At 38.3% G+C, this 59,327-nt stretch overlaps 1 pseudogene; it reads left to right on the plus strand.

Annotated features, from left to right (window-relative positions):
- The first annotated feature begins 8,892 nt into the window (after positions 1-8,892).
- LOC145114145 (large ribosomal subunit protein uL2mz, N-terminal part pseudogene) lies at positions 8,893-39,899 on the plus strand (annotated as a pseudogene).
- The last annotated feature ends 19,428 nt before the right edge of the window (positions 39,900-59,327 follow it).

Raw genomic sequence — 59,327 nt, forward strand, 5'->3', positions numbered from 1 at the left:
ATTAGTCTTTCATTTAGCATTAAAATGAAAGCACTAATCGATGGATAATGAGATAAAATATCCTTAACTTGTATGTTTTTTCGTTAAGAAACAATATCATGTTTAAGTGTTCAACACCTTTCAGATATCTGCAAAACAAATATCATAGTAAAAGCCTTATTTCATGCATTATTTCGAAAACACAAATGGTCTATATAAGCCTAAAAAATAATATTATCATTATTGTGGTTATGAATGTTTAAAATAGATTTTAAACTAAAACTTGCATTCACATACACAACCATTCACACCAACCCGCAATCTTCATCCTTAGCTTCCACTGAATCTTTTGTTTCCAACAATATTTTAATGAAAAAAATGACTGTTGACAACAATTCATGATATGGAATTTTTCCCTCTATTTTGTGGATTCATTGAATGCGAAGTTCAGACTTCAGAGATGACAAAAACCCAACAATGTGAGTAATTTCCCAATATTTTAACCCAAGAATTTAATCGAACAGTTGGTATGCATTATAATATCCCAATAACTGGTTTCATACAACTCTAACACATTGGTGCAACAAAACCCACAAACAAAAGAAAATAGAGAAACCATTTAATACCACATATTTTTCTATGCTTTAGGTTATCTTTTCCGAATGAAGTTGGCGTGAAAAGTGGTTCCCCTCTTCCTCATCTTTAAGTCCCTTACTCCCATCAAGAAATACCCCATACATAATATGATCAAGCACAAAAATTGATTAAATTTCAACAAGCACGTGTTAGGTTATTGGCTTGTGATGAATAGAACAAAAACAGGAAAAAGAATAAAAATAGAAAACATCAAGACTAATTAGCTATTGAGAAATTGAAGGAATAGAAGAATGAAATTAACAAACACATATGGATTTACCTCTGCTGGTGATTGAACGGACATTAATTAGCAGGTCCAAAGGAATTGAATTGAGGATATGTCTTTACAATTTCAGGATGCGATCTCGTTTTTTCCTAAACCCAAAAAGAAAAGGTTACATGAGATGAGATGAGATGAGTAGCTAAGAAGGAGAAGGGTTATGAACAAGCAGGTATCATAAGGATATTTAACGTGTGAGAGATTGGAGGAGATCACATAATTTACGGTAACAGATTTGGGAAGAATGCAAGATGATGACCGAAAATTGGGGAAGGTTTTAATCGCAGCACAAAAGAACTTGATGTAAATTTGGTAAAAGATTAAACAATTCAAAATTATTGCTGATTATATGGGATATGCTGATTTAATTCTAACGTATTTGAAATTAAATTTGAATGCAGAGATAATATGGTAACCAAATTTGCACCAAATTCGGCAGCTAAGTTTAGGGATACAGAATTTGATTACACATTTGATATCGATGGGCGGGGAAAATATATAGAATTGCTTGAGAGAATGCCATGTGGCAGAAGGCTGGTCTAAAAGATGGACATGTGGCATGTAGGAGATGTTTTAATTAAGAATGAAGATTGTTATTATTATTATTATTATTATTATTATTATTATGTATTTCGTATTTTCTTGGAAATTATATTTTGGACAGGCTTAGAATCGGGCCAGCCTATATGGTAGCCCAGGTTGTATTTTGTATTTATATTGCATCTTAACGAGAAGATTGATTTATTAGAAAATTATTAAATTATACGGTATCAGAGCGTATCATTATTTTCTTGAAGCCCTAGCTATCGGCTCCTCTATCATTGTCGGTCTTCACCTCTTTTGATCTTCTCTTCTTTTCTTCTTCTATTTCGGTGATCGTTCTCTTCAGGGCCAACAATACCAACCCCATCGAAAAACCTTATGAATTTGTGAACATAAAATATTGTGTTCCGATCCATCTTGATCTCGACAAGCTTAACTCTGATGCACGGCATGAGTTATTTGCTACTCGCTGCATCGGCTATGGTGTTCATGACCATCTTCTCTTCTTTTCTTCTTGTATTTCTGTGTTCGTTCTCTTCATTGCCAACAATACCAACCCCATCAAAAAACCTTATGAATTTATGAACATAAAATCTTGTTTCTGATTCGTCTTGACCTCGACAAGCTTAACTATGATGCACGGCGTGAGTTATTTGCTACTCATTGCATCGGCTATGGTGTTCATGACCATCTTCTCTTCTTTTCTTCAATTCTGTGTTCGTTCTCTTCATGGCCAGCAATACCAACCCCATCGAAAAACCTTATGAATTTGTGAACATAAAATCTTGTTTTCTGATTCGTCTTGACCTCGACAAGCTTAACTATGATGCATGGCGTGAGTTATTTACTACTCAATGCATCGACTATGGTGTTCAAGGCCATCTTGATGTGACCAAAGACAAGTCGGATGACGCAAAATGGAGCCAAATTAATGCAGTGTGAAAATATGGCTCTATGGCACCTTGTCAGAATCTCTTCTTTAAATTGTATTGAAGAAAAACCTTCTAGTCGGTTAAGTGTGGACGAGTCTCGAGTCTTTTTTTTGTGCCAACAAAGAAACCAAAGCCATTCAACTTTATGGTTAAGTGTGGACGAGTCTCGAGTCTCTTTTTTGTGCCAACAAAGATGCCAAAGCCATTCAACTTGATAACGAACTCCGAAACATCACCATTGGTGACTCTTTGATTTATGAGTATTGCACCTGTATCAAATCAATTTCCAACCTTCTTGACAATATTGATGCAACTATTTAAGAGAAAAATCTAGTTATGTACACCATTAACGGTATGTCTCTGAAGTTTAACTATATTGCTATTATGATTCATCACCGCTCTCCATTGCCCACGTTCATGGAAACGAGGTTTATGCTTCTTTTGGAAGAACACACCTTGTTACAAACTCAAAACCGTGCAATCGCTCCTCGTCATAATGATGACTCTTCCTTCCTCGCTACATTGACAATCAATTATCCTTCCCTGGCTTCTAATTCTCGAAATTTCAATAACATGGGGGTGTGGTAGAAATAAACATGGAGGAAGAAACGGGTGTCATGAAGGAGGCCGAGGGCAAGGCTACAGTGGCCAAAAAGTTCAAGGTGCATGACCATGTGTCTTTCCTACTCCGTATGGTTTTTCCAACCTAATGGAATTCTCTTTTCCTCACTGTTACCAGCTCTGAACCAATTCACCAAGGCTTAACAACCCACCGGGTCTCAACAATGGACAACCCAACAGCAGAATCAACATTGGCCAGCTTAACAGCAAATTCAACAACCACCACAGGCCCAAGAACAATCTTTTATGGTAGGCCTAACTACTCCTTGGCTCAATAATTCGGTTGCCTCCACTGATATGACCGCTAATCTACCAAAAATATTAGTTATATATCATTGAATGACCCTACCAATGATGGTTGATTTATGTACTCAGGTTCCTTTGCTCATCTTCATGTCGACTCATGTATACTCAGAACTATAAGCAATACGTGCAATTAGTTTTTGATACTCACGGAATACACATGCATTTTTCTGCCCTCACACATCCCATAAAATGGTAAATTTGAACGCATGTTTCGTACAATCAATAATGTTGTACGCCTCACTTATTTCATGTTCGTCTTCATCTTATATATTGGGTTGAATCCCTCCACATGGCCGCTCACCTCCTAAACATCCTTCCATCTACTACACTTCAAAACGATACTCCTTATCATCTTCTTTTCAACAAACACTGATCATATTCACATTCGGGTGACTTTGCTACCCTCACATCAACCCACCAAATAAACTTTCACCTAGAACTACCCTATGCATTTTCTTGGCCATCTGTCCCATCATCGGGGTTACTAATATCTAAATCTTGCTACAAAGAAAATCATTATTGGTTTTCATGAATCTGTTTTCCCTTTCAGCTCTACGACACCAATTTTTACTCCCCCATATGATTTTCTAAATGACCATAATGACTCCAATCTCTTTTCAAGAACCTTTTCAGTCACCCCACCTTGTGGATACTCCGCTTACTTCTTCGCACTACCCTATCGGTGACCCTCATTCACCAATATCAACCCATCTTCCGCTGCCACTTCCTCCTAGGCAGCGTAGTAACCTCTCATTCCTATTGTTCCTAACAGCCTCATCCTTCGGTTGGTAACCCCCACACACTCTCAACCCTAGAGTGCAAATCTTTCGAGCCATCCTATGCTTACTCGTGAAAAACATGGTATTGTCAAACCAATTCAAAAAATGAACCTTCATGTTGATATTGTTGGATTAAGGTGTCTAAGATTATAACTACATTGGTATAAAGGTGGAAATGGTAGCAAAGTCCTTTTGGGGTTACCCTTAGAACTAATAATTATGTAGAATGATTTTTTGAGAGAGAGAGGTTGATTTATTGGTTTATTATATGATTAATAAATAGCAATAAATGATTTTTTTAATATCTTATAAGATTAATATATTAATTAGAAATAGTGTTGTTTAATTAATAATTAATCGTAAATTAATTGGAGTTAATTTTGGGATTATTGGATTAACTAAAAGTGCAAGGACTTAAGTTGTAATTGTTCAAAAGTTGAACAATAGGATCATTTTAGATCCTTCCTAGGGTGGTCGAATTTTTGTCTTGCTTTTAGGGTTTCTAGAATGTTCCATGTGGATAATAAGAAAACTATATAAATACCAGATTTGAAATAATATTATTTTATTTCAAATTAGGGTTTCTAAGGTTTTCCTAACAACTATAAATAGGACCCTTAGGAGTCCTCATTTTTGTCCATACCTTCTGCTAAGAGAATAGTCAAAATTCTCTTCCCCTCTGCTCTCACATCAAGTCTTTTTGTTACTAGGGGTTTGGGTACAAACCATTAGAGGCATTAGATTCCTGGTGCTTGCTTTCCAAGGCTTTCGAAGAAGGATTTGAATGGGTTATTTGCTATAATAATCAAAAGGTATGTAAACCCTAACTTTATGTTTATTTCGATTATTAAATAGTTCCTTTATGCTTCTTGATGTTCATAGTTTATTGCTATCCATAAAAAATACATAGATCCAAATAGGTTGCATGTGAACTTAAGAGTTAAGCATTTTTCCACATCATGTAAAGATATATAACCTATAAAACCAATCAGTGGTATCAGAGCCATAGTTTTTTGTTGATTGTGCATAAAATGAATAGATCAAAGAATTAAGGTTTATCGAAAATAAATCCTAGCCCATGAGATTTTTAAATACCTTAAAATTTAAATAATTAAAACCTGATAAACCTAAATCCTAATTTTCAAAAATTAGTAAGGTTTTGGATAAGGATTAAATTTGAATTATTTTATTAATTGTTTAATTTAAATAATCGTTTAATCCCTAAATGGTTTAAATTAATTTAATTAAAAGTTTAATCAGAAGATAAATATTAAATTATAATTGATTTAAATTAATTTAATTAATAGTTTAATTAAAAGATAAAGATTAAGTCATAATTGATTTAAATTAATATAATTAATAGTTTAATTAAAAAATAAAGATTAAATCATAATTGGTTTAATATTAATTAATTAAAATTTTAATCCGGATAATTAATATTTAAACTTTTTCCACTATTCTGATCGAGAAAAATTTTCTTCTGAACGACCAAGTCATAATGAGATTAAAAATCGATGCTTCCTTGGCAGTGTGGAACATGGATTAGCATTATGTCATTCCTACAAGTGATCCCCCATCCAGAATTGCAGTATAATGGGCGATATCTCCTACGATGTCTTTGTGGATTCCCACTGAATTCCAAGTAGTCTTATCTTTCTGTACTGCTTTCTTTATAGGGATCGTGCCGGCACGGTACTCCGTTTCCAGCAAGTTCGTGAAGGTCTGTATTTTGAAAAGTTTTAAAATACACCTTATATATATATATATATATATATATATATATATATATATATATATATATATATATATACTAGTTTATAACCCGTGAGAACCACAGTTATAAAATTAATTAAACTTTCATAGTAAAAACTCAAAATTATTAATCAATTATTTCAAATAAATTATTTTAAATAAATTATTAATTAAGAGATATTTTTTAGTTATATAAAATTATAATCGTTGATATAAATAAACACGTTAAATTATATCACCTTATGATATATGTTAATTTTATTTTGTTTTTTATTCTAATGTTATCAATTTAATGTAATTAGAATGTGAAATTTAAAATTTAAAATTTGAAATGAAGAATCAATTATCTATCTATTTATATATCTTATAAAGCTAACATTTTCCTTGAACCTCATGCATTTGAAACTCCCAAGACTATATAGAAGCATTTTTGCTCAAACCACATTCATTTGAAACCCTCGTCTTTTAACTAATACAACTCAAAAGTCTTTTTAATAGTCATTTAACACTCAAATGTTTTATAACTTATATTATGTTTAATAAACACTTAATGAAACGTTTACTATAAAAAGATCAATTTTTTGGGTAGACATGCATACAAATCACATATAAACTTCATAAAGAAAATAAGCTTAAAGGTTTTTGTATTGTTTTGAGGTCTTATGAGCACTTTTCAAGATATATTATTATGTTATAGCTTTTAATTTGTAAGTTTGTTATATACTAATTATTTTTATTTTTTTCTAGGTTTTGGATTCTTTTAATACAATTGTTGTATGTTGTGCTTTAATCGTTAATATATATTTGATATGTTATTTCTTAAATTTTTAGTTTAAAGTCACAACTTTTGAATAATTTATATAAAATACTTAAATTACTAATTTAAATATAGTGTTAAAGTATTATGGAAATTTCAATTAAATTTAAAGAAACTCCAATGACTATTTTATAAATAGTTATAAGTTATAAATTATGGCGTTAAACATAAAAACTAAATTGTAATCCCAAATCAATTAAAATATTTCCTAAAACTATTTTTATAAACATTAATAATTTCTAAATAAGTATCTTACAAATAACTTACAACGATAATAGTTAAAAGTAATATTGTTACCTTTAAAAAACAAAAACAATGTTTGATGTTTTAAATAAGTACAATAATAGAAATTAAAAAGTTAATCAAATATTGTTTTTAAAATCTATATTTTTTTAAACTAATTAATCATAACAACAACTATAAATAACATTAATTCATATACTCAATTTAATTTTATATATGAGTATCATGATGATAGAGTCCACTGAGACGATTAACCCTATATAGTTTTAATAGATTTAATATGATCATATAATTCAAAATAATCAATATTTAATACTAAATTAGTATATGAATTATTATATCAAAGTTAACTATGAGATTTTTATATTTAAACAACATATATTTTAATTTTATAATTGTATTCTGCGCAACACGCGAATATTCGCCTAGTTAATTTAATGTAATTAGAGTGAGATATTTAAAATTTAAAATTTAAAATGGAGAATTAATAGGTTGACATGTGGCATGATAGGTTACATATAATTTTAATGAAGATTTTTAATATTGTAACACTTGTCAATAGGAGAATAAACTTATTCATTTATTAGAATATATATATATATATATATATATATATATATATATATATATATATATATATATATATATATATATATATATATATAGACACACACACAAACACTTTTCTTATACATATAGTAATTAAACTTTTAATAATGTATATATATATATATATATATATATATATATATATATATATATATATATATATATATATATATATATATAATTAAAAAACTTTAATTACTATATGTATAATAAAAGTCAATCGAATCAATAGTAGGCCTCCTTCACGAAACCATGCTATAAAAAGGGTATAAGAAAATGGCCTATAAAATGACTGTTGAATGGGTGGAGGGTCGTTAGCCAAATGGTGGAGGGTCGTAGGTCAATCGAATCAATAGTAGGCTCCCCTATGTGGTAGATGGTCATTAGCCGAATGGGTTCGATATGCCATAACCTCGTTAAAAGTATAATGATATAAAGTACTAGAACCATCTTTGAAATCCCACTCTAGTTACTTTAGGAAAAATATGAAATTGTATGCTAATCCATAAAAACACACATCATTCTTTATATGTCATTGGTGGAGCGTACGTGGCTAACCGGCACACTAATTTGGGACTATAAAGTTGAATGATGGTACAAATCGTAAATTATCATTGTTGATGGAGTGTGTGTGGTTAACCGGCACATCAGTTGGAGATGATAAAAAGACATCATTTTTGTCAAACGAGTTTAGATGGTTATTCACATCTCGTTTGTGATCCCCGACATCCTAGTCACAAAAGTGAGAGCATAATATGAGATTAAACATTCCATTGATAAGATTCATTGAATCTCAAAAGATTTTGGAGTTTCATAAAATTGAAATTGGTAAAATCCTTACCTACCGAAAATAGATTTGAACTTGATTACGACATCCCTCTTCAAAGTTCGAATCGAAAATATGGATCCTAGCCTTAATTTAAATTTTTGGTTAATATTTAAGGATTATAATCAAATAACTTGAATTCTCTTTTTTTCCACTTTTAGATGTCTTATGAACATAGAAATGCTCTTCCTCGTTCTTTTGGAAATGGTTTTCCTCTTTCTTCTGAAGATGATCTTCCACATTCTGATCAAGGTGAAAATGTGTTCCCATCTTCGAGTAATGGTGGAACTGGACATCATGCTTCTTCAACTCTTCCACTTCCTCCTCCTGTGATTCTCCCAAAGTTACCTTTTCCCCAAGTTGAAACATATGAGACTACTCAATCCTTATTGGCATGTGTACATCAAAGTGGAAATTCTGTATGTACGCATATTCTGAAAATAAAATAGTAAATTGACAAGTTGGATAGAATGGGTATCGTTTTACCAAGGGAGCAAGCCATTGATTTGGTTCTTCTCTCTCTTCCAAAGTCATATGATTAGTTCATTAAGAACTTTTATATGATGAATATGGACGTGACCCTAATTGATATTACCCAAATGTTGATGGTTGCTGAAGCAGAAATGCTTAAGAGCACATCTGAAGCAGAAATGTTTAACAACACATCTGAAGAAGAGATGATTATAGGGTCTATTTCCAAGGTATCCACGGACATTGACAATGGTGACAATGGTGGTCCAGAAAAGATTTATCTTCCCAATGGAAAAGGGTCGTCCAAGATCAAACTGTTTTATCGTATGGTAAAGAGAAAGGCTAGTTCTAGGACCGTTCCATGTGTTGACCCCAAAGATTCCATTTGTTTCTACTGCCAATTCAAGGGACATTGGTTGCAAAGTTGCCCAAAGTACCTGAAGGATCTCAGAGATGATAAAGTCAATTTGTATGACTCTAATTCAGGTACATCCATTATCTAACTCCATTATTTTAACAAGTTCCCATTCATAGATTCTTAATACACGATGTGATGACCATATTTTGATGGTATTGCAGGATCTAAGAGAAATAAGGAAACTTAAGTAGAGTGAGCCAATCTTGATCGTGGGAAATGGACTTTTGTCACATGGTTCGATGGTCAGAATTTGAAGCTACTGCTAAGGAGTTAGGATAATTTAATAGATTGTTATTACTCTTCGGAGATGTCTAGAAACATAGTTTTCATTTTATGCATTATAGGGACAAGTTCCAAATTTTCATTTATTCTCAATAAAGTGAAGTTTTGGTTTGTCTGGTTGCCTTATTTTATATTTCCTTGCAATGACATCTATGGAATTATTGGTTATGTTTATAATATTTGCAATATTAATTGTAGATTTGATTCTTATGATATCGCTTGTGGTATTGTTATAATTGACTAAGTGTAAAGAAATCTCATCACCAAGTTTCAGTTGGACAGAAACTTGGAGTCATACAATTCAAATTGCATGATGCATAAGAATCTTGTTCATTGGAAAATTATGATTAATTCATGGTTCACATATTTATGTGAGTAACGTGAAGGACTAATGGATCTAGTACATGTTGATATCGACTCTTCAGATCCACCACAAAGGACGATAACTCTATTCGTCATGATTTTTTGATGTTTCAATAAATATGTTTGTGTTTATAAGATTAAGCATAATTATCATACTTTGAAAAGATTCAAAGAGTAGCAGAACGAATAAGAAGAATCTATTAGGCAGAAAGATAAAAGTTTCTCCAATCTACGTGGAAAAGAGAGTACGTCAGTATCATCGTTTATGATCATCTTAGTGATTGTGGATTTATATCATAATTGATCATCGAAGAACATCTTGGTACAAATGTATGAATAAGAAGAGGAATTGGATATTATTGGAAATAGTTCGATCAAGAGATGAGTCATACTTCATTCCAAATCAAGTTGTAGAGCCTTACACTAGTAACTATGGATCATATCTTGAAACTCATTTCAAAATAAGAAGGTTGAAAATTCCTCGAAATATGTGGAGTAAAAATGTTTTCTTACTCTAGCACACATAGAATTAGAGTTGTGATGTTTTTGTTAATTGAGAAACAAAACATAAACTGAGACCTATTCTATGAAGTGTTTTCTTGTTGAGAATCCACACAAACTTTTGTATATTTGTTTTAGCTCGTCAAGGAATGTTCCTTGAGAGAAAACACATATGTCAAGAAGTCATTGGGAGTCGTATTTATCTTGAGAGTTTCAAGATTCAATCGACAATAAACCTTTTAGTTATCACCAGTACGCGACTTGAGGTTGATAACTGCAAAAGCAAAAGCACGTTGGTCAGTGAAAGTACATTGATCAATATAGGTGAGCTACTAACAACATGGAAGCACAGGTAGGCCCTTGTGCTACCAGAGGGGAAAAAAATTAGAATAGTGAAGTTCAGTCCATGAAGGAAACCTAAATTTGAATTTGGTTTTTTTCTAAACCGTGCCTTATGATTGTAGATTGGAAATGATAGATTCACGTGGATGGGAACGTATGCCCCATAAAATCTAGGTGGCAAATTTTTCGCTCTAATTCATGAGAATGATTGTGAGGAAATACTTTCGCTGATAGATTTTAAAGATCTGATAAAGATGAATATGGATATTGGTTGTGTTAATTGTATTCTCAAATTCACAATATGATTACGGCATCCATCTTCATATTTCGAATTGTGAGGAATGGCATGGAATTGTTTGAATTTTCGAGAGATATATTTGTCAGTATTTAAGGATTTAAACACACACATATGTTATCCAATTAAGGTGTATAAGCTTAAAAAGTCTAATTAGAGACTTATTGAAGCATCGAGTAACAAAAATCTATACTTCTGTAAGAAATTCAAAGAGTATTGATTTCTAGAAGTCCAAGTTATTTCTGGGTACATGTCAAAGATAGTGAAAGAATAATTGTTATGATGGTATTGCATGTTGACAATATTGTTCGTAGGGAACAATGCTTCCAACTTGATAATTGCAAAGTTTGGTCATTGTTTTATTATAGTAAACTTAAGGGAGAGGGCACTCACACTTCGTTACTAATCTACACGTTTAGATTGTATAGTTTAATAAGACTTAGTCATAGACATATATGAATATCATGTTGAAATGTTTCAACATAGGACATTCGATATATGGAAACATTATAGCAAGAGATTGAACAGATATCAAATCTTTATGTGACGCATAATAAATCGAATCCCATATGCTTCGAATATAGGATCGATTATATATGTTGTAATATTGACTTATTCTAAATTTTCAAATTCCCTGAGCAGTGTGAGAAAATGATTACAGTTTCATGCATCTAAAGTTGTTAAACAATTGTTAAGAACATTCTGAGGTTTTACCAAAGACTGGTTGCTTGTGGACAGTTAGAAGTATGATATTATTTAGGAGGGACCATAATGACACGTTTCTGGATTGAGATGATTCTTTTTCAGAATTGATTGTCATATGGAAATGTTTCCCTAATGGGGGATGCTAGTAAAATCTACATGTGAGTTGGAAAATTTAATACGAGAAAGGTGTTCACGGAGTGTACCTTGAATTTGAAACTTCATTACTATGAAATCGTTTCTAGTAACTAAGTTCCAGTGGAATGTTCTGTAGTATCATGTAACGTCCCAATCATAAGACCAAAAATTTTCATTTTTAAATTAATAAAACTATAATCCAAAACATCATCATGAACCCAAGATGGAACAAAGTGTATCAATAACTCATAAAATATCAGAGTAAATCACAAAATGCGGAATAAGGTGATGTGTACTTTGCAATCATCTTGGGATCTTCCATTTTGAACTAGAAGTACCTTAAACATAAACTGCAAATCGTAAGCACAAAGCTTAGTGAGTTCCCCAAAATACCACATACCATACATAATAAACACATCATGGGCCCCGCCCGACATCGGGCCCCGCTCGGTATATAGATCTCAGCATGGTATTACTCTGGATAGGTAGCTCTCCTTTCTTTAAATTCTACATGCTAAAACTCTTTAGCACCTTATCCAAATAAGTACTTTGACTAAGTCCAATTAGTCTTCTACTCCTATTTCTCAAAATCTTTATTCCCAAAATATAGGTAGCCTCCCCCAGATCCTTCATAGCGAAACATTTTCCAAGCCAGGACTTAACCTCCTGCAAGGTTGGAACATCGTTTCCTATAAGTAGTATGCCATCAACATACAATACTAGGAAGGTGACTATACTCCCACTAGCTTTGACATATACACATGACTCATCCTCACTCCTAGAGAAGCCAAACTCTTTGACTTTATCATCAAAGCAAAGATTCCATCTACGATAAGCTTGTTTCAATCCATAGTTTGATTTCTCAAGATTACACACTCTATTGGGGTACTTAGCATCCACAAAACTCTCTGGCTGACTCATGTAAACAGCCTCAGCCAATTTTCCATTAAGGAAAGCGGTTTTGACATCCATTTGCCAAATTTCATAATCATGAAACACAGCTATGGCTAACATAACCCTAATAGATTTGATCTTAGCCACTGGTGAAAAGGTCTCATCATAGTCAACCCCTGGGGTTTGAGTAAAGCCCTTTGCAACCAGTCGTGCCTTGAACGTGTGTATATTTCTATCCATGTCGGTCTTCTTCTTGAAGACCTACTTGCACCCAACTGTCTTACGACCTGGTACATTGTCAACCAAGTTCCAAACTTGATTTTCATACATGGACTGGATGTCACTGTCCATTGCCTCTTTCCATTTAGCAGACTCAGGGCCCGTCATGGCTTCTTTGTAGTTAGCAGGTTCATCCAAATTTACCAGTGTGCTATCACTGATAAACGTATCACCTTTTGTAGTTATATGGAAACCATATTACATGGGTGGAACGCTAACTCTACTAGATCGCCGAAGAGGTAATGACTTGTCAATTGGTTCAACAGGAATTTCTTCCTTGGGTTGAGCGCTAGTGTTAGAGGTTCCTTCATCGCTTGACTCTTGAATTTCTTCAAGATCAGTTGTGCTCCCACTGTCCTCTTTGCATATGAGCTCTCTCTCGCGGAAGACTCCCCTTCGTGCTACGAAGACCACGTTCTCACTAGGTCTGTAGAACAAGTATCCAAAAGACTTCTATGGATAGCCGCTGAAAATACATTGCTCGCTTCGAGGTTCAAGCTTGTCGTGAGTCTCTCGTCTAACGAAAGCTTCACAATCCCAAACCTTGATATGTGCCAATGAGGGAACCTTCCCTGTCCACATCTCATGAGGTGTTTTGGCAACCTTCTTCGTTGGGACTAGATTAGGAATATGGAGGACAATCTCTAAGGCATACCCCCGGAATGATATCGGAAGTGAAGCTCGACTCATCATGGAATGAACCATGTCCAACAAGGCTCGATTACGCCTCTCAACCACACCATTAAGTTGTGGTGTCCTAGGAGGTGTCAATTGTGAAACAATTCCACATTCCTTGAGGTAGTCGTGGAACTCGATACTAAGATACTCACCACCCCTGTCGGATCTGAGCATCTTGATCTTCCTGCCCAATTGATTTTTGTAACACCTGGTTTGATTTGGAAAGGTTTTATGCATGGACTCGGCGAGTTGGGAGATCAACTCATCGAGTAGGGTCGTGGTATCATGGAACGCGGGACGGGACCGACTCGGCGAGTCGAAGGGTCGACTCGGCGAGTCCAAGCTGTGTAAAGAAAACCATAAATTTTGGGGGTTGCCCCCTATATAAACGACATTATACGCCTTTGTAGCCTCCCTTAACATCATAAGAGATCGTTTACGGCCGCAAACACTTGGGTGTGTGAAGTAAGAGCTTTGGGAGCTTAAATCTTGGGGTTGTTTCCAAGCTTGAAGAAGAAGTATTTGTTGGATATAGTGTCTAAGTTCATAACTATATTTGGTATGTACTTGACCCGACCCGACATGGTCCATTTGGGTTGCATGGCATTGCAACACTTTGATAGGTAAAATGAGAAAAAGGACACTTAAGGTTTATTAATATATTATAAGTTCTAATATATTAATAATATTATTTAATTAGTATTGGTCAAGAATTAATTTAGTGATCAAAAAGGAGACTAATTAAATATATGGGGTTGATTGTGTAAATCATCCATTCTTATATAGTGGGCTAATGATCCATGGTTTATGGAGTTGGGCTAAAACCCATAAGGTGCTCCATGGATAGTCCATGGGGGTTATAAACCCATGGATCATGGGAAATGAAAATCCATGTCAATTAGGGTTTACATGTGGTAACCCTACTTATGACACAACTATAAAAGGACCCCTTGACTAGCAAAATCGGACCACTAAGCGTAAGAACAAGAGGGAAAGCCGATTTTGTGTCATAGTGAAATTCTCTCAAGTTATTCTAAGTGTTGTGGTGTTGTGTGAAGCATTTGAGGCATCACATTTGGGGTGCTAGGTTCACAAAGTCATCAAGGAATCCAAGCTACTAAAAGGTATGTTATTCTACTTGATTTTTGTATTACAAGTTCCCCATAACATGCTAGTTAGGATGTAAACCTTGGAAAATCAAATTTGCATGTATATTAGAGAAAACATAGATCCAAGGTTTCTAGGGTTGCATATTGTGCCATCCCCAAATTCACGGCCAGAAAAGACCGGTTTCATTTATGCTTTTAAAATAATTTCAGAGTAAATCCATTGATTTAAAAGAGTTGCAGAATTTGTCCCCAAAACAATAAATGATAAAATAAGGTTTATCAAAGCATTTCTTAAAGAAATGTATCTTCATTATATATCAAAACTCGGTATGTCATGTTCCGATACAGACACAAAAGCATAAACAATAAAACATAGACCTTACACAGTTATATACAACTACTGGTCTATAAACAAAAACATCTTCACAAGTTCTCCAACTTATGCTCTCGCGCCACTACCTGTAATACAAAGAAACTAAGTGGGTCAGGCTTGGGAGCCTGGTGAGCATATAGGGTTTTCAACCCACAATAAATAATTATATTTAATTTCACCAACCAACAATAACCCGATTACCCATTCCCGTTATCCTCACTTTACGTCCCTATGACAACAACTATTACAAGGGACCTAATCTAGGATTTTCATCGGGACGGACACTACTGCAAAGGGGTTTCCTCATCAATGAATGTCCTAAGGCAACCATGAGGGGGATAGAATACAGCAAATGAACACCCAAGTTCACTACTCCTACAGGTTATGAGCCTGCCAGCGTTCCACTGAACTGTCTAGAAAAGTCCGTGGTCGTCATCCATATTCTACTGGACGACTAGATCACAATCACATCGAGGCCTCTCATCATTTTTATTTCATCACACATCACTATCTACCCATGTACTACCCAACATATTTGTAGATAAAATATACTTATTTATATACAGCTAAAACATGTATAACATATTCATTCAATACTCATACCACATAACAAATAGTATATAATCGCATAGCACGTATTTCATAGTGTATAATTCATATATGTGTATTATCAGAAAGCAACTACACACTTACTCATATCATATATCTAATACATTCATCAATACTTGTATTAAAATCGTGTATATGAAAGGGACTATGCACTCACTTGATAAGATGATTATCGGACAGCACTACGGCTCTAAAAGTAGTATTCTTCGGTGAAACCGGGAGATCTTCACACACCGGGCTTCTCGCGGGCAGAGCTTCGGCTCGGAAACTCTTTTCTTCTCGGGATATTCGAAGCTTCGGGACTCGCTTTGGGTCTCGGGATGATACCGGGGCTTCGGGGGTATAACTTGCACGTAAATCAAGGTAATATGGAGTGAGAGGAAAGAAATTGGCAACCCTAAACGGCTGGCCTCGCTTTCTATTTATAGGAGGCTGAAATCCTATGCTCACGTCGTGAGCCACTTATGCTCACGTGGTGAGCTCGAATACGTCACTGTGTTCGTCATGGCCACTTGCCTTGGAAGATGTCAATCACCTGCTCACGTCGTGAGCCACTGTACTCACGTCATGAGCTCTGACACAGTGTCGGGATTCGTGCCCCGAACTTCATAAATTCATATCTTTCGCATACAAGCTCCGTTTTCGACGTTCTTTATATGCACGCGTAGGTGAGATTATGCTCTACAACTCTCGTTTAGACTCCGTTGGCTAATTTTGATTTATTTTTATTATACTATTTTTAGTAGGCCGGGACAGGAAAACTCCGTTATAAATTCATAACTCTTTCATCTGAAGTTCGTTTTCATCTGTCTTTTTACCGTTGGACTACTATCGACGAGATCTTCGATTCTCGTTTAGATTGATTCGGGTAGAAATCACTCGATCTCATATTCGAACTTTGGGCTGCATACCGCTAAGTCGAAACTTCGAAAAATCATAACTTCCTCATACGAAGTCAGATTTAGACGTTCTTTTTTGCATGCTCTCGGTTTAACGTATTCTACGACTTTCGTTTAGATTACTAAGGCTAGATATCGCTCTATCTTAAATTCATATTTTACGTCACACAGTGTCGTACCGGTTCTGTCGCGAAACTTCGACAGGTCATAAGTTCTTCGTTATAACTCGGATTTCGGCATTATTTACATATTCTGAATCCTTGTCATGACCACTACGTCTTCATGTATCGATATCGGTTCTATCTAACATTTTATTTTTACGCTTATTTTTATTCTTAATTCAATTAAGCCACACAATTAAGCATAAAACACATAATACTCAAATAATACATTCTTATTATTTCAAAATGAGTTACAAAGGTTAACCTAGACTGTTACATCAATATTAATGCCTAGCCCAGAAACACGGGCGTTACAATTCTCTCCACCTTAGGATGATTTCGTCCCCGGAATCACACATCAACAAACAAATGCGGATAGAGACTCATCATGTCACTCTCCGTTTCCCAGGTGAGATTTGGCCCATTCGTATGTTTCCATCGGACAAGCACTAACTCGACCATCTTGCGTCGCAACTTCTTAGTCTTTCGGTCAACGATTGCCTCTGGTTCTTCAATTAACCTCTTGTTCTCATCAATTCTCAGTTCCGAAAGTGGAATCATGTCGGGAACTTCTCCCGTGAATTTCCTCAAGTAACACACATGAAAAGTGTTATGAATTCCATTCAGTTCTTCGGGTAATTCGAGCTTGTATGCTTGATTCCCAACCCTCTGAAGAACTTTAAACGGTCCAATAAACCTTGGACTCACCTTTCCCCTTTTACCAAATCTTATAAGTCCCTTCCACGGCGAGACTTTAAGCAAAACCGAATCTCCAACTTCAAGAGTCATCGGTCTTCGCTTTTTGTCAGCATAGCTCTTTTGACGATCCTGAGCTGCTAACATTCTTTCCCTAATTATTTTCAACTTTTCAGCAGTCTGATGGACTATTTCAGGTCCCATAAACTGCTTTTCCCCAGCGTCAAGCCAACAAGACGGCGTACGACACTTATGTCCGTACAAAGCTTGATAAGGTGTCATCTTAATGCTCGAGTGGAAACTATTATTGTAGGAAAATTATACCAAAGGCAAATGTTCATCCCAGTTGCCTTGGAATTCCAGGGTACATGCCCTCAGCATATCTTCAAGCGTTTGTATCGTTCGTTCACTCTACCCATCAGTCTGTGGATGGTAAGCTGTACTCAAACACAACTTCGTACCCAATTCCTCTTGTAGACTTTTCCAAAACCTTGAGGTGAAACGGCTGTCATGATCTGATACAATCGTTAACGGAACACCGTGAAGCCTCACAATTTCCTTCACGTAAGAATTCGCAAGCTTATCCATAGACCATTTGTCATTGGCTGCTATGAAGTGCGCACTCTTAGTGAATCGATCAACGACCACCCAAATCATGTCGTGACCGTTCTTTGTTCGGGGCAGTTTAGTGACAAAATCCATAGCAATGTCTTCCCATTTATCCATTGGTATAGGCAAAGGTTCTAAACTCCCGTATGGTTTCTGATGTTGTGCCTTAACTCTAGCACAGGTCACACACTCGGCCACATACTTTGCAATATCAAGCTTCATCGTCGGCCACCAATAATAGGGTTTCAGGTCCCTATACATTTTTGTGCTGCCAGGATGAACCGAGTACATGGTTTTGTGAGCTTCTTCCATCAGAAGATCTCTTACTCCTCCTGTCTTAGGTACCCAAATCCGGTCTTGGAATACCTTCAGTCCATGATTGTTTATACCGAACACTAACGTTTTGCCCAAACGTTCTTCCTTTCGGTCGTTCTTCTCCGAAGCTTCTTCTTGAGCTTTCTTTATACTTTCCACAATTGTTGAGACAACTTCAATTCTCAACGCTCTTGGCCTCTTTCTCTCAAGATCGAGTTTCTGACTGAGAGCATCAGCGACAACATTTGCTTTACCGGGGTGGTAAAGTATCTCACAGTCGTAGTCCTTAAGTAATTTTAGCCAGCGTCGCTGCCTCATATTCAATTCTTTTTGACTAAAGAGATATTGGAGACTCTTATGATCAATGAAAAGTTTTCACTTCGTGCCATAGAGGTAATGCCTCCATATTTTTAGAGCAAATACTACCGCTGCCAGCTCCAAATCATGAGTGGGGTAGTTCTTTTCATGTTCTTTCAGCTGTCGAGATGCATATGCTATCACCTTTTCTCTTTGGGTCAAAACACAACCCAAACCAACACCAGACGCATCGCTATAGATAGCGAAGTCTTCAACTCCATCGGGTAAAGAAAGAATCGGTGCCTCACATAGCTTCTTCTTTAGCTTCTCAAATGCTTCTTTGTGCTTATCGCTCCAAGCATAGGTAGCTCCTTTGTGGGTCAAAGTTGTTAAAGGAGTAGCGATCGAAGAAAAGCCTTGGATAAACCTTCGGTAATAACCGGCTAATCCCAAAAAGCTTCGGATCTCAGTGGGACTCTTCGGTTGTTCCTACTTCATCACAGCTTCGATCTTTGCTGGATCAACCATTATCCCTTCTTGGTTGACCACGTGACCCAAGAATTGGACTTCTCGAATCAAAAAATCACATTTGGAGAACTTTGCATACAGCTTCTCCTTCTTCAAGACTTCCAACACTTCTCGCAAGTGTCTGTCATGCTCCTCGTGGCTCTTCGAGTAAATCAGAATGTCATCTATGAACATTATCATAGATTTATCAAGGAACGGATTACAAACCCTGTTCATTAAATCCATGAATGTTGTTGGAGCATTGGTTAGTCCAAACGACATAACCAAAAACTCGTAGTGTCCATATCGTGTTCTGAATGCAGTCTTCTCTATATCCTGCTCTTTCACCTTCAGCTGATGATATCCTGACCTCAGATCGATCTTTGAAAAATAGCTTGAACCTTGTAGCTGATCGAACAGGTTATCAATCCTTGGCAACGAATATCTATTCTTTATCGTTGCTTTATTCAGCTCTCTGTAATCGATGCACATTCTCATACTCCCGTCCTTCTTCTTTACAAATAACACCGAAGCTCCCCAGGGTGATGAACTAGGTCTAACGAAACCTTTGTCCAATAACTCATGAAGTTGCATCATCAGCTCCTTCATCTCCATTGGTGCTAGTCTGTAAGGTGCTTTTGCTATTGGCGTGGTTCCTGGAAACAAGTCGATACAGAATTCTACTTGTCGATCAGGCGGTAATCCAGGAAGATCTTCGGGAAATACTTCCGGATAATCACACACAACAGGAATGCTCTGCATCTCCTTTTTCTCCTTCTTTGCATCAATCACGAATGCCAAATATGATGTACATCCTTTGACCAAACACCTTCTAGCTTTCATTAGAGAAATGATTCCAGAATTTACTCTGCGTTTGTCCCCGTACACCAAAAATGACTCTTTCCCTGGCGGGTTTACTTTTACTATCTTCTTTCTGCACAATATTTCGGCATCGTTGGCGCTAAGCCAATCCATTCCAAGCACGATGTCGAAACCATTTAACTCAATAGGTAATAATTCCTCATGGAACTTATTCCCATTCAAATCAATTAAGATGTTTTTCATACGATGGCTAACAGGTATAAACTTGCTACTAGCAACCTCGACTAATAAGGCATTATCTAGTCTATCAATAGGCAAAGCTAGTTTTCTACCAAATTCATGCGAAATAAAGGAGTAGTTGGCTCCAGAGTCAAACAAATTTTGGGCAGGCAATTCGTTTACGAGAAAGGTACCTGAAGCGACATCAACTTCATCTTTCGCAGCCTCTAGTGTCATTTGAAAGGCTCTCGCCTTCGGCTTCGGTGGAATGTTGGGTCTAGCTGCCTCCTTCTTCTTCGGACAGTCTTTCAAAATGTGCCTCTCTTCGTTACATCCAAAACACACTCTTTTGTTGGACGGACACTCGTTGGCGTAATGCCCCGTCTTTCCACACTTGTAGCAGGTCAGTTCCTCACTACATTTCCCATAGTGCTTTTTCTTACACTTCTCACACCATTTCGATTCGCCCCCTTTTCCTCCTCCAAACTTTTTCAAATCAGACTTCGAAAATTTGCTTTTCTTGCTGGAACCTAAAGTTCCTTCAAACTTTCTCTTTTCACCAACTTCAACTTTGTTGGCAGTTCTCCCTATAATCATGTCCTCAACAGACTTGGCAGCCCAGATAGCTGCCTCTAGAGTAGGTGTCTGACGTACTGGCACCGCGTACTCCCATGGGAGTCCCTTTGCGTATCGGTCAACTTTAGTCAACTCGTCTGGAACGATGTGCGAAGCAAACTCCATTTTGTTGGTGAAGGCGTTTGTGTAATCGTCGACTGACATGCTGCCTTTTGTCAAGGTCAGAAACTTGTTCTCCAACTCCAGTAGATTTTGGCCGAGCAGAACTTGCGCTTGAACTGCACCAAGAACTCTGCCCAAATCAGTTTCAGTGGTTCATTAGGGCTTAGGGTCTTCCCCAAAGTGTTCCACCAACGAACAGCTCCGCCCCTGAACTGACGTACTGCGAAGTGGTCTGCAAATTGCCTCTGCAGCCACACATCATGAAGGCCAGCTCCATTTCTGAGATCCAATCCATGACTCCAATCGGGTCTTCCTTTCCAGTGAAGGTCGATGGTTTTCAAGTCAAGAAATCTTTGTACTTGCATCCCAGTCCATCATTTCTTCCACCTTGGTCGTTTTGTCTAACTATCGGTGGGTTGGCTTGACCAATCACCCCACTGAAGTTACCTCCTCCCGACTGCCCCTCACTTAATTCGGGTTGTACAATCGGCATCGAAGGTTCTTCACGATTCTGCTGAATCAGACGTCTAGTTTCTTCCATCTGACGATCCAACATTGTTTGAATCATCGGTTGTACTCCATCCATTGTCATTGGCTTAGGTGTTGCTGCTACAACAGGTGCTTACTCGATTACAGGTGGTTGATTCCTGTTTTCGTTCACGTTTACAAATCCACTCCTAGTTCTTGCCATTGCTGATCTATACACCGAATAAGGTTAATTGAGATCCTTATTCTCGATAGATAATTAAATTATCCAAATCACTCCGAAACGTTTACATGCTAGTTCTAATTTCGTAGTCGCACGCTTAGAATCCTAAACACATAAGGTCTCCAGATCCGGTTGGCAACAAACCGTAGATCCGAACAAATAATATCATATATGGCAAAACATATAACATTTAGCACATAAAATCATTTTAGGCAACTTTCCTAAAATAAACTAGTGCTCGTGTCTAAAGTACAACAGACACTCATCTCACATTCTTCACTTAGCATTCTAAGTTTAAGTCTAGAAATCCTACAAATTCCTAGTTCGCTTAAACTAATGCTCAGATACCAACTGTGACATCTCCAAATTCACGGGCAGAAAAGACCGGTTTCATTTATGTTTTTAAAATAATTTCAGGGTAAATCCATTGATTTAAAAGAGTTGCAGAATTTGTCCCCAAAACAATACATGATAAAATAAGGTTTATCAAAGCATTTCTTAAAGAAATGTATCTTCATTATATATCAAAACTCGGGATGTCATGTTCCGATACAGACACAAAAGCATAAACAATAAAACATAGACCTTACACAGTTATATATAACTACTGGTCTATAAACAAAAACATCTTCACAAGTTCTCCAACTTATGCTCTCGCGCCACTACCTGTAATACAAAGAAACTGAGTGGGTCAGGCTTGGGAGCCTGGTGAGCATATAGGGTTTTCAACCCACAATAAATAATTATATTTAATTTCACCAACCAACAATAACCCGATTACCCATTCCCGTTATCCTCACTTTACGTCCCTATGACAACAACTATTACAAGGGACCTAATCTAGGATTTTCATCGGGACGGACACTACTGCAAAGGGGTTTCCTCATCAATGAATGTCCTAAGGCAACCATGAGGGGGATAGAATACAGCAAATGAACACCCAAGTTCACTACTCCTACAGGTTATGAGCCTGCCAGCGTTCCACTGAACTGTCTAGAAAAGTCCGTGGTCGTCATCCATATTCTACTGGACGACTAGATCACAATCACATCGAGGCCTCTCATCATTTTTATTTCATCACACATCACTATCTACCCATGTACTACCCAACATATTTGTAGATAAAATATACTTATTTATATACAGCTAAAACATGTATAACATATTCATTCAATACTCATACCACATAACAAATAGTATATAATCGCATAGCACGTATTTCATAGTGTATAATTCATATATGTGTATTATCAGAAAGCAACTACACACTTACTCATATCATATATCTAATACATTCATCAATACTTGTATTAAAATCATGTATATGAAAGGGACTATGCACTCACTTGATAAGATGATTATCGGACAGCACTACGGCTCTAAAAGTAGTATTCTTCGGTGAAACCGGGAGATCTTCACACACCGGGCTTCTCGCGGGCAGAGCTTCGGCTCGAAAACTCTTTTCTTTTCGGGATCTTCGGAGCTTCGGGACTCGCTTCGGGTCTCGGGATGATATCAGGACTTTGGGGGTATAACTTGCACGTAAATCAAGGTAATATGGAGTGAGAGGAAAGAAATTGGCAACCCTAAACGGCTGGTCTCGCTTTCTATTTATAGGAGGCTGAAATCCTATGCTCACGTCGTGAGCCACTTATTCTCACGTCGTGAGCTCGAATATCACTGCGTTCGTCATGGCCACTTGCCCTGGAAGATGTCAATTACCTGCTCACGTCGTGAGCCACTGTACTCACGTCGTGAGCTCTGACACAGTGTCAGGATTCGTGCCCCAAACTTCAGAAATTCATATCTTTCGCATACGAGCTCCATTTTCGACGTTCTTTATATGCACGCGTAGGTGAGATTATGCTCTACAACTCTCGTTCAGACTCGGTCGGCTAATTTTGACTTTATTTTTATTATACTATTTTTAGTAGGCCGAGACAGGAAAACTCCGTTATAAATTCATAACTCCTTCATCTGAAGTCCGTTTTAGTCTGTCTTTTTACCATTAGACTACTATCGACGAGATCTTTGATTCTCATTTAGATTGTTTCGGCTAGAAATCACTCGATCTCATATTCGAACTTTGGCTGCATACCGCTAAGTCGAAACTTCGAAAAATCATAACTTCCTCATACGAAGTCAGATTTAGATGTTCTTTTTATGCATGCTCTCGGTTTAACGTATTCTATGACTTTCGTTTAGATTACTAAGACTAGATATCGCTCTATCTTAAATTCATATTTTACGTCACACAGTGTCGTACCGGTTCTGTCGCGAAACTTCGACAGGTCATAACTTCTTCGTTATAACTCGGATTTCGGCATTCTTTACATATTCGGAATCCTTGTCACGACCACTACGTCTTCATGTATCGATATCGGTTCTATCTAACATTTTATTTTTACGCTTATTTTTATTCTTAATTAAATTAAGCCACACAATTAAGCATAAAACACATAATACTCAAATAATACATTATTATTATTTCAAAATGAGTTACAAAGGTTAACCTAGACTGTTACATCAATATTAATGTCTAGCCCAGAAACACGGGCGTTACACATGTACATCATAGGAGTGTTAGAATGCTCAAAACCCATTAGTGGTATCAGAGCCTAGGCTTGTTTTCTGTATACTTGATGCAAACTGCTTGAAAAAGTCGAAAACTGTTCATTGTTCGTATGAACTCGCCGAGTCCATGGGGGGACTCGACGATTCCATGAGTAAATTCATCCTACTCGTCGAGTAGGATCATGCACTCGAAGATTAGAAGGCCCTGTGAGCAGAGTTTTGAGTTTTGCTGCTGGAAATGGACTAGAATCATTACCCTAATCTGTTTTGGACTTATAAAATCTGTTTTTTGAAGAGGTAATGATTATGCTAATCCATATTCAATGGTTATTATCAAATTTCAAGTTTTATATGTGTTAATATGATTCTTGAAATTGTTTGATATGAATGTTTATACTTATGAGTTTTAGAAGATCATAGGAATTATGTGTAACTTGCTTGTTAGTATGATTCTTGATCTTAATGCCTAATGATGGAGTCCATAATTTGTCCTCAAGTTATGGATAACCAAAAGTCACTTCTTTAAAAGTGTCATTAAAGAATAAGAGGTTACATAAAATGAAAATTCTTCACTTTAATGGACCATTAAACTCATAAGTTATGAAATGAAAAGTCTTGAATAGTTTCAATACTTGCCCTCAAGTTTTGGAATTTGTAAAGTCTTACACCCTAATACTTTAATTCCAAATTGAACCTTAGAATTTTAAAAGTTTAAAATTTAACCCTTATACTATTATTATATTAAAAGTTTAAATATATAGATATGTATAAGAATAAGTCAGTCTTACCGTTAGTAGGCCTCATTCACGAAGCCGGTCTATAAGGGGGGGGTATAAGGTTACTGCCTATAAATTGGCAATTTAATGGGTGTCTACTCTCACACACCGCTTCATTGACTGGTGGAGGGTCGTTAGCCGAACGGGTAGGATAGGACCTTAATGCTCATTAAAAAGTATAATGAAATTATAAAGTAACTATACTTTAATAATTCTCAATTTTAGTTACTTTAGGAAAATATAGGTGCTAACCCATGAAATTACACTTTGTATCTTACCAAGTCGTTAATGGAGCGCCTGTGGTTAACCGGCACACTAACAAGGACTAGTAAGAGTGGCAAAGGGTAACTTAATTTTACCATAGATCAGTGGAGCGCGTGTGGTTAACCGACACATCAATTAGGTGATAAAAGTTAAGGGTACCAAGTCAATTTGCATGGTTATTCACACCTTGTTTTTGATCCTAGGCATCCCAGTCACAAACTTGAGAGGGCACAATCAAGATTCAAACATACCATTGAAAGTTCAATGTATCTCAAAAGATCTAGGAATTTCAAATCCAATACAACTTAATAATCTATTTCGTTTTTGTGGTGGAAATTGGTAAATCTTCATTTACCTACCTACAAATATTTTATTGCTTGGGTTATGGCATCCCTCTTCCAACTATAAATAGTTTGTTGGGTCCTAGCCTTAATATTTCATTTGGGTGACTTATTGAGGACTCTTTATCTAATAAAACTTGTCTTTCTTTCTTTCAGATGTCTTCCAACACTGCTACTGGCTCAAACCGTACATGCTCCTTCTCCCTAATGAACTTGTGTGGGAAAGTCACTTTTGATGGTTCCAATTTCAATGAATGGATTAGGAACATCAGAATGATTACTCGCTATGAGGGCAAGAATATGTCCTCGATAAGGAGCTAAAGGTTATCGATGAGTAGACTGCTACTCCTAAGGAGATTGCTGAATACACTTCCCATGAGAAAGATGCCACTAAGGTGTCTTGCATCATGTTGGCCATAATGACAGCAGAACTCCAGAAATCCTATGAAGATTTCTACCCTTTTGAGATGCACCAGGATCTGATGGATAGGTACCATCAGAGTGCTCTTCAGGAAAGGTATGAAATCATTTCCTCCATGATAACAACTAGGATGAAGGAGGGAGAGTCCCTCACCGGTCACTTGCAGAAAATGCAAAGGTTCGTGGACCGATTATTGAAGCTTAATGTGGACTTCCCTGAGGACATGGAGATTGACATCATTCTCCATTCCTTACCTCCAAGTTATGATCAATTTCGTATGACCTATCATATGAATAAGGAGGAAGTCACACTAAGTAAGCTTCAAGGACTTTTAAGGACCGCTGAAAGTGGCCTTAAAACTAAATCAGTTGTTACTCCTACTCCTACTACTGCTCCTATTCTGGCAATTGGGCAGGGAAAGGGGAAAAAGAGGAAGACCCCTTCTAAGGGTACCAAGGGAAAGTCTCTTGATGGCTCCTCTTCAAGTGGAACCAAGAAAGGTTCCATTCCTCCTTCTTCAAACCCAAAGGAAGCACAATGCTTCTACTGCCAGGAAAAGGGGCACTGGAAGCGAAGCTGCCCCAAATACTTGCAGGATGTAAAGTATGGGAAAGTTAAACCCACCCATGCAGGTATTTACACTATATTGTCTAATAACTCATTGCATACTAACTCTTGGGTGCTTGATACAGGTTGTGGTATTCACATTTGTACTTATTTGCAGGGCCTAAGAACAAGTGAGAAAGTGGAGCACGGGAAGATAAACTTAATCATGGGGAATAGGAAAGCATCACATGTTACCAAGATAGGAGTTTATTCTTTATTGCTTAATAATGGGTTAATGTTAGATTTGAATAAATGTTGTTACTCGTCCGAAATGGCGAGAAATATTATTTCCTTTCATGGCTTGTACAAACAAGGGTTTACTTTTTCATTTGATAATGATAATGGTGCTATTAATGTTTATTACAATGATGTATTTTACTTTAAAGCATTACCTTGTGATGGTGTATATGAAGTTGTGAATGTTGTAGATAATCTTGGAAATAATGTGTTGTGTATTGATTCTTCAAATAGTTCAGACACAGCATACTTGTGGCATTATCGTCTTGGACATGTTAACAAGAAGCGCATAGGACAACTCCAAAAGGCTGGAGTTTTGGAATCATTTGACCTAAAGTCGGATGATGGTTGCGAGTCTTGTTTACTTGGAAAAATGACAAAATCACCCTTCACAGGTACTTGTGAGAGGGGTGAGGGTTTGTTGGACCTCATACACACTGATGTGTGCGGACCCTTCAAAACTACCACAAGGGATGCTAATCGCTATTATGTGACTTTTACTGGTGATTATAGTAGATATGGATATATCTACTTAATCAAGCATAAGTCAGAAACCTTTAAAAAGTTCAAAGAGTTTAAGCAGGAAGTGGAGAATCAACTGGGCAGGAACATCAAGATGCTCTGATCCGATCGGGGAGGAGAGTATCTTAGTATCGAGTTCCTTGACTATCTTAAGGAATGTGGGATTATCTCACAATTGACACCTCCTAGGACACCACAGCTGAATGGTGTGGCTGAGAGGCGCAATCGAACCTTGCTGGACATGGTTCGTTCCATGATGAGTCGAGCTTCGTTACCAATCTCATTCTGGGGGTATTCCTTAGAGACTGCCACCCATATCCTGAATCTAGTCCCTACTAAAAAGGTTGCCAAAACACCTCATGAGATGTTAACTGGGAAAATTCCCAATTTAAACCAGATCAATATTTGGGGTTGCGAGGCCTTCGTGAGGCGTGAGTCTCATGATAAGCTCGAACCTCGAAGTGAGAGGTGTATTTTCATCGGCTACCCACAAAGATCCTTTGGTTACCTCTTCTACAGACCTAGTGAGAATGTGGTCTTTGTAGCTAGAAGAGGAGTCTTTCGTGAGAGAGAGAGTTCATAAGCCAAGGAAACAGTGGGAGGCAAATTGACCTTGAAGAAATTCAAGAGTCAAGTGGTGAAGGAACCTCAAACCCTATCAATCAACCTGAGTAGGAAACTCCTGTTGATCCGACTGACGAGCCCATACCTCTGAGGCGTTCCACAAGAGTTAGGAATGCACCTGAACATTACTATGGTTTCCATATTACTGCGGAAGGTGATACGCTTATCAGTGATAGCACACTGGTAAGTCTGGATGAACCTAACAGCTACACGGAATCCATGGCAGGCCCTGAGGCTGCTAAATGGAAAGAGGCTATGGACAGCGAGATACAGTCCATGTATGACAATCAAGTTTGGAACTTGGTTGACAATGTACCAGGTCGTAAGACAGTCGGGTGCAAATGGATCTTCAAGAAGAAGACCGACATGGATGGTAATGTACACACGTAAAGGCGCGACTGGTTGCAAAGGGCTTTTCTCAAACTCCGGGAGTTGATTATGATGAGACCTTTTCACCAGTAGAAAAGATTAAGTCTATTAGGGTTATGTTAGCCATTGCTGCATTTCATGACTATGAAATATAGCAAATGGATGTCAAAACCGCTTTCCTTAATGGAAAGTTGGCTGAGGATGTTTACATGAGTCAGCCAGAGGGTTTTGTCAGTATAGAGTACCCTAATAAGGTGTGTAAGCTTGAGAAATCCATCTATGGATCGAAACAAGCACCTCATAGATGGAATCTTTGCTTCGATGAGAAACTCAAATAGTTTGGCTTTTCGAGGAGTGAGGATGAGTCCTGTGTATATGTTAGGGCAAGTGGGAGTATAGTTAGCTTTTTGGTGTTGTATGTGGATGACATACTACTCATAGGAAATGACATCCCAACCTTCCAGGAAGTTAAGTCCTGGCTTGGGAAGTGTTTCGCTATGAAGGACCTTGGGGAAGCTACCTATATCCTAGGGATAAGGATATTGAGAGACAGGAGTAAGAGACTAATTGGACTTAGCCAGAGTAATTACTTGGATAAGGTGCTGAAGAGGTTCAGTATGCAGGATTCCAAGAAAGGGGAATTACCGATCTAGAGTAACGCCAAACTGAGTAAGACTCAGAGTCGGAGTACAGAGGCTGAGATAGCTGAGATGAGTCATGTACCATATGCTTCCGTTGTGGGCTCAATCATGTATGTTATGACTTGTACTCACCCTGATGTGGCCTTTGCTTTGAGCATGGTCAGTAGATATCAAGGGAACCCTGTCAAGGCTCACTGGACTGCGGTAAAGAACATTCTCAAGTATCTGCGAAGGACTAAGGACTGGGTCCTTACCCTTGGTGGAAGTGATGACTTGAGAATGGTAGGGTATAGCGATGCTAGCTTTCAGACTGATAGGGATAATTTCCGCTCTCAGTGTAACATCCCGTTTTAAATAGAATAATTAAAAATAATAAACCCCGGACCCCGAGAAGTAATTTTATTATTATATAAAATTATTATAGCCCAAAATCAAATCATAATTAGCGGGGTGTTGGGTTCGGGAAGCCAAATGTCATGATTTTGAGTCTCGGGGGTTAAAGTGTAATTTCGGGATTTGTTTGAAAAGGATTTCAGAAGTTAGGGTGCGTTTGGTAATTAATGGACTTAAATTGAAAAGATTTGAGGGCTTAAGGGGCTGGTTGGCAATTTTGGGACTTATTATGAAAGGAAATTATGGGATCAAGGGATAAATGGTAAATATTGGATCTATATTGAAAGAAGTATGGGAAGGAGGGGCCATTTTGGTCATTATGGGATACATTCTGATGGGCTCGGGGTATTTAAGCCTGTTATTCTCGTCACCCTTTAACCCTAACCCTAAGAGTGGAAGCTCCAGCCGCCACCCTCTTTCTCTTTGACCTCCGGCGTCGTTACCTGCCAATGCCAAGTCGTAAACCACCGCTGGAGCTCCTGTTGCCGGTGACGAGGACCACCGGGAAATGAGTGCTTGTGTTTCCGCCGGTTGCTCACTCGTTGACTGCTCTCCCTTCGCCACCGCTATCTCCTCCACTGTTACATCGCCGCCAGACAACCATCTCGCGTCCAACCTCGCTGTCGGATGCCGTCAACGGGACCAAACGACGCCTTTTCCGTCATTGTTGCTGTTCCGGTAAGAGCCGCCCACTATTCTTCCTCTATTTCGTTGTGGTCCGTCTCATGTCGTCATTGATGCAGTCGGGGAAGATTTCTGTTGCTTGCATGGGATCCCGACTTCTCTCCACCCTCACAGTTTCAACGCTGCCTTTAAGCACCGCTGTTGCCGTTAATCGCCGCCAAGACCGTAGCTGCCTTATCTCGTCACCACCAGCCACCATGGGAGGTGGCTGTGAGTTGTGTGGATGTGTGATTCTTCTTCAAGTTCGTGTTTAGGTGTGTGTGGCTGTGTTTCCATTCGTAATATGTGTGTTTGGGTGTTTTGGTTAGTCGGGATTCACGAAAAAGCCACCGCCACCATGTGCCGCCATGTGTGTGTGTTTATTCTTGGTTAAGGCATTGTAACTTGTAATTAGCAAAAAGTATAATGGAAAGAAACTCAAACCACCACCGTAGGGTGGTGGCTGCCGCCTCCTACCGCCATCGGCCGCCGTGTCGGGTGGCGGTGTGCCTTGTTTGGATTGTGACTCGTTTGGATGTTTGTACAATGGGCCTAATAAACCCTAATGGGCTAGTATTGGGTAGGAAACCCTAATTAGGGTTTGGAAAACCCTAATGGCTTAAAACCCTAATTTTGAGAATTGACTGGGACCATACGGGAATTATTTAATAAACTTAAAATAATAAATTATAATCATGTGTGAATTGACCTAAGGCAATGATGGACTTAATGGATTAAGTCCTTAATAGATTAAGTCCTTAATGGGTTAAGTAGGAACACTTAACCCTAATTGTCATTTTATGTGAAACCTTATTTTCACTTGGGCCTTGAGTTGGGCCTTCCTATTGGGCTTTGGCTATTGGACTATTGATAGGCTATCTAAGAACAAGTTAATGGACCAAAATAATTAGATGGGCTTTAGGATAAGGCCCATGTGAGGACTTGGGCCCAATTTGGAAAATTGGGCCATAGATGGGCCATAATTGGGACTTTATGATTATGAGATAATTGGCCATGGGAATTGGATTGGAAGAATCGGATGGGCCTTAAGGAAAGACCATGTAGAGGTCTGGGCCCAATTTGGAAAATTGGGCCATATGTTGGGCTTTGGCCCATTATTTCAGTTTTGGGCTTTTGTAGTGTGAGTTGGACCTTGGGCTTGGAACCTAATTATTAATTGGGTATTGTTTGATGTGGACAGTTCGGGAATCTATCAACCAACAGCTGGAGTTTTATCTGCGGGACTTCAGCATTGCCAGGTGAGTTATCCTCACTATACTCAAGGGTCTAAGGCACCAAGGCCGGCCCTTTGAATTGTTATTAGTTATGTTATGCTAGTATGATCTGTTAGATCGATATCCTAGAGGGTAGGATGATAATATGTGATATGTCGTATGACCTGTTAGTTAGATATCCTAGAGGGTAGGATAGAATATTATATGTTATGTGGTATGATCCGGTAGATCAGTTTGTTGTCTATAGATTGTTATGTGATTATATGTTATATGTGCACATGTTTGTTTGGCTGTTGAGGCTTATCTGCTTTGTGCGAAAGCCAATAGACCTGGGCATTCCAACCTATTGGTTGTGGGCCGTGAGTATTCCATCCCGAGGATGATTGGACTTATAGTATGTGGGCATTCAAACCTGTTGGTTGTGGGCCTGTGGTATTCCAGCCTGATGGTTGATTGGACCCATAGTGTATTGGCATTCCAACCTGTTGGTTGAGGGCCTGGGGTATTCCAACCCGATGGTTGATTGGACCCATAGTATGCTGTTTGTGATTACATGTATATTGTTGTGTGTATAGGTATTTTGGGGGTAACTCACTAAGCTTTCGAGCTTACATTTATCGATTATTATTCCAGGTACTTATGATGATCTCGGGAAGGCAAAGGCGTGATCGTACAGCTCCTCATAGTTCATGATTTTATGATTTGCTTCTGGGGATACTCTGATGATTAAACTATTTTGAAAACAAACTGTAATAACTTAATGGTTTTAAATGTTCTAAAAAGTTTTAAATTGGCTTGAATTTTATGGGTGTTACACTCAGTCAGGCTGGGTCTTTATCCTAAATGGAGGAGTAATTACTTGGAAAAGTTCCAAGCAGGAGACGGTAGTTGATTCAACTTGCGAATCAGAGTATATAGCAGCAAGCGAGGAAGCAAAGGAGACGATATGGCTAAAGAACTTCATTGGAGACCTTGGAGTTGTACCAGCTATAAAAGAGCCAATGGAAATTTTCTGTGACAATGAAAGTGCGGTTGCTTTAGCTAAGGAACCAAGGGATCACAGGAGATCCAGACACATTGACAGAAAATACCATTTCATTAGACATCGAATAGAAGAAGGACTCCTCGTGGCAAAGAGGGTATCATCAGATGAGAACCCAGCAGATCCCCTCACGGAGGGACTAAGTAGGGTTAAGCATTTACAGCATGCGAGGCGCATCGGGCTGAAGGATGATATTAGTTTTAATAATTAGATGGTTTTTTGAAACTTGTAAAATGTAATTGACATTTGATGATTAAATAAAAGTTGTTATTTATTTATGAGTAAAGTGTTGCTATCATATGTTAATCGTTTACTATTGTTTCAATTTTGCATGTTTTGACTTCCAGAATAATTATATTTTTCAAACTCTCCACAGTCAGTCATACTTTGGAAGTAGGTATTGAATTAATACCGTCATGAATTGGGTTTGTAGATTGTCTAAGGTGTATTATACATAGCAATGGTTGTTGCAACATTCATGAGTGCTCATAAGGTCTGAGTATTGGACTCAACCCACGCTCACTTGTATCACTTCATGGAATTTATCACGAGTGATCGTGAGACGGTAATATCATATAAATCTTCAAACCTAGAGATATGAGTTGTTGACTATGAGTTGGTTATACATTGATTGTACGAAAACGCATTGGTAACTCGATGTTATAAAACATGCTTTTGTGCATAATTCAACAAGTAGTCAGTACAAGAATATGAGTCGAAGTTTATTTGTTCCTTCTAGGATTAGAAGCGATATCTGGGCCCCTCGATGATTTTGTTTTGACCTATGTACCGGGCCTGGTCAGAACCTAATTGATGTGTTCAATTTAGTTCTATGTCAAACAAATCAGAGATCGAGAAACAAATGTTGGACAATAAGTAAGACCATGTTCCATGTATTTGTCCGGCTGATATCTTGAGAGCAGAGGATTATATGATAACTTATCTTAAATGGAGTATCATCATCATCATCTCAGTTCCAATAGACTTTGAAAGAGCTACGATTGCTAGTTGGATTCTGAAGTCATATCTGCAACTATAGTTATTAGACTTATCTAAGTGGGAGACTGTTGGATATAGTGTCTAAGTTCATAACTATATTTGGTATGTACTTGACCCGACCCGGCATGGTCCATTTGGGTTGCATGGCATTGCAACACTTTGATAGACAAAATGAGAAAAAGGACACTTAAGGTTTATTAATATATTATAAGTTCTAATATATTAATAATATTATTTAATTAGTATTGGTCAAGAATTAATTTGGTGATCAAAAAGGAGACTAATTAAATATATGGGGTTGATTGTGTAAATCATCCATTCTTATATAGTGGGCTAATGATCCATGGTTTATGGAGTTGGGCTAAAACCCATAAGGTGCTCCATGGATAGTCCATGGGGGTTATAAACCCATGGATCATGGGAAATGAAAAGCCATGTCAATTAGGGTTTACATGTGGTAACCCTACTTGTGACACAACTATAAAAGGACCCCTTGACTAGCAAAATCGGACCACTAAGTGTAAGAACAAGAGGGAAAGCCGATTTTGTGTCATAGTGAACTTCTCTCAAGTTATTCTAAGTGTTGTGGTGTTGTGTGAAGCATTTGAGGCGTCACATTTGGGGTGCTAGGCTCACAAAGTCATCAAGGAATCTAAGCTACTAAAAGGTATGTTATTCTACTTGATTTTTGTATTACAAGTTCCCCATAACATGCTAGTTAGGATGTAAACCTTGGAAAATCAAATTTGCATGTATATTAGAGAAAACATAGATCCAAGGTTTCTAGGGTTGCATGTACACCATAGGAGTGTTAGAATGCTCAAAACCCATTAGTGGTATCAGAGCCTAGGCTTGTTTTCTGTATACTTGATGCAAACTGCTTGAAAAAGTCGAAAACTGTTCACTGTTCGTATGAACTCGCCGAGTCCATGGGGGGACTCGACGAGTCCATGAGTAAATTCATCCTATTCGTCGAGTAGGATCATGCACTCGACGAGTAGAATGCCCTGTGAGCAGATTTTCGAGTTTTGCTGCTGGAAATGGACTAGAATCATTACCCTAATCTGTTTTGGACTTATAAAATCTGTTTTTTGAAGAGGTAATGATTATGCTAATCCATATTCAATGGTTATTATCAAATTTCAAGTTTTATATGTGTTAATATGATTCTTGAAATTGTTTGATATGAATGTTTATACTTATGAGTTTTATAAGATCATAGGAATTATGTGTAACTTGCTTGTTAGTATGATTTTTGATCTTAATGCCTAATGATGGAGTCCATAATTTGTCCTCAAGTTATGGATAACCAAAAGTCACTTCTTTAAAAGTATCATTAAAGAATAAGAGGTTACATAAAATGAAGAGTTTTCACTTTAATGGACCATTAAATTCATAAGTTATGAAATGAAAAGTCTTGAATAGTTTCAATACTTGCCCTCAAGTTTTGGAATTTGTAAAGTCTTACACCCTAATACTTTAATTCCAAATTGAACCTTAGAATTTTAAAAGTTTAAAATTCAACCCTTATATTATTATTATATTAAAAGTTTAAATATATAGATATGTATAAGAATAAGTCAGTCTTACCGTTAGTAGGCCTCATTCACGAAGTCGGTCTATAAGGGGGGTATAAGGTTACTGCCTATAAATTGGCATTTTAATGGGTGTCCACTCTCACCCACCGCTTCCTTGACTGGTGGAGGGTAGTTAGCCGAACGGGTAGGATAGGACCTTAATGCTCATTAAAAAGTATCATGAAATTATAAAGTAACTATACTTTAATAATTCCCAATTTTAGTTACTTTAGGAAAATGTGAAATATGTGCTAACCCATGAAATTACACTTTGTACCTTACCAAGTCGTTAGTGGAGCGCGTGTGGTTAACCGGCACACTAACAAGGTGAGTATGCATGCACGTAAAGTTTGTAACTTTACGTGACATATTCACTAGGAGAGTATGGATCTGAAGTTTGAAACCTTAAATCCCACTGGAAAGAACCGAATACGTGAGAACACGTCGAGTCCCTCTGGTGTCTCAGCGAGTCGAGAGGGTTTTCTCATTTACGGCCAAGGGTTCACGGTCAAGGGTGTACGGTTGGTGGTTTACGGCCATGAACATCAAGGAACTCGACGAGTCCCTCGGGTGACTCGGCGAGTCGATGAGTTAAGCAGGGAACCCGACGAGTGACTGGTTGTATTCGACGAGTCAAGGTCAATATGGACTGTTGACCTTGACTAATGACCTTGACTTTGACCAGGGTTGACCCCGGGGGTATTTATGGGATTATGCTGAGTTATTTATTCATTGATTATAGATAGTTTGGGAGGAGCAGCGTAGGAGCACCAAGGCCGACCCATTTTATGAGATACGGTTATTGATTGAATGTGCGATATGATAGTATGTTATTTGCATGGAAGACTACGTGGGGGGTTCCCGTGGCATTTGGTATAGGACCTTGGAGGGTTTCCATGGCACCCTAAAATCACTACTAGAAAAAGCCTGAATAACTACGGAAATTTGTTACGGAAGTAGAATCTGTAGCTATGTTACTATGGAATATGCTACGGAATGGGTAGGCGTAGCAATTTTACTATAGAATTTGCTTCAAAATTGCATTCCATAGCTAATAGTTTAGTAACTACGGAATTTTACTACAAAAAATAAAGTCGTAGGTAGATTGTAACGAAATTTGCTACAAAATCATAATTCGTAGCTATTTCACTACAAAACTTACTACGATTAAAAGTTTGTAGCGATTTTTCTACAGAAGTTGCTACGGAATCATAATCCATTGCTATTTTACTACAAAAATTGCTACATAATTGAAGTTTGTAGTTATCTTGCTACGAATTTGCTACATAATTGGAATCCGTAGCTATTTTGCTATGAACATTTTTTACAGATCAAATTTTGTTGCTATTTTGCTATAGAATTTGCTACAGAATTAAAATATGTAGTTATTTTTCTATGTCTTTGCTATGGAATCAAAGTTTGTAGCTAACTTGCTACAATATTTTCTACGTAACCAAACTATAGGTATTTTTTATTAGATAAAAGACCACAATTATTATTTTACAAAATTGGCCAATAAATTTTTTAAGTATTTGGAGGCATCCTAGGCAAAGCTTGGACCCATTAAAGGATCATGGATGGTCGATGACCCACAATTGGTTGGATGACATGAACCCGAGTCACCCGAATGACGTATTCGAAACCGACTATCATTTGTAGGTAAAAAAGAAAAAAAAATGAATTTAAAAGAATTTGACTCTTGAAACTTGTGAAGAGGAGAATGGTAGAGATAGAAGATGTGGCAGAATCTAGCCATATGCGACCAAACCACATTGATGACCGCAGGGCGGGGATGGTGTTCACCACTGCCACAGTGGAAACCGTAAGGTAAACCGTGCCCACAACCCTTAGGAACAAAAAAACCATATCTTCGTCGCTCACATATTGAAAAGCAAGATTTCTTGAAGCTTGTTTTTTTTGTGCATATCCAATGTCTACTAGGTCGACTCAATGTATCATAAGAAAAACTCTATAAATTTCGAGTCTTTCTTAGCTTAAACCCGGTATTTTACTCAGTTTATCCAGACTCAATAGACCTATACCTAGAATATCCAAAACCCGAATAAGACTGTTATTAAAACCCAAAACTAGAACATGGAGAAACATCAATACATAATAACTAATGTTGAAAATATGAATTTTAATAAATATCTAGAACCCAATAATAATTATTCAAATAAGTACTATTCGCATGAAAAAAATATGTGCCCACATTTGACTTGAATTTAGGTTGAAATAAATAAAAAATTGTTATATGGGTTAAAAAAATAAAAAATTAAATATGAAGGTTTAAACAAAAAATAATTTAAATTTGAAATTTAAAATTTGCATTTAAAAGGAAACATATTAAATAATATATGAGTTGTAATATTATAATTTTTTGGTTATTTTCAATTAAGACAATTATTAATTGATGTGTAAATATGATATGTTAATTAAGAAAAGATAAAAAAAGAGAAAATAACAAATGAAAAAAACATTTATTCAAAAATATCAAAAAATGACACGTGTCCAAGTTAATGAGAGAGTGGCATGTAGCAAAATTATTTTCATTTATTAGGGAGGAATAATATATATATATATATATATATATATATATATATATATATATATATATATATATATATATATATATATATATATATTATTAAGGATATTGTCAATTTCTTGAAATTTAAGAGGTACTACACCTACTGCATAATATACAATCAATTTATTCATACCTTTTAATACTTCTATCACATTTCCGTTTTACAAATTAATTGCATTAAATATTCACATTTTCGTTTGAAAAATTAATGGCATTAACATTGACGTTTCATAAATTGAATCAAAAAAGTAAACATACTATTTTTCTCCTCTGTCCTCTACACTAGCATTTTCCCTCAAACAAATAGCAAAAACCCTATTTTGAAAAGCCAACATCGCACCTCATCCGCCTAACTCATCGTCATCATCACCATCGGTAGTGAATCACCACCCACTCTCCAACCTTGCACCACTCACTGTATCTGTATCTGATCGCCGTCGCCGCCACCTACTGTGCTCTCGCAACACTTTTTCGGTGACAGGAAGCCACCACGCTCTCTCTTTATCTCCTCTGTCCTCTACACTCGCACCACTCGCTTGAGATTACTTCGAGGATTAGCAGCTTTCAGATGAGATCCAAGCACTCTATCAGCCGTAAGTTTTTTTTTTTTTAAATGCAAATTCGAAGTTGAAATTGTCATGTTCAAGAGAAATGAATCTGAAAAAGGGGCTCAATGAAGATTGAATTTGATGTCGGAATTAATATGCAAATACAGATTCTTTGTTCCAGTTTTGATGTCAAACCTAGCTCTTTCAAATTATTACATGTTCGAGTGTCGTCTGTGTGTCTCTAGCCTCAAAACCCACGTCTGTATAAGGTCAAAATGCTTAAGGGTATCAGTAGTCACCCAAGGCAAAGTTCTGTTTTTGAGGTTTCAGCTTTGCTGGGATATTGGTTCTCTTAGAGTGTTAATTTGGTAATAGTAATGCCGAAAACACGTGTTTTATGAATTGCTAATGAAACAGGTGACTTTTTGAATTTGTTTGCTTGTTGCTCTTCTTGTTGAACCCTAACTTCAATTTTACAATAAGAAACAACCTTTTTGACATCAGAAGCGAAACTTTCTTTGGCATTCCTAGACCCTGGTATACTCTTTTAAATAAAAAGAGTTGATTTTGTTCATGTACATTTCAGTAAACACTTATTTGTACATGTAAAAATGCAAATATATTGAAAGAATGAATCATATGCTGATAAAGTAAAAAGAAATTGGTATTTAAAGCTGCATATTTTCAATTCAAGATGGATAATCAGTACCAGAGAGATGTCATTTCCAGCTTTCTTAATTTGATTGTAGAGATGTGGTGCTTAGGATTTGAACATTACTGATTATATTGTTATTTGAAATTTATCTATGATTTATCCAAACAAAAACAATTTTACTGACTTTATCATATTCCTACAGGTGCTCAAAATGTGAGCTCTGAAAGGCCACTTAGGCAATTCGTTACAGGTAAAGACAAGTCAGCAGGTAGAAATTCAAAGGGTCGTATCACAATTTTCCACAGAGGGGGAGGGGCAAAACGGTCACAAAGAACAATTGACCTAAAACGCAACACTTCATCAGTAGGTGTAGTTGAACGAATCGAATACGACCCAAATCGCACTTCACGGGTCGCAGTGGTCAGATGGGTCGAAGGGGCAGCCGTTGACCGCCCGAAAAAAATCAACTCCCTCCAAAAAAACTTCACCCCACCCCCAAGATCCTACCCTCCATCTCCATCAAAGGTCAGTTTTCATTCTCTTCAATTCCCGGAATGTTAGAAGACAAAAAGGTGGAATCTTTAAGGCCTAAAACAGATCATGTAGTGGTTGGACTTTCAAAAGGTAGTAGGACCTTGAGTAGTCAAAGTCAAATTCAAACGGGGACCCATATGAGAAATGTTAAGGATGTTTTCTTGTCTGCTTTTTCATCTTCAAATGGGAAAAAAAGACATGATACTCCTTATTCGTTTGTGAACGTGTTGGGTGTTCCAAGAATGGCGGTGGCAGGGGCAAAACCGGAATTTTTTGTTCCAAGAATGAAAGATGATGTGAAAGAGAATGAAAGTCTGTTGCTTAATGAGGTAAAAAGGTGGGATAAGGATAGTGTTGTGTAGGGGCATAAGATGAAACGAAAAGCAGTTGTTTCTTGGGAGAGTTTGAGACAAAGGGGGATTTTAGGGGTTGTTAATGAGTCAGAGTCAAAGTCAAAGGTGAGAGAAAGTGAAAAGGTGGAAAAAGATGGGAAATTTGGAGTGGATCGAGCTCCTGTGAGTTATATATTGGCTACCTAAGTGTCGATTTATCTGTTACCTAAGTGTCGATTTATCTGTTACCTGTCTGTTGTGACAAAAAAACAACATAAATCATAATTATACTGAAAAAAACAAGTATTTAATCGGGTTTGTAATCAAGAGTGTACATTTATATATTATTATTTTAACATTTGCACAGTTTGACATAATTGGGTTTGTAATCAAGAGTGTACATTTATATATTATTATTTTAATTATACTGATAATTGTTTATATGTAGTAAACTATTTGTGCAAAAGAATTAATTGTCTCTACAATTTAATTTTTGAATAAAATATCCGCTCCGGCGCTTGGCGCGGGTAAACGGCTAGTATATATATATATATATATATATATATATATATATATATATATATATATATATATAATACAAACAACACTTAATTATAAAACATTTTATAATAAAAATGTTTTTTGATTTCAGTCAAAATCATATCCCGCCCATAACATTACATTATCCCGCCTCCAAATTGAAATTTCCCCTAATATACCAAAAGAATCGCTTTTGCCAAAACCGGAAAACCTAAGTTCGTTGTTCCTCTGTGCCGCTTCGATTTTTTCACCACTGGCTAAGGCCCCTACCGCCGGAAAGAACTGGTTCTAATCATTCATCAATTAGAGTTTATGGACAACGTTCAATTCCGTTGACGATTATTCGTTCAACGAACATGGATGATGATCACTAAGCCCTCGATGTGCGCATTTTTTCTACTTAATTCTTATTTTGTTGTAATGTTCTTCTCGATCTCGATGTTTATTATAAGTTTATTTTATTTTAATGGAAGATAGCCTTTTTAGTTTCTTTCAATTGCATGTACCTTGTATATGGCTACCAAGATAAAATCACGGTTTTCCATCCTTCTTTATTACCTTTCCTGCAATAGGAAAAATACATTTTGACTTGAAATTAAAACTTTAACGGAGTAATTTTAAACCTTCAGATCCTTAAGTCTTTTAAACCTACAATTTGTTTACATATAGGTAATGTGTTTGTAACACCCATAAAAATTGAGCCAAATTAAAACATTTTAATTCGTTCAAAAACCATTAAGTTCATACATCTCGTTTTCAAAATAGTTTAACATCAGAGTATCCCCCAGAACCATATAACATAAATCATAAAACATGAGGAACGGTACGATCACGCCTTCGCCTTGCCACGATCTCCTGAAGTATTAAGTCGTTATCTTTCGCCCAACTGGCGCTACCTCTATTAACTTGCACTGATGGAAACTCATCCTGTTTCCTCCCTGGATCAAATCCCTTATCGCGCTGACATGATGGAACATTTCACAGCTTCCGAGCAACCCTCCTGAACACCCAGCTATAACGTTCATACACATCGTACCTGGACCAATCAGCCTCGGGCTGGAAGACCAGGCACGCCTACGATGGTCCAGCCATCCCTAGGATGGAACACCACTACATCCATAGCACATGACCACAACCATAATTCGGAATCCAAGGATCTACCCTTGCATCACTTCCGAGCTCCCCTGACTCCGCGTCAGTGTTAACCGTTCCACAACCTCAACGGGCATCCAACCCGTATGTGCTTCCATATATCTGGTACAATCCCAGTGCTTACTACCAATAACCGAAGCACTCTCGATCATCCTTTTACTCTGATGCCTTCCTCTCAGAGGACCCACACTCCTTCTGGAGCTACATACCTTTCCTTTCGAGGAAGTCTACTCAACAACCCTTATCGCACCTGTAAGTGCCACTGAGCTAAACTCCACTCTACACTATCCATGTAGAGTAACAGCTATTCTCGAACTCCCATATACTCCGAATCCGATCACATAATTAACTAGGCCCACGCACGGCCTCCGGCCGACTCCATCATCATGTTCAACACTTGGGGCCAGACCATATCGATTACTATTGCATGGCGACACAGCCACTCATTCTCCGCATACAGATCTACTAACACATATAGAGTCTTCAGCATGACTGAACCGCCTTACCAGGCCTTCAGCCTATCTGGACCACTCTCAGAACCTTCAGTATGTCTGGACCACCCTCCTGGGCCTTCAGCCTGTCTGGACCGTTCCCTGAGCCTTCGGTCTGACTGGTACGCCTTCTGGCCTTCAGTCTATCCGGACCGCTCAAAACTGTTGTACACCATCCTAAACCATTCTTCCTGGGAATCTCTCCCATGCATACTGTTCTAGCCCTCTTGGGGTTCCGAACTCCAGCTCCATTCCATATACTCAATTCCCGGCCTAACCCTAAGCCTTACAACAACTAGTCACCTTTTCCGAAAACCATGGTCTGTGCTCCGCCCCACTTGTCTATCACTTGCTCTCACCGATCCACACCCTCAGCAAAACACTGCTGAAATCCAAACAGCTAACCATCCTTGGATGCATGTTGTTTCACCGGAGAATTTTCCAATTCTCTCCCACTTAGTGCACCGACTACTAACCACCGATGCCCAAGACCGACATAGCTCAATCGCCCTTACTCCATATATTCCCTCTTATCCATGAACTGACTCCCTCGGGAGTGAGTAACCTTCACTGAATAACCCTTCCGCCATCGCACACCCGAACTCTAAGGAAGCAGAATCTCAGCTGAACACTTCTCACATCGCAGGTGCCATACCCAGCAAAGATATCATATATCCTACCTTCCGATCATCTATCCTCTTGGATGCTAACCAACTACAACTCCTAACTACTAAGATCTTCAATCATACTATGAATCATGCGAAAAAGAAGACGAACGGATTTACAATACCACGCAAACAACAAGATAACAAGATAACAAAATAGAAACATACCCGCAGCTGCATCTGGTTCTGCCCTAACTTCCTCTGCTGTAAGCTGGAATGCGCGTCCCTGAGCCCTCGGAGGCTCCGCTCCACCCTGACCCCCGCCAGTAATCCTCAAAGTGGCCGATCCTGGAGCCTGCACCGATCCAGCAGCAAACTGTGGGCAGTTGGCCCTCAAGTGTCCAACCTAATGGCAGTGATAACAAATCCTCATATCCTGTACCGGCGCTGACTGATGGCAATCCCTCGCATAATGCCCCTCTCTCCCACACTTGCGGCACGCACCACCGGACCTACAAACTCCGGTATGACCCTTCCCACATTTCTCACAAGTGTGGCTGCTCTTACCCCCAATCCTGGAGTCAACGGTTTTGAACCGTTTCGGCGCCGGCTGCGACTGCATCGGGGCCTGCCTCTGCTCTCGCAACTGCAACTCAATCTCCAACTCACGCCGCCTGGCGGCCTCCTGCAACTCTAACAAGGTATCACATCTCTGCGTGGACACAAACTGTCTAATATCCCTCTTGAGCATACTCAGATACCGGGACATCTGAGCCTGCTCCGACGCGAACTCCGGGCAAAACATCGCCCTCTCAGTGAACATCCTGGTGATCTCCGTCACCGACTCCGAATTCTGTTTCAGCTCCAAGAACTCCTGAGCCAACCTCTCTCTCTCTCTACCCGCGGAACATAACGAGTACTGAACATCTCCCGGAACTGATCCCAAGTAACCGCAGCCCGCTGCGCATCAGAATAAGATCCCGTAGTCAACCTCCACAAATCCTTCCCCCGAGCCTCAAAAGGTTCAGAGCATACCTCACCCTCTGATCAGCAGGGCATGAAGACGTGAAGAAACATCCTTCCACGTCTGACAACCATCTCATAGCAACGATCGGATCCTGAACTCCATCGAAATTAGGGGGCTTCGTATTATCGAAGTCCCGATACTGAAAACCTCGACCGGTTCCTCCCACTGCCGCTGCTACAGCCGTTGTAGCTGCCGTGGCAGCCGTCTCCGCAAGAGCTGCATAGCGCTCATCAAAGTACTCAACCATGGCGGTCTTGATCGACCCAAACATCTCTGGCAACTCAGCCCTAAACATGGCAGCAACCTCATCATGCAGGATCTCACGAATCCTGGCATCCAACTCATCCGTACTCATCTGACCAATGACCTCGGGTGGTACTGGTCCATCCTGACCACCCTCTCCTGATCCCGATCCCGAACCGGATCCTGCCCGAAACGTCTCGTAATCGCCATACTGCAATACACCAACAAGACCCTTAGACACATCACATACCCGCCCGGGGAACTATCTCATAACTGATACCCTAGAGAGTTGTGACTTCCTTGATACGCGTATGGGTCCTGTGCTTTCAGTAGTACGGGACCATACTACCTTCCACACCTACCCATATTTGTCTCAATTATCACCACAACACTCTAACCATATACACACACACGGCGAGCGCTCAATCCTCACTCCTAGAGGAAAGCTGAATATCTCATATAAGGAAAACCCTAGGCTAGTAGGCATCACATAATCAGGCAATTCTATCATGCAATTCCTGAAATTCCCTAGCCTAGTACTAGCATGCTGTTCTCACATATCACATAATCAATAACTTGTATGGTATTTTGGGGTCTACTTACTGGCTCCGACTGATCGTACCCTCTGTGTCCTCCTTTACTTATTTTGAAAACCTTTTGAAAACTATTTTCGAAAATCTCTCCTTGATTTGAGACTGGATTCACACGAATGTTCCTCCAATTCACTCAAACCAAGGCTCTGATACCAACTTGTAACACCCATAAAAATTGAGCCAAATTAAAACATTTTAATTCGTTCAAAAACCATTAAGTTCATACATCTCGTTTTCAAAATAGTTTAAACATCAGAGTATCCCCAGAACCATATCACATAAATCATAAAACATGAGGAACGGTACGATCACGCCTTCGCCTTGCCACGATCTCCTGAAGTACCTGAAACAATACACTAAACTGTAAGCCCGAGAGCTTAGTGAGTTACCCCCAAAATACCAACCACACATAAACATACTCATAACATATCGTAAATAGAACAGCCATGCACATCGGGTCTACTGTGTGACTGGTTCGCCCGCACCGGGCCTTCAGTCCACCTGGTCCACCCTCCGAGTCTAGCCATGTACATCGAGTCTACAGTGTGATTGGTCCGCCCACACCGGGCCTTCAATCCACCTGGTCCACTCTCTGAGTCTACAGTATGACTGGTCCGCCCACACCGGGCCTTCAGTCGGCCTGGTCCACTCTCCGAGCCTCGGCACGTCTGGTCCGCCCTCTTGGGGCCTTCAGCCTATCCGGACCGCTCGCTGGGCCTTCGAAATATCCGGTCCGCCCTAGGTATGTTGGCCTACAGCACAAAGCAGGACCCGCCTCAACCCAACCCCCGTCAAACAACCATGTGCACATAAACAATTAATCGCAATACAAAACCTTAACCAGACAAACAGTCTAACATATCACATAGAATATCAACATCCTAACCAGGATTCTGACCTAACCGGTCACTAGCATAACATTACCCTATATACCGGGTACCGACCTTAACCAGGTCACTAACATAACACCATCCTAAATACCAGGATGCAGATCTAGCAAAGCAATAACATAACAAACAATACTCGGATTTCCATCCGATAAAGGGCCGGCCTTGGTGTCGTAGACCCTGTCGATATAGTGAGGATAACTCACCTGCAATTGCCGACTGAAGAGATACGACCAAGCTGCTCCGACCACCGACACAAACTTCACCACAGCACACTACCAAAGAACCAATACCAAAATTACCAAAATACCCTTGGAAGTCAAACTGGTCAACTCTTGGTCAAAGTCAAAGTCATCAGTCAAAGTCAACCTTCCTGGTTGACTCTACTCGCCGAGTCAACCCGTCGACTCGTCGAGTTCTTATACTCAGAAAACTCCCATAACACGACTCAACTCGCCGAGTCGCCCCAAGACTCGTTGAGTTCAACGATCTCGGAATCCCATCCTGTCCAACTCACTGAGTCGCCAACCGACTCACTAATCCAAAGCTTTAAACAAAAGAGGTTGGGTTTTGCGACCAGACTCGCCGAGTCCACGAACAGACTCGCCGAGTCCAAGGCAATCTTCAACAGACTCGCCGAGTTTTTCTTCCAACTCGCCGAGTCCATGCACATGTTCATACAACTCGTCGAGTACACCCATGTGACTCGCCGATTCTCTTCAGTTCTCAATCCATACAGAGGCTTTTCGAGCATGCAGGGGCTCCAATCCATAGATCCACTCTTCTACAGCCTAACCCTCACATAAAGTTGCAAACTTTACGTGAAACCAAGGAGATATAAGCCCAAAACACTCTAGGGCTAGGGTTTATGACAAAGGGGGCTTCACCAATAACTCTTAGACAGGAGCTTTATGACATTATGGACCATCACAAGCCTAGATCTGAAGTAGCAACCTCAGATCTAAGCCTCTAACTCGAAATAGCTCACAATCATACCAAAAATGCCCCAAATCTCAAATGATAATAGATCTAGATACAAAAGAGCCCAAGCAACAGATTAATACCTCCAATATATGCTCCAACTGAAGTAGATCTCGGATCTACACCACTCCTTTGCAGCAAGTCTCTTGATCTTCAAGCCCCTTTCCAAGATTTTCTCCTCCAAGGCTCTATTCTCTCTATTAATGGAGACTCACTCGAATCTAGGGTTTCCTGGAACTCTCTGGGGGAATAGGGGGCTGGGAGAAGGACATAAAGTCCTTTAAATAGGGTGCAACCCTCGGGATTAGGGTTTTCTCATTCCAGCACCAACTCGTCGAGCACGTCTTCCGACTCGGCGAGTTGGCCACTTAACCCGCGATCAATCCCGCTCCGACTCGACGAGTAGCACACCTACTCGTCGAGTAGCTTCCTTAATTTACACTTAGCACCCTCCAACTTCTTGCTTCCGAACTTGGGATGTTACAGTGTTTCTAACAATACTCTCGTTTTTTTGTTGCAAGATATTTTGGCTTATTGCAAATCATGTACATATGTTTGCTTGATTAAGGGATGTCCACATCTCTCAGGGAGCTCGTAGACAACACATATGGTATGCCTTCTTTGTGTTTGATCGCTATGTATCTTTAGTTTCCAACTTTTTTTTATCATTTTGTAACATGCAAAAGATCTCTTAAGTATGATGGATGCTAGAGAGTTTGTAATTTGTTTCTTTTAGTTGTTAAAGGTACAAAATATAATCGCTATTTATCTTATCAGTGACATTAACCATTAATAACTAGTTAGCAGGAAACCTAAACTTATAGAGATATCGATTCATTCGCACAAAAACATAAATTTGTTTTTTTTTTTTACCAAGGATCTATTGTAGATTGTAGTATATTTTGCTAACTATCGAAATTCATTTCGCTTTTTTCTATAGCCAATACTATGACTTTATAGTTTCTTTCTAGGTGTTACAAGCTCCGTGATGATATGATGTATTCATGCTTACTATCGCTAAGGATTATGATGGAAAGACGTTTCAAGTTGACAAGGCTAATCAAGTTCATGTAAGTTTATTTGAAGTTATTTGATAATACTAACTTAAAAATCTTGTGTAAACAATATATTAATGCAACGATAATATTGTAGGCTTTTTTGCGTCTTTATGTGTGGATTTGGCACCAATAAGAGAGGAAGTTGATGAAAGGGAGCTCTTTTATACAACTGCTTAAAGACACGACCGTGGAAAAAGAAATTATGGGATTGGATTATATGTTAACCCATTTTTCGTAAAAACTCTTCTCAAACATGCATTTCAGTATATGCAAGTTTCGAAAAACATCATCTTGAGACAAATATCCAAAAACTAGAGGAAGTCATAGAACAACAACGGATGGACATGAATGACGTAAGAAGCATGGTCAATGGTTTGAGAAGCATACATAATTAGTGATATATTTTTTTATTGATTATTTTTTTTATGATTTCTAGTTGAATTTGACTATTAGATTAATATGATTGGTGTTTTGAACGAATTAGGAGCACATTAGATGACACTATTTTTACTAAGAGTATATGTAAATTCTTTTAATTTTTTATTGCATTTTTTTGATGTTGATCTTGTTGTAAATTTGCTTTGGAAAATTTTTAGTCAATTTTGTATGTATCCTGATGTATTAATTAATAGTGTCACCATTTTTTGCAACTTAACTAGTACGTGGATAACTTGCAACAAATATTTTTTGGAGCTATTATGTAGTTAAATTGTTGTGGATTTTACTATGAAATCCAAACCGTTATATATATATTTTTTAATGGAAGTAGACCTTAGTTAATTTGCTATGGAATATTTGCAATGGAAAAACATTGTAGTTAATTAGCTACGAGATATTTGCTACGACATTACCCATAGTGGATTTGCTATGAAAATTAGCTACAAAATTAATTTGTAGTGAATTTGCTACGGGTTTATTATGGATTAGGTTGTAGTTAATTTTGCTATAGACTTGCTACGACAAAATTTTGTAGTTAATTTGCAAGTTGTTGCTACGATTGTAGTCCATAGCTATTTTGCCACGGAAGAAGTTTGTTACAAATTCCGTTGCAAAAGTGCTATGGAATCCGTAACAACCCTTTAGTAACGAAGAATTTTACTACAGAATGGTTCTATAGCAAATTTCGTCTCTATTCATGTTTAGCTACGGAAAATCATGTTTTAGCTACGTAATATTTTCGTAGTTATTTTTGTTTCTTCTTGTAGTGAATATTTGCTTGTATAGTTTGCATTATGTCTTGTTTGGTAGGAAGACCGTGTGGGGGTTCCCAAGGCAGGAAGACCTTGTGGGGGTTCCCAAGGCAGGAGGACCGTGTGGGGGTTCCCATGGCAGAAAAAGACCACGTGGGGGTTCCCGTGACATTTGGTATAAGACCCGGGAGGGTTTCCAGGGCTTCCTTATTTGTCGAATGCATGACTTATGTGATATATTTAGCGTATGACTAATTCGATATGTGTTATGTGGTTTGTGTGTGGGATATGCTATGGGGGAGTCACTAAGCATTCGCTTACAGTTTGTGGATTTGTTTCAGGTTCATCTGAGTCCAATGGCAAGGGCAAAGCTTGATGGCGCGGCGTGCACTCTCTCTCAGGCGACCTTATGGGACACTTTGATATTTGAAAATAAAGTTGTAATGAATATGGATTTGAAACAATTGTTTTGGAAATTCTTGATTTATGGAAATGTGTTTGGTTAATTAAAAATGAAAATTTTCTTTGAAAAATTGGGTCGTTGCAAGTTGGTATCAGAGCCTTGGTTTGAGGGATTCGGGCACACTCTCAGGTGTGTCAGGACTCAAACTAAGCAAATGATAAATTGCTTTCAAAATAAAAGTTAAAAACTTTTAAGAGATGAATAGAAGAGAGTGCAACGCGCGCGATCGGCCGAGCCAAGTAAGTAGTTCCCAATGTGTTAGCCATGTTATACTGATATTTGAGCTTGATGATCGTATGAGATCTGCTATGTGTATGCTTTTAAAATTGTATACGGTTAGGAGCTTATAGTCTCAGAATGATTGATTTGGCCTTATTTCATGTTCCGTGTTTGGTTGTGGTCTTAGGGTAGAATCTTTTATTCGAAAGTCTATTTGATCCTCTTCTGTGTATAATTTGCATGCATAAAGGCAACCTGTTATGATTGGTCTGATTGATATGGGTAGAGCAAATCTTAGGACAACCTAGGATTTGGGTTATGAAGTGGTTTGTAGTATATGATTTTTTTTGGGACGAATTGGAGTTATCAGGTAGAGCTTTGGGGAAAGGTACAGGTAGGTTTGGAAGGTAGTATTGGGACCGTACTACTGAAAGCACAGGACCTGTGCCCGAGCCAATGCTAGATCTGACAACTCTAAGGAGGACCGATGTGGGAAGATCCCCTTTATAGATGTTCTGATTTATGACATTTCAGTTTAGCATGGTGGTGACACGATTCGGGACAGGGGGGTCAGGATCAGGATCAGGATCTGGGTATGGGTCTGGATCGAGCAGCGGTACCGAGCCTATTCATGAGAGACTGCGCGATATCATTGCAGCCGAGGTTACGAAGGGCATCCTTGACGCTTCCACAGTCATCTTTGGGACGGTCAAGGAGGGCATCGTGGAGATCATGGAGGAGAGACTCAGATCATTCAGGGCTGAAATTGCTTCGGGCCAGATTGGGGCCCAGACTCCCTCGTTTCGGGAGTTCAAGGCGTGTGGGGCGCCGGAGTTTTTCGGGGTCAGGGACCCCGTTGTTAGCGGACGCTGGGTGGCGGATATCGAAAACGCCCAGCACACGAGTTCTTGCCCGGATGTGGCAAAGGTTGGGCTTGCTTCTTGCATGCTGAGAGACAGAGCCCGGGATTGGTGGGGCGATGTTACTAAACAGGTGGGACCAACCGGGGTGGCTGAGATGACATGGGTCGAGTTATTCGGTGATTTGATTTGGAGTTTGCACCACCCATTGAGGTGCAACGACTAGTGCGAGAGTTTCATGATTTGCAGCAGACCACCAAGACTGTGGCGGAGATTACCGCCAAGTTTCGGGAACGAGCTTTGTTGATCCCTCAGTATGCTACCGATGAGGAGATGAGACGGACCTGATATCATTCCATGCTGAGAGATGATATCTGGGAGTTTGTGAGCTTTACGGGGTGCAAAACCCTGAATGAGATGGTGGAGAAGGCCCGTAAGAGGGAGATGGAGTTGGATTCTAGCACGAAGCGGAAAACTGAGCAGGTGCAGGCAGCAGGGGGTCAGGCTAAGAACCCTAAGACCTCGGATACATCTAGTAAGGGCCAGAAGGGTCGTGGTCGGTGTGCCAAGTGTGGGAGAACCCATGGGGGAGCTTGTCGGGGGTCGAACCCGGTGTGTTATACGTGTGGTCAGCCGGGCCACGTAAGCAGGGACTGCCCCAAGAAGGGCATGATATGTTTCCACTGCAACCAGACTGGCCATAAAAAGGCTGACTGTCCGAGGTTGCACGGAGGACGGGGAGCAGTGGCGGCGCCCGCGCCCGTCACAATGAGGATTACCGACGGTCGCCCTGCTAAGGCGGAAGCTCCAGCAGTGAAGAGCCGTGCATTTCAGCTGACTACCGAAGAGGCACGCGCAGCGCCAGACGTTGTGGCCGGTACGTAATTATTCTTCCCTGCTCTATGTATCTGTTTCGCTTATGTGTATTATATGCTTGTATAGGGACCTTTTTGGTCAATGGTATGTCTGCTCATGTCTTTTTTGATTCGGGTGCTACCCGATCGTTCGTATCTCTTGCGCTTAGTAAGAAGTTTCGGGACGCGCCGAGAACTTTGGATTTCCCGCTCGAGGTGGAGATTACAGATGACCGCACCGTTAGTGTTGCAAGGGTGTATCGGGATTGTGTCCTTAGTGTGCTTAGTGAGAGATTTCGTGTCAACCTAGTCCCGATACCGTTGCGAGGGCTGAAAGTGATTATCGGAATGGATTGGGTGGGGGCCAATGGGGCCATGATTGACTGTGAGCATCAGTTGGTGAGGGTTTGAACCCTAAGTGGGGGATAACTGGTGATACATGGTGATAGGGCATCGCAGGGGCCCACCATCTGTTCGGCTGCGAGGGCTAGGAGGTTCCTGCAGCGGGGTTGTTCGGGATTTCTGGCTTATATCTCAGATACAAGGGTAGAGATCACGAAGGATGTAGGCAGTGTGCCGGTTGTTCAGGACTTTCGGGATGTTTTCCCCGAAGAGTTACCAGGAGTGCCTCCGGAGAGGCAGGTGGAGTTTCGCATCGATTTGGTGTCGGGTGCCGCTCCGATGGCAAAGGCATCATATCGGTTGCCACCACCTGAGATGCAGGAGTTATCTACACAGCTTCAGGAGCTGTTAGACCGAGGGTTCATTCGTCTGAGCAATTCCCCGTGGGGAGCACCAATTCTTTTCGTGAAAAAGAAGGATGGATCCTACAAGATGTGTACCGATTATAGGGAACTAAACAAGCTAACAGTGAAGAACCGTTATCCGTTGCCAAGGATCGATGATTTGTTCGACCAGCTGCAGGATGCGTCTTGGTTTTCCAAGATTGATCTTCGGTCGGGATTGTTGGGTTATGAGCATTCTAACACTCCTAAGTGTACATGCAACCCTAAATACCTTGGATCTATGTTTTCTCTATTATACATACAATTATGAACATCCAAGGTATTATACTAATCTAGCATACAAAATAATAAATATAACAAGATAGAATACATACCTCTTTGATGTAGAATGTCTTCATGAAGCTTGAGTGCCTAGTGCCCCAAGTGTGACACCTCAAATGGTTCACACAACACCAAATACACTTGGAATAACTTGAGAGAAACTTGAACACTCCTTGAAATCGTCTAGCCCTCACACTCACACATTAGTGCCCGATTTCTTGAGCCATGGGATTCTTTTATATGGTAGCTATTAGGGTTACACCATGTAACTCATAACTTTACCCATTCCTTATGCTCCATGGATTTTAACCTCCATGGAGTATCCATGGGTCACCCCATGGACTTAGTCCAACATAAGGAATCTTGGATCACAAGCCCACATATATAAGAATGAATGATTTACACAATCAACCCATATATTTAATTAGTCTCCTTTTGATCACTTAATTAATTCCAAATTAATTCTTGATCAATACTAATTAAATAACCTTATTAATATATATTAGAACTTATAATATATTAAACAACCTTAAGTGTTATTTCTCTCATTATAGTCTATCCAAATGCATGACGCCATGCAACCCAAATGGACCATGCCGGGTCGGGTCAAGTCTTACCAATTATAGTTATGGACTTAGACATTAATCCAACAGTCTCCCACTTGGATAAGTCTAAAACTATTATTGCGTATGACTTCAGGAACAGATCAGCAATCGTAGCTCTCAAAAGCTTCTGTCGAACTCTGACCTTGTCGATGAACTCTGACCTTTGTCAATGACTTGTCCATTAGATAAGGGATCATATATTCCTCCATTCTAGATATCATATGGACTGAGACATGGATTATCAATCATTCTCTCTGTCCATTTGTTGTTTCCCGATTTTCGATTCATGATGACTGACTGATTGAACAAATCAAATCAGTCCTGGCTTGGCCAAGCACTCACATGTATCATCTTTAAATCATCGAGGGGCCCACAGATATCGCTTTTATCCCGAAGGTAAAAGGAATGGATAAACTTCGACTCATATGGCTTGTTCTACTACTTGTTGAATCATACACAAAGACACGTTTTATAACATCGAGTTACCAATGCGTTTTCATGCAATCAATGTATAACCAACTCATAGTAACAACTCATATCTCTAGGTTTGAAGAATATAAAATATTATCGTCTCATGATCACTCGTGATAAAATCCATGAAGTGATTCAAATGAGCGCGGGTTGAATCCAATACTCAGAACTTATGAGCACTCATGAGTGTTGTAGCACCACTTTGTCCACCAACTTGGACCTCTACAAACCAACCCATGACAGTCTTGATTCATATCTACTTCCAACATATGACCGACTGTGGATGGTTTGAATAACTTAATCATTCAGGAAGAGCGACTTAGTTATTCTGGAAGTCAAAACATGCAAAGTGAAACACAAGAATAAATGAATCAAATATGGTATCAAACCCTATGAATATAAATAAACACTTTTATTTATCACCATACTGATTACTCATTATTCATTGTTTCGGTTTTATCAACTTTATACTTGAATTTAAAACAATAGTTGTCCCATGCTCCAAGCATGTACACTATGTTTTCTAAACACTAGTCATGCCATACACCAAGTATACATACTATGTTTGTCTATGATCTTTACTTTGTAAAATAGATCAATTGAACATCACTCCAATGATCCTCTTTTCACAGTCCCAAATCCTTACTGCAAATGCAAGAATTCCAAATTCATGTCATTTACTGAAATCTGTTAGATTCTAAACTTATATGCATTGATCCTCTTAATGATTATGCACAAAGTCAGAAAGACTTGACAACAGTCATTACAGAGCATTCCAAAGGAGATCAGCTCCTTGGAAACATCCTTCTTTCATTAAGTTTCCTAATCTTACACAGATTGAATAATTTCTAACTTTGAAACATTTCCATATTCCATTTTGACTATCACTTCTGAACAAGAGTTGCCTCCTTACAGATTATGTCAATATGTTCCTTCCAGAATTAACATTATACTTCCAACTGTCCTTGAGCAACCAATCTTTGGTAAACCTTAGATTGTCCTCGACAATTGCTTAATCATTTTAGTCATATCCAATTCTAGACCTTTTCCCTTCATAATGCTCCAGGCATTTGGAAAAGTTTAGAAGGGATGAATATAGCACATGTAATCGATCCTATATCCGAAGCATATGGGACACGATTCATGATGTCTCACATAAAGACTAAACTAGTCTTTTGCTATAATATTTCCATTTCAATTTTCCAAGTTCTCAAAATTCAGATTATGAAAAGGGATGCCGTAATCATAATCGAATTTTAGAACGCAAATAATGGACCCATATATAGAATTTCCTTATGTTGAGCCATTCTAACATGAAATTCATATATATATCCTTGATTAAATACGATTAAAATCTCAATCTAAGCTTTTAGAATTGAAATGAAGTATAATTTCCCCTTAATTATAGCAAAACAACTTTTTCAACCCCTGCAACCTCACGAATTGAAACTTTTGTTTTCTATAATTAACATTGCTAACTTGCAACCTTTGTCATAATTATCATGCTCCCACTAACATGATGATTATTAGCATAACACTTATGCTCCCACTAGCTTTGACATGTACTCAGAAATCAGCTGACTTTCTTACCAAAGTTCAGATTTCTGATACTAGATTGTTTTGATAAAACTTTATCAAAATCATACACCTCTCTTAGATAGCTCACATGTGTGTCTAAACAATTTTAGAACTATGAAAAAGGATGCCGTAATCATAGTCTCAATTGTTTAGACCTTTGCCACTTCTCACAAGTCCATGTTAGTGTGCCGGTAAACCACACACGCTCCACTAACGACTTTGAGAATGCAAATATCACAATTGCTATCTAGCTAAAATCTACTTAGTGAAAGTGTTTCCTCACCATCATTTTCATGAATCGGAGAAAAACCTTATGACACTTAGATTTAATAGTGTATGTGTTCTTATCCATGTGAATTTGTCAAAACCATAATCACAAGACAAGGTTAGTGACAAATCCAAACTCATATTTATTAAACTTGTGCAATCTTAAATTCTTGCCATTTGGCAGCTCAGGTGCATGCCATTGCTTCCAAGTAGTTGTGCAACCAATTGAGAACTCTCAGAACTCCTATGCAAAGCCAACTTGAATAGGCACAAAAATTTCAACACGATAGGTTATAAACCTCAAGTCGTGTGCTAGTGAAGGACTTTAGGTTTTATTCTTGATTAAGTCTTGAAACTTTCAAGAGCTTTAAGACTCCCACTGTCCTCTTGACATATAAGACTCCCTTGGTCAAATGTACAAGAGTAGATAACCTTTTACTCTTACATTTGACTAGTGTTAACAAACCCTCTTTAAGATATGTCACTCAAGTTACAATCTTGGAGTATGACTCTAAGAATTGTTTTGGAACGAAGTATGACTCATCTTTTTGATTTAACCATTTCAACAATTCATGACTCCTCTTCTTAGTCATAAGAATGCACTAAGATGACTTTAGAGGACCAATTGTGATATGGTATCTTAATCATTAAGATGATCATAAACATGATACTAAAGTACTCTCCCATCTTTTCAGATTTGAGAAACTTTTATCTTTCTGCCATACTTTGATTCTTCTTATTCGTTCTGTCTCACATTGAAACTTCTCCAATGCTACAGACTTATACTTAAACTTATAAGTATAACCATATTTACTGAACTTAAGTAAATCATGACGAATAGTCTTCTTGATCTTTTGTGGTGGACTTGACCAGTGCACAAGAATGTGTACTCGATCCCTTAGTCCTTTCCTTATTCACATAAGGAATTAGTCTTAATTTTCCAAGCTGAAAGTTCTCATTCAGCATACTATACAACTTGCATGATTCCAAGTTTCGGTCCAATTGAACCTTGGGTGATGAGAATCTTTCCTTATTTGGTAATATTAGACACTACCACAACCGAAAGAATCAAATCCATTTTTCCAATATTGCTATCAATGGAATCTTATAAGCAACAACTTTTCACAAATGCCATTGTAAGGATACTTAAAATAAATAAAATCAAAACCTTTTTCTTTTATTTTAAAACTTTGCGGAAAAACTTATCCTTACAATCCATATGAAAACCTTGTTGTTATCTATTCCTAAGCAATATAAATATCATAACTCTTAAGTAATAGCCCAAAATTCTGATCACCGAACCATGCGATTGAAATCCATCTTCGCGATCAGAATCAGCATGTACTTAATAGAGTTAGACAATGGACTTTACCTGAAGTAGAGCCAAACTTATTGACTTTAACATCCTTAGGTAAATTTGGCAGCTTCGTAACCAATGCCCCTTCCTTTGGCAATAGTTACCTATGGACCCTTGATAATGGGACTATCTCAGACTTTGCCTCTCTATTTACCATTGGGTCAACCGAGTTGACTATGGCCGATCCCTTTCCATTGGGAAGAGAGAGCTTTACTGGATATCCAATGTCATCATTGTCAATGTCCATAGCGTTTTAGGAAGTTGATCTTAGCAAATAGATAAGATCATTAAGGGTCTTGTCTTAGTCTGTTTCATAGGATTCCCAAAAGAACTCACTATGTGACTTAGAAAGTAGTTGAGCCACCAACTTTATCAAGACTTTGACACCCAACTCTCCCGGCTTGTCAATATGTGACTACATCTCCAAGATGTGATCACACCTAGACCTTGCCTTGCCAATAGGGCTTGAGTGACCTTAAATTTTTTAGGAACTTGTGGGTTAGGGAGAATAATTGGAGGAGGTGAAAGAAGTATGATATCCATGGGACATCATCTTCATTTAAGAAAGCTTGTTTCAAGAGATTTGGGAAGATCATAAATGTCTAGACCAGACATCTTTTTGGGAGATATTCAAGATAGTTGATTTAAATTCCTTAATATGACACCCAATATGAAATATTAAGGCTAGGACCCAACAAACTATTTTATAACTTAGAAGAGGGATGCCGTAATCCAAGCTATAAAATATTTGAAGGTAGGTGAATGACGATTCACCAATTTCCACCATGAAAAAAACGAAATAATTTATTAGGTTTTAATTGGATTTGAAAGTCCTAGATCTTTGAGATTCATTGAACTGTTCAAAGGTATGTTTCAATCTCGAGTGTGCCCTTCAGGTTTTGTGACTGGGATGCCGAGGATCACAAAACAAGGTGTGAATAACCATGCAAATATACTTGGTACCCTTAATATTTACCCCTTAATCAGTGTGCCGGTTAACCACACACGCTCCACCGATACTATGATAAATATTAAGTTACCCTTTGTCTACCTTGTTAAGTCCAGGTTAGTGTGCCGGTTAACCACACACGCTCCACTAACGACTTAAGCAAAGTGCAAATTGTAATTTCATGGGTTAGCACCAAATTCACATTTTCCTAAGTAACTAAGATTGGGTATTAATAAGAGTTTAGTTACTTAGTATTTATCATTAATACTTTTAATGAAAGGAGAATTATAGTCCTTGTCCTACCCGTTCGACTAACGACCCTCCACCAGTCAAGGAAGCGGTGGGTGAGAGTGGACACCCATTAAACTGCCATTTTATAGGCAGTAACCTTATACCCCCCTTATAGACCGGCTTCGTGAATGAGGCCTACTAACGGTAAGACTGACTTTACTCTTATACATATATATATAAATATTATTAACTTATAATATTATAAAGTATAAGGGTTGAATTTTAACTTTTAAAATTCTAAGGGCTAACTTGGAATTAAAGTATTCATAAGTGAAAACTTTTCAAATTCCAAAACTTGAGGGCAAGTTTTGAAACTATTCAAAACTAATTAATTCCATAACTTATGAGTTTAAAGTAGTTTTAATTAAAAAAAAAAACTCTTCAAGTTCCATAACTTGAGGACAAGTTATGGAAGACTTTAAACTAATTAATAAAAAAAAATAACTTTTTTTTATTGTAACTTATGGAACTAATTAAGGTTACATTTTTTTTTTAATTTAATGAAGAGACTCTTGAACCTCCATAACTTGAGGACAAGTTATGGAGTCATAAAACCATTTAATTAGAACTAGACTCTTCATTTTGTAACATTTGCCAACTTTTATGAGTTTTATGATTCTTAAATGTGACTTTTCATATAACTTGAGGACAAGTTACATAAACACACTTTGGAATCAACTCTTAGATTAAAATGGATTGAAAACAACTATTTCACACAACTTTTCTATTAATCTAAGAACCTCATAAGAACAAGATAATTCAAATCATCAATCTTCAAGAAATTAGCATGAACATACAAACTAATACAAATCTTGAAATTATGACAATTATCTTAGAAATTGGATTAGCATGAACATTGCCACATCAAAAACAAGTTTACAAAAACATCTTAGGGTAATGTTCCTAGTCCAATTCCAGCCAAAACAATCGAATATATGCATCCAACTCGATTTTTCAGCTACTTTTGCAAGTATAACAAGAAAACAAACCAGGCTCTGACACCAATGTTGGGTTATGAGCATTCTAACACTCCTAAGTGTACATGCAACCCTAAATACCTTGGATCTATGTTTTCTCTATTATACATACAATTATGAACATCCAAGGTATTATCCTAATCTAGCATACAAAATAATAAATATAACAAGATAGAATACATACCTCTTTGATGTAGAATGTCTTCATGAAGCTTGAGTGCCTAGTGCCCCAAGTGTGACACCTCAAATGGTTCACACAACACCAAATACACTTGGAATAACTTGAGAGAAACTTGAACACTCCTTGAAATCGTCTAGCCCTCACACTCACACATTAGTGCCCGATTTCTTGAGCCATGAGATTCTTTTATATGGTGGCTATTAGGGTTACACCATGTAACTCATAACTTTACCCATTCCTTATGCTCCATGGATTTTAACCTCCATGGAGTATCCATGGGTCACCCCATGGACTTAGTCCAACATAAGGAATCTTGGATCACAAGCCCACATATATAAGAATGAATGATTTACACAATCAACCCATATATTTAATTAGTCTCCTTTTGATCACTTAATTAATTCCAAATTAATTCTTGATCAATACTAATTAAATAACCTTATTAATATATATTAGAACTTATAATATAGTAACCAACCTTAAGTGTTATTTCTCTCATTATAGTCTATCCAAATGCATGATGCCATGCAACCCAAATGGACCATGCCGGGTCGGGTCAAGTCTTACCAATTATAGTTATGGACTTAGACATTAATCCAACAGGGATACCATCAGATGAGGATTCGGGATGAGGATATACTGAAGACGGCTTTCAGGACTCGGTATGGGCATTATGAGTTTGTAGTGATGCCGTTTGGGCTCACCAATGCCCCAGCAGCGTTCATGGAT

This window comes from Lactuca virosa, chromosome 5 (genome assembly GCF_052849685.1).
Source record: "Lactuca virosa cultivar CGN04683 chromosome 5, Lactuca_virosa_CGN04683_v6, whole genome shotgun sequence".
Taxonomy (NCBI): domain Eukaryota; kingdom Viridiplantae; phylum Streptophyta; class Magnoliopsida; order Asterales; family Asteraceae; genus Lactuca; species Lactuca virosa.